The 72,089-nt window shown below is 35.7% G+C and overlaps 1 protein-coding gene and 1 pseudogene across 2 annotated transcripts; one reads left to right on the forward strand and one right to left on the reverse strand.

Moving 5' to 3' along the window:
• Window positions 1–20,090: 20,090 nt before the first annotated feature.
• On the reverse strand, window positions 20,091–49,192 carry LOC131145223 (floral homeotic protein AGAMOUS-like). Of its 2 annotated transcripts, XM_058094367.1 has the most exons (10): window positions 48,711–49,161; window positions 48,215–48,450; window positions 43,706–43,787; window positions 36,590–36,651; window positions 36,413–36,512; window positions 36,235–36,276; window positions 22,429–22,482; window positions 21,097–21,138; window positions 20,816–20,988; window positions 20,091–20,381 (listed from the first exon to the last, which is right to left on the reverse strand). In XM_058094367.1, the coding sequence occupies exons 2-9, from the start codon at window positions 48,394–48,396 to the stop codon at window positions 20,839–20,841; spliced, it is 714 nt and encodes a 237-aa protein (XP_057950350.1). In that variant the 5' UTR covers window positions 48,397–48,450; window positions 48,711–49,161; the 3' UTR covers window positions 20,091–20,381; window positions 20,816–20,838. The 2 variants fall into 2 exon arrangements, with proteins under 2 accessions (XP_057950350.1, XP_057950351.1); XM_058094368.1 differs by lacking the exon at window positions 22,429–22,482 and having other exon boundaries at window positions 48,711–49,192.
• Window positions 32,802–35,105, forward strand: LOC131145222 (ruBisCO large subunit-binding protein subunit beta, chloroplastic-like; annotated as a pseudogene).
• Window positions 49,193–72,089: the final 22,897 nt, after the last annotated feature.

Below are 72,089 nucleotides of genomic sequence, written 5' to 3' on the forward strand. Positions count from 1 at the left end.
TCTTGTAAGCAGCGGATTAGAAGGAGTTGTACCTCTTTTAAGCAGCAGATGTAAGGGAAGTTCTGTCCCAATTTAAGGAGAAGGGATTATAGTGGAATCCTTGAGTGGGTTGCTTAAGGCGAGGACATAGGTCAGGTTGGCTGAGCCTTGTAAAATTGCGTTTTCCTTCTCTCTTCCCTTGTCTTTTTACTTTCCACATCGCATTTCAATATCTAGCTTGCATATGTATGTTGAATAACTCCACACACACTTAATTGGGTAAAAAGAATTCATTGATAAAATAAATTTAAATCAACCTCAATCTCCTGCAATTAGTTTGTTAAACTTAGAAATTGAGATTAAGTGGTAATTAATCTGAAAGAATTTAAAAATACCTAATTCACACCCCCCCTTTGGGATTACACCTAAATCAACATTAATCCTTAACAATGGAGGGTTATTTATAGATGATTAATTAAGTTTATTTCATGTTCCCCAAGTATCTTGGAGTGTTTCCCAAGTTTATAGAAAGTTTGGAGGACAAGAAATATAAGTTTGAATTTAAAAACTTTAAAAAAATATGTCCGTTAACAGTGTTCAGACGACTGAACTATTGGGTTCCGTCTTTTGAAGTTGCTTAAAAGATTAAAAAATTCATTCTAGAAATAGGGTCAGAAGACTGAAGTGGAGATCAACTTTCTAAAGTGTTGGGTTCTGACATCTGAACTTGAAGTTCAGTCTGCTGAGAGTACACTGCCTCCTTAAGAAAAACAAAAACCTAACGACCCCCTTCAAAATTTTGGTCATAACATTTTCTATACTACTTCAAATTAGTTAATCTTGATTTCAAAAGAAAGGTAAGATAAAATACTATAACTTTCATATTGAACACTTTTTAAAAAAAATGAGTTTTTAACAGAGAAAAATGCTCATCAATGTAGATGTTGAAAAAATAACAACATTTGGAAAATCCTATTTTTGGTACTTTTCATTCCAAAAATAATTTTAACTTTTTGAAATAAGTTTTGACCTTATAAAAAATTTTCCAAGTATTTTAAAAGGTATCTAACTTCAAGAAATTAACCTAAGAGTTTCTTGCATTCATATTGAAATTGTTTGAAGTACTTACATAAAAACTTCTTAGGACTTGACATTTTAAGCACTTAAGTCTTCATGCTTATCTTTCTTTGGCTCCATCTTGTCTTCAAGCATCAATATACTTTAAGATTTTAGCAAGTTCTCTTTAATATTCATGCTCTCATGATCTTCAAGTTTTATTAGATCATCTTTGAATCCATGCCTTAATTTCTTTAAACTTCATTTGATCATCTTTCTAAGCTTTCAATGATCCTTGTGAGCACTTGACCTTGTTTTCATATGCTTGATCCTTATGAGTCCTGAAATATCACCACTTAACCAAATATATTAAGTTTCTATTATTTGTTAGCATCAAAATAAGATTTTAAGCCTTATAAAGCCAACAATCTCCCCCTCTTTTATGATGACAAGTAAGGAGCAAAAATTTGAGTAAGCCTTAAAAAGGCTCCCCCTTTCAATAAGAATCATCTTAACAATTTTTGCAATCTCAAGGTCATTTTCAAGAATATTTTCACGTATCATGCTCATATATCAAAATCACATTATTCAATATTAATATCAATTAATATCAAGTACTTATCCTCCTTTTGATATATATATATCATGATCATAAATTTTTAATATCATGCTCAATTTTTTCCGCCCAAAACTTCTCCCCCTTTTGACATCAATCAAAAAAAGAGTAAGACTTTAAGTACTAAGGCTATGAGCAACCATAAAAAGTATAGTACTTTAAACTTCATACATAATAATTCATGATACCAATTATTTATTCCATGATTCCAATTTAATAATTAGGGAAGAAAGATAATACAAGCAATAAGTCATAATACTCCCCCTAAATTTAATATATTCAGATTTGATACCAATTATGCTTTTAAAACCCCAAAAAATATTTTTATAAAAGAGCCAAGAAAGAGAGCAAAGCAGTTTTTCAAAATATAAAGAAAAAAAAAATTAGGAAATAGGAACTTCAGAAGATCGAAGTCAACGGTCAGTCGCCTGAAGTTTGCCATTTTAGAAGACCGAAGTTAACCTCAGTCGTCTGAAGAATTTCTTCAGAAGATCAAAGATTAAGTTTAGTCGCCTGAAAAATTTATGGTGAAACACTGAACCTGGTAGAAACACCTTAGAAGATTGAACTCAGACTTCAGTCGTCTGAACCCGACACTTCAGTCATCTGCACCCCAAACTTCAGTCGTTTAACCCTGTGTCCAGGTTAATTTTTTGAAACTCTAAGGAACTTTAGTCATCTGGACCTTTAACCTCAGTCATCTGAACTTTTGGGAAAACTTAAAAATCTAACTTTTAATAAGAGAACTCGCGAGATATTTTTTGATCCAACGGTTGAGATCTATTTTAAGGCAAGATACTTATATGTTGAACATCTAAACCCTAGTACGTAAGCTAAGATCAACAATGAGAGAAAAGAACATCTTTTTGAAACAGAATTGAGAAACTTGAGCATATAACTATACAATTGCCTACACTCCAGCTCATACTCATCAAGCTTGGGTAAATCAACTCATAAAAACAAAGGGATTTTATATACATATCTTGATTTCTTTCTGATATTGAGGTTTGGTAAATCACACTACTTGTTAAGAGTTATTCATATAGAGTTTCTTCATCTAAACTAATTTTCTGATTAATATTTAGTTTTCTAAGAGTTAGTCATTGCAAAATCTACTTTTGAATATTTGTTAAGAGGTTGATCTTGAGTGTGCATATATTAAATCATTTTGAAAAGATTACCACTTGAGAAAAGTTTTTATTATTAATTAGATATTTTTTATTTAAGTGAGTTTTCATTCAAAGACTTGATACTATATTCCAAAATCCACTTGATTGAAAAGTCTAAAGGTTATCAATATACACTTGAGAGAAATATTGTTGTGACAATGTGAGTTTCAAATCTTTGCAATCTTCAAAGATTTTTATGTATTCAAAAGTTTAACCTAAGTTCTCCAAAGCATTGTATTATATAAATATCTTTAGGAGATTTGATTAAAGGAAAGATTAGTGAATCATACCCTTGCATATAACGATTATATCGTTATATAGATTCTGAACTTCAAGTTTCATCATATGATTTCGTATTAGGAATTTCAATTGTACTCACTAGTTTTGTTAGAAGCAACTTTGAGTGTTTTACAGATTTGATTGTAATCACGGCTCGGGTTGTGAATTAGGTTTGAGAAGAGAGTTGTATCTCTTGTAAGCAGTGGATTAGGAGGAAGTTGTACCTCATGTAAGTAACAGATGTAAGAGAAACTCCGTCCCAATTTAAGAAGCAGAGATTATAGTGGAAACCTTGAGTGGGTTTCTCAAGGCAAGAACGTAGGTCGTGTTGGCTGAATCTCGTAAAATCGTGTTTGCCTTCTCTCTTCCCTTATCTTTTTATTTTTTGCATCGCATTTCAATATCTAGCTTGCATGTATATGTTGCATAACTCCACACACACTTAAGTGGGTAAAGAGGATTCATTGATTAAATAAATCTAAATCAGCCTCAAACTCTTGCATCTAATTTGTTAAACATAGAAATATGGACTAAGTGGTAAATAAGTTTCAAAGAATTTTAAAATACCTAATCACCCCCATCTTGGGATTACACCTAAATCAACATTTGGTATCAGAGCGGGTTTACATTAACTTAATAGTTCTTTTGTAAAAAAGATCACATGTCACACATCGGTGTAACTCCATTTGGTGTGGGACAAATCTCTACAAGACCTCCTATGTTTTATGGTGAAAATTTCACCGAGTGGAAAATAAGAATGACTATTTTTATCAAATCAATGGATTGGAGGACCTAGAGAGTAATTGCTCAAGGAAACTTAGTTCCTATGAAAATTATTGATAATGTTGAAATCCCTAGATCAAAATATGAGCTGAATGAGAATGACACGAAATTAATGCAAATAAATTTTGGTGCTATGAACATACTATTGCTTGGTTTACATACTAATGCTTTTCATGAAATCAAGTCATGTCAAAGTGCTAAGGAGATATGGGAAGAACTCGATAGGAGATTTGGGGAGAAAAAGGAAAGAAGTCCACTACTTGGAAAGATTCATGCTCAAATGATCATGTAGTGGAAAATTGTAGCCTAGTTGCATTAGTTGACGAAGAAGTACACTCTACACATTCTACTTCTCATTCAACTTCCCAACATGATTCATGCAATGATTGTGACACATCTTGTGATAATTGTGGTAGTGAATATTATGATGAATTTGATAATGATAACGTGGCATCTTATGAAGAATTACAAAAGGAATTTGTTAAGGCTTATAAAATGTTAACAAAGTTGACCAAAAAGTAAATAACGTTGTAAAGTGAAAATAAAGACTTAGCAAAACAACTAGAACAGTTTTGAGAGTCTCATAGTTCTTAGGAAAAAGAAAAGACTAAAAAGAAATTAGAAATTAAGAGATTAGTAATCAAGAATGAGGCATCACTGAAAGATTTAAAATCAAAAATTAGTGTTGAAAAAGAAAAGGATGTGAAAATCATGAAAATAGAAAAGAAGATTGATATGATCACAAAGGAGCTGAAAGAGTTAAGATCCAAGATTTCGAGTGATAATGTAAAAGATCTTAAAATTTCTGAGCTTGAATGTAAAGCAAACAAAATGACTGACGAATTTGTAAAATTACAATCTGTTTGCAAAGGCTTAAAGAATTGAAAAACTCAAGACCTATAAAGAAAGATAGAGAATCTAGCTAAGATCGTCCACACATTTACTGATGGAAAAGAAAATTTTGACAAGCTCTTAGGCTCTCAAAAGATGACCTTAGACAAAGAAGGTATAGGTTACAATGGAATTGAAAATAGGAGAAGAAAGAATCTATACATGGGGTATTTTGTTAAAGCGTCAAAATTCTATGCTAGTACCTCCTACGGTCCGTATGCTTACACCACTTGCGTATTATGTAAAAATAAAGGACACTTTAAATTTGATTGTCTATTTAAAAGGAAAGGTGTGAAGCTTAAACAGGTTTGGCGTGTCAAAGAAAAATGAATACCAAACAAACCCCAAAAACTCCTCTTTAGGCTTTAGGATTGAGAATTTAGTGATGTCAGCCACATAAACAAAAGGGGGTTGTGATGACTAATAGGCTTGGGATTAGTATATGCTTAAAATGTAAAATCTTAGTATGTGTATGTACTACACTATTATTGTATTGAGAATCCTACAAGAAAGTTAAATTAATATGATTCCTTTATATCGTAATGAATGGGTAAAATGTTAAAATATTGAGTAGCATGCAAATCTTGATGTATTCAAAGTGAAGGTTGAGAGATTAAATGTTAAATATCAGGAACCTAATATCCTTGTAGTGAGTAATATAAATCATAACAATGAAAAATAAATCCACTTCCAAATGAATTAAAGCATTTCTATTTAACGAATAATTTTTATTGCTTAACTCATGCTTAAATATTAAAATCCTAAGTTAAGCAAATCATGTCCATTGCCAAAGACTGAGCCTTTAGGAATAATTCATGTATTAAATGTCATCTAATCCTAAACTCATTTTTGGGGCCTAAATGGTTATATCAGTCATCATTCTAGCCAAAAGCACTAATAATCATAAATTCCATATATATCAAGTGCTTATTAAAAGACATCCTGTTATAATCAAATCAGGGGCATTCTCTAAGGGAATCAAATTGTTTACCAAGACATTTTTAATAAATATTCCCTTCGTGCTTAAAATGTAAAAATCCTTAATTTTGATCTGTGATTAAGCAATATCCTCCACAATAAATCTTTAGCATACCATGATCATATCTGGTAAAGATTCATCTATTATAGGCTTGTACCCTTGCTTAAAATTGAAGAGATACTTATAAGGTACCGATCAATAATTGGATAATCAGAAATACCTAAAGAGCAGTATTCAAAAATTAATATTCTCTCGAATTGCCCTTGGCCTATTTAGTTAGATATATTCACTTCCACGAAATATTTTGAATATTGTCCACACATAATGAATATTCTTTTGAACTTAATAATAATTAACTTGTTAAGAGTATTTGCAAATTCTCACTTGACAAGCTTTCAAACTTCAAGACAAATCTATTAAAAGATTTTGAATATGTAAAATGGCTAAGTTATATGCGATAAGTTTCAATCTATATGATAATGCAAATGACTAGGAAACCTATGTGTTGAGATTCATAAGAAAAGAAGCAATATAGGCTTGTGACCATGAAGTAAAATTGTTTGTGATTTTTGATAGCTTTACCGTGATCCCAAAAGGGGGGGGGGTGAATTGGTACTTTTAAAGTTTAAGCCCTAGGTCAATCTCCTAACAATAATATTTTTCACAACCCTATGGTCAGTCTAGTGCAAGTAATGTAAATCAATTGTAATATGTACTAGTAATTAAATAAAGCGAACTAATCAACAACACAAGTAGGAGAAAACAATAAAGTAAGAGTGACATGCAGAAATGTTATCGATGTTTGGCCAATTGCCTACGTCCCCGCCTTGGCTAACAAGCACAAAGATTATCACTATAATTGCTTACTTAAGCGGGTGAAGCGGCACCTATAACAAACTAGGTCAATTAGCACAGGACTGACCTTAACCTTTACAAACAATCCTTACTGAGCTGGATTACCGCCCTTTCAGGCCACGCCTGGAAATACAACAGTATTATCTCAAACAGATTGTACAGAAATGTTCCTTTCACATAAAATAGAAATGTACCCAAATACGCATATTCACATGCACATCAATAACATGGATATAGTGTAAGCTTAGTGATACAAGTTTTGTGTAATCAATACTCAACACAGTATAATCAGTATGACGCTCACGAGTATTCAACATAAGCAATATCTTGGAATCTAAACAAAGTACTTCAATAGCAAATCTATATTCCAAGTATACAAATCAGATAATCAAACTAGCTTAAGAAAGTTTTCTTCAATGTAATATGCACAATGCCAGTTTGAAAATGTTTGCTCGTTTAAAAAAAATCTTTGCACACCAAAAACAAAGTTATTGGACACTTGCAACAAGATGCAAATATCCTACGCTTCCTTAGTTTAATCCCACACAAGATTTATAATAGACAAATCCGTGGGATAAACCTAAGCTAAGCTCCCAAAGAAATTATCTCAAGCACACAAATAGGTGGAAGTATTTAGCACAATATAGCAATCGCACCTACACAAAAATAACTCACAATCTCATATTTTATCAAAGAGGATGAAAGTTTGAAAGTATTTGACTAAAGCATGAATTTTCAAGAGAGAGGATTTTTTGGCAAATCACTTTGCTAATCTTACCCTAATCTTGCAAATGAACTCATATTTATAACCAGGGGTAAAAATATAATCGTTTCAGATATGATAGGAATAATTTAAAAAGCCCCAAATGATTAAAATGCATTTAGCCCGAGTTAACCCTGATTTACCACGGTTAAAATAATTTTAACTGGCTGAGGTTCGGGTGGCTAAACCTAGGTTCATTCGCCCCACCATACACAGACTGAAAAGGTCTTTAAGTAGGAATGGTCACCCGTGTAGAGCTTCGGCAGCCCGAATCAAAGTCAGTAGCCTTTGTTCGTGACTTCGGGTGCCTGGTCTAATATTCGGTGGCCCGAACTCATGTGTTCGGTCCCCCAGGGTTCGTTTTGAACTAATATGATCGGTCGCCCGAGTTGGTGAACCATCCCTTTCGAGGTGTTTGGGTGCCCGTGGGCAATACGCACAAAGAGATTCGGCTGCCTGAGAGTTTTGGATATGATAGGAATAATTTAAAAAGTCTCAAATGATTGAAATGCGTTTAGCCAGAGTTAACCTTGATTTACCGCAACTAAAATAATTTTAACCGGTTGAGGTTTGAGTGGCTGAACCTAGGTTCGGTAGCCTGACCAGACACAGACTAAAAAGGTCTTTAAGTAGGTTTGGTCGCCCGAGTAGAGCTTTGGCAGCCCGAATCACAGTTAGTAGCCTTTGTTTGTGACTTCGAGTGCCCAGTCCAATATTCGATGGCCCGAACTCATGTGTTCGGTCGCCCGGGGTTCTTTTTGAACTAAGATGATCGGTCACCCGAGTTGGTGAACTGTCAATTTCAAGGTGTTTGGGCTCCCGTGGAAAGTACGCACAAAGAGGTTCGGCCGCCCGAGAGCCCAAGTCAACTATTGCCTTGTAAACAGTTCGGGTGACCGGGGAGTTTTGAACTCGAGGGTTCAGTTACTTGAGCTCTCTCAAGTTGTTAGGAAATGTTCAATTTAAGCACAATTTCAACACACCTATATATTATATACTATGTGTGTGAGTGTCGGGACCTAGAGTCTTACTATGGCCTTATTGAGCTTACCGTATATCCAATATGCATGATGTGCAGGTAAGGTACATAAAGACCACATCCTAAGTTGCTATTACAAACCCATATTACAAATTTTGAATTTACCATTACAAAAATGAAAGGTCTTCAAGGACTTCTAGTTGCTTCAAGTGTCCTTCCTTGGGATGTTCATTTAAACCTGCACAAACACTTGAGAGTTATCAAATAACTAAGTTTTTGTCATTATCAAAATCGGGTGCGACCTTTAAGGTCAACATTCTCTCCCTTTTTGATGACGACAAATACACAATGCAAAAAACGGGTTTAGCCTTAAGAGGCTCCCCCCTAACAATGTGCATCATGTATTTAACTCAATTTTTGCCCCATTTCTCCCATTTTTGGCAACAGAAAAAAGGGTTAGAAGAGATAAGAATGCTATGTAATGGGTAAGTAGAATATTTATACATTAAAAGTTTTGGAAAGATTTAGAAAAATTTCAGCAGAGTGTCGTTTGAAAAAAGGACTTTCAAAAACAGATCTTGTATAAATAGTGCCCTATTTGAGTTTATAAATTCCTAACAATTTATCCACAACTACTCAAATAGTTCCAGTATGATCAAGCAGTAAAATATAAAGCTCAATACTATCATGCAATAAAATATAAAGTCCACTGGCATTATGTAATAGCAATAAGAATTATGCACACAAGTCCAATAATCACTAAGTCTTAGGCACATCAACAATAACAGTAGTTGCTAAGACTTGTAAATTTTATTAGAGAGCTCCCCCTAAATTTATACAGACTATGATATGTCTAAGAAGCCTCTCTATTGTGCATTAGACCTAACTCACATCTCATTTGTATAAGCCTATCTTCGAGAAGTGGTTTAGTGAATATATCTATACCCACCGTTCCTTATTGCATACAAACTCAAAAGCCACATCTCCTTTTTGCACATGATCACAAAGAAAGTGATGTATAATCTCAATGTGTTTAGTTCGTGAATGTGAGATAGGATTTTTAGAGATGTTGATTGCACTAGTATTATCACATTTAATCGGTATTTTTTCATAGTGCAATCCAAAATCCATAAGTTGTTGTTTCATATAAAGAGTTTGAGCACAACAATTTCCGTCCGCAATATATTTAGCTGCTCATACTTTTTCTATTAATCTTACTACCGACAAAGTTAGCATCAGTATCACTAACAATCTCAAATGTAGTATGCTCAGGGTACCACAAGCCTAACTCTATAGTCCTAATTAGGTACCTAAGGATTCGTTTAACAGTTTTTAGATAAGATTCCTTAGGAGCAGCCTGAAACCTAGCACATATACACACACTAAACATAATGTCAGACCTACTAGTAATGGAAGCATGGACCTATTATAAAACTTATCTAGAAAGAAGTTAGTCAAAGGTTTACCAAATACAAAATTTATGAAAGATAAAATTTGTGATGTTTGTCAACTTGGAAAGTAAATTAAAACAAATTGAAAAAAAAAAAAAAAAAAACATATCTCTACTAGTAGACCCTTAGAACTTATTCATTTAGAGTTGTTTGGTCCTACTATAACTCAAAGCATAGGAGGTAAGTAATATGCCTTTATTATAGTTGATGAGTACTCTAGGTTTACATGAGTATTGTTTTTAGCCTCCAAGGATGAAACTTGTAACATGTTAATAAATATATGTAAGAAACATCAAAATGAAAAATGATATAATGTTTCAAATATAAGGAGTGATCAAGGAAAAGAATTCAACAAAGAAGTTGACAATTTTTGCAATGAATATGGAATTAGTCATAAATTTATAGCACTTAGAACTCCACAAGAAAATGGAGTTGTTGAAAGAAAGAATAGAACTCTTCAAGAAATGGCAACAACAGTGTTAAATGAACATAATCTACTCAAATACTTTTGGGCTAAAGCGGTAAACACCGCATGCTATGTGATAAATAGAGTTTCAATAAGATCAAGTTTGAATAAAACTCCCTATGAACTTTAAAAAGATAGAGGTCTAACATTTCTTATTTTCATGCTTTTGGATGCAAATGTGTTGTATTCAAGGATAAAGATGATTTAGGTAAATTTGATGCAAAAGTTGATGAAAGTATATTCTTAGGGTGTTCATTAAAAAGCAAAGCTTTTAGAATATACAATAAAAGAACTCTTACAATCTTGGAATCAATTCATGTAACATTTGATGAAGAAAATACATTCAATAAATGAATAAAAGGTGAAGGAGTTCAAACTACTCAAAAACCAGAAGACTTGGACAAAGTAGAAGTAAAAGAAGAAGAAAATGAAGTAAAATCAAATAATGATGCTATTGAAAACACTGAATTACCCAAAGAATGGAAATATGTAAGAAATCATCTGAAAGATCAAATAATAGGAGAACCATCATGAGGTATAACTACAAGATCTTCTTTGAAAAATATATGTAATCATTATGCTTTCTTATCTCAAGATGAACCAAAGAATGTAGAAGAAGCTCTAAGTTATGACTCATGGATAATTGTCATGCAAGAAGAATTAAATCAATTTGCAAGAAGCAAAGTATGGAAATTAGTTCTCAAATCGAAGAACCATTCAATCATTGGAACTAAGTCGGTATTTAGAAATAAAAATGACGAAAATGGAATTGTATTAAGAAATAAAGTTAGACTTGTAGTTCAAGGATACACAAAGAAGAAAGAATAGATTATGATGAAACATTTGTTCCCGTAGCTAGAATGGAAGCAGTTAGACTGCTTTTAGCTTAAGCATCTCATAAGGAATTCAAATTGTATCAAATAGATGTAAAAAGTACCTTTTTAAATGGTTTTATAAATGAAGAGGTATATATAGCACAACCACTAGGATTTAAGGAGATTCAAAAACATGATTATATGTACAAGTTAACTTAGGCGTAATATGATTTGAAACAAGCCCCTAGGGCTTGGTCTGAAAGACTTAGTAGATTCTTACTAGAAAAGGGGTTTTCTAGATGAAAGGTTGATAGAACCTTATTTATTAAGATTAAGAAAGATGATCTGCTCATAATCCAAATTTATGTAGATGATATCATATTTGGTGCAAATAATGATGATCTATGTAAGAAATTTGCTAAATGTATACAAGAGGAATTTGAAATGAGCATGATGGGAGAATTGAACTACTTCCTAGGATTACAAATCAAACAAGCAAAGAATGGAACTTTTCTAAGTCAATCCAAATATAGAAAAGATATGCTTAAGAAATTCGATATGGAAAGTAGTAAGCCCATAGGTACTCCCACAAGTACTTCCATAAGCCTTGATAAATATGAAAAATGGAAACCGATAGATATGAAATATTATAAAGGTATGATAGGAAGTTTGCTATGCCTAACAGCTATAGGCCGAATGTAATGTTTATTGTACGCATGTGTGCGCGATTTCAATTAGCACCTAAAGAATCACATCAAGTGGCCTCTAAAAGAATACTAAGGTACTTGATAGGTACAATCAATTTAGGACTTTGGTATCCTAAGGACACCGGATTTGAAATGATTAGTTATTCGAATGCCGATTATGCAGGGTGTAAGATTGATATAAAGGTACAAGTGAGACTTGTCATTTTCTAAGACGATCCCTAGCATCTTGGTTTTCTAAGAAACAAAACTCTGTACCCTTATCAACACCTGAGGCTGAGTATGTAGAAACTGGGAGTTGTTGTGTACAAACCTTGTACATGAAAAAACAATTAGAGGACTATAATCTAGAATATTCCACCATAACAATTGAGTGTGATAACATAAGTGCAATAAACATCTCTAAAAATCGAATATCACACTCAAGAACTAAACACATCGACATAAGATACCACTTTCTAAGAGATCACATTCAAAAAGAAGATATCCTACTTGAATTTATAAATAAAAATGACTAATGGGTGGATATCTTCACAAAACCTCTACCCGAAGAAAGATTTATATCAATTAGAAGAGAACTTGGGTTGTTACATAGTAGGGAAGTGATTTAGGAAGGTTTCATGTTAAGTATAAAGAGAAATTTAAAAAATTAAGGACTTCAGGCGACTGAGCTTGGAAGTTCAGGCGCCTACACAGTGTATTTTTTAGGCTCAAATGCCTGAGCCATCAGACCTTAGGCGACTAAGGTGCTATTGCCTGCTGAAATTCATTTCAGTAAATATTCAGGCAACTAAGCTAAATCTTTAGGCACCTAAATTCATGGGTACTGTATATTTTTAAGCGTGAAAACCCTAACTCTTCATACTTTAGGCTACTGAACTCTGCTCCATTACTCACCCGAATCTCCAACCCTTGATCTCCCTTGATTCTTCACTCAAAATCCCTCTAGTCAAAGCCCCAAAATCCTTTTCCTACTTATTTTCCCATGGATTCTAGGGTTTCTCTTGGCTAATTTCTTCCATCCTCCAAAAATTTAAGATGCCTTGCACCAAGACTACAACAAATCGAGGATCTTCGTCCAGAAGGGATGATAACAACATCAAAGAATGGCTTGTCGCCCCTTAATCAAAGCTTTGATATCATTCTCATCTCCATTCTACGGACCCAATTTATGGTAAAGTCATTGACACCACTTTCTTCGATTCAAAATTTCTAGAAGTCCTACCTATGTTTAGTAATATCAGTTGGAAAATTTTCGTAGTTTATCAATCCAAAGGATTGTATCACAACCTGGTCAAAATTTTTTATGCAAACATAATCCATGGCGAAAATGTTCTAACCATTGAGGTTAGAGGGAAGAAGATTGTTTTGACTCCACAATTCTAGGCTCCCATTTTGCATATCACCTGGGGTGAATTTGGATGTCCAGCCTTTGCTCAAACTTGGATTCTATAGTAAGGCTTCACACTCGAAGAATTTTTCCCACTAATTATGGTAGAAGAAGTTGTTTATTTTGGCCATCCACCTATGTATAAATAGTTGAATCTTCAGGCTCAAATACATCACGAAAACATCACCAACAACATCCTACCAAAGGCTAGGTCATATGATGTCAATTTCTTTGTGTTATAGTGTTTACTAAAGGGGAAGAAACTTGGTCTCTCTAGCCTAATTTTGAAATGGATGTGGGCCAAATTGGAAGCTACTCATGTAACTCTTCCGTATGGTGGTCTAATGAACCTCATCTATGCTCAACTTAATGTTACCACACCTATTTAATTGCTCATAAAACGTATAAGATATAATATTTTCACTTCCACAACCCTCAAGAAAATGGGCTATGAAAAGCATGATTAGGGTTGGTTTTTGAAAGGGGGACGACCTCAAAGGCCAGCAGCTGTACCTCCTCCTCCAACACAGGACCAAGGATCTCCAGCTGACACTCCCTCCTAGTTTATCCCCTTCCATCATGAATTATATACTTTCAGAAGAGATATGCGATCAGGACTTCAATCCTATTAGGAGAATGTATCTTCACTTCACACTACTTGTTCGTTACTTGATCAGAGCCTAACTCGTATTGACTAGTATAGGGCTAGCTCATCTCATGGTATTGATCCTATGGATACTAGTTCTATCCCTCGAAGTGATGCTTCATCTGAAGAAGAATTTGAGGAAGAATGTGAGGAAGGTGATAAAGAGGAAGCTGAAGATGATGATGATGATGCTGATGATAACTAATTTATTTGTCACTTTGTGTTGTATTGAAAACTCTCTATGTATTGGCTTTGTCTTATGTTGCTTTGTTTGTTTCTATTTTTAGTTTGGCTTATAACTCCATTACTTGTGACTTTGTGTAATATGACTATGCTCTGTATGTGCTAAAACACTTTGTGTCTATGCTCCTCATTTCTTTTTGACAGATGTCAACGGGGGAGAGATATTGAGAAAACATAAGAAGAGAGTATCTTAGAAAGCAACCATGAAAAATTAGAACATAGAAAATATGTAAAACATATAAATCTTGGCATATAGCATGGGGAAGTAAAAGCAAAAATGAACATGAGAACATAAGAAGAATAAGACTATAAGCATATATGTTGACATGAGCTATAATGCGATATACTTGATTGTGACTTATTTTTTGAACTTACTCATATTTGAAATCATCATTTTTCATATTTAAAATGCATGCTTATTGTAAAGGGGAGACTTATCATGGTTCTCTCATATTTCCTCCTTACTTGTCATCATCAAAAAGGGGGAGATTGTTGGCCCAACATGAATTTTGAATCTCGTTTTGATGATAACAAATAAAGGTTGATTTAACATGCTGTGTTTAAGTGATGATATTTCACGAAAACTTGAATGACAAAGTTCAAAAGATTAAAAGAAATGCAAGTTCATGATCACAAGTATCATAAAGCTATGCTCCATCAACAATGTGATCAAAGAAAGCTCAATTGGACCGAAATGTTCAAAGCATATGGAAGTCTAAAGATGACTCAAGCTCAAGTCTAAGAGGATTCAAAGTAAAGACTTATATGAAGACTTCAAGCTTAGAATGTTTAAAGTCTTTAGGAAAAATTATGTAAGTACTTCATACTAAATATCATTTTGAAACGATTTGAAGTTCATTAGGGGTTGTCATGGACTTAGAGACCTTATTTTAAAACCCCAAAAAAAGTTCTTTTAAAGTAACAAAGTAAGTTGACTAAGTTTTTTCTAAAACTAAATTAAAAAACAGGTTTTATAATTATTTGGACGATTGAAGATTAAACCTCAAGCGCCTGAAGATTTTCCTGAAGAAATTCTAAAAAAGCACTATAGGCCCAAACTACTGACCTTGGTAACCTCACGTGCCTGAGGTCTTATTCAAAGAAAGACTTTTATGAAGACTTCATGATTAGAATGTTTAAAGTCTTTAGGAAAAATTATGTAAGTACTTCATACGAAATATCATTTTGCAATGATTTGAAGCTCATTAGGGGTTGTCGTACACTTAGAGACATTATTTTAAAATCCTAAAAAATGTTCTTTTGAAGTAACAAAATAAGATGACTAAGTATTTTTAAAACTAAGATAAAAAAATAGGTTTTATAATTGTTCGACCGATTGAAGATTAAACCTCAGGCGCCTGAAGATTTTCCTCAAGAAATTCTAAAGAGGTAGTGTAGGCCCAGGCACCTGACCCTGGTAACCTCAAGCGCCTCACCTTGTTTTAAAGCAGAAAATTCATAGTTTTAAGTGACCTTAGGAGACTGACCCCGATACCTCAATCAAGCGCCTGAACACTGTTAACGACTATATTTTTACAAATTTTAAAAATTCAAATTTATGTTTCTTGTACCCCAAATATCGTATAAACTTAGAAAACACTCCAAGTAACTTGGGTAACATGAATTAATCCTTTTTGAGCATATAAATACATGGTTTCTTGAATCAAATCAGTACCAAGCATTAAAAATCAGCTCTCAAGCCAAAATTGCTCTTGCTCACTCAAAGTTTTCTTTCTTGCATCTTCATACTGAGATTTGCTGAGATAATCTGAGTTGCTGATCAATCTTCTCTAAGCTCTAATATCTGATTTACTGATTCCCATCAAGAGAAGAATTCCGATGAATTAATTGTTGAGCTTCAATTTAATTTCTTTTGATATTTGTTTTGAAGTATATCAGTGCTTTCAATTGTACTAAACAACTCTATATGAGAGCATCTATTGTACAAAATAAATTGTTTCTTGTTTCCTTGTTTCTTTGACTATTCAGGTCATTGGATCGTTGTAACCGAGCGTGGGGTATCGCTTGGAGAGAGGACTCCACACCCAAAATAGGGATTGTAAACGGGTTGTTCCGCCCGCTAAGGAACAGTTTAGTGGAATCCTTAGGTTGTCTTGCCTAAGGCGAGGATGTAGGCTATGGATAAGCCGAACCTCGTAAAAAATCTTAGTCTCACTATTAACCTTTACTTTTTAAATTTTCAGCATTTATAAATTGTGTTTCTAAGTGTAGGTAGCTGAAATTGAGATTAAGAAGACCTTTTAATTTAAGAAAGTACGTTGATTAATCATTTGCAAAAATCTTGATTAAAAGAAGCGCACAAATATTCATTCATACAGGGCTATAAACTAAGATTTTGCAAACGTTGAAATAAGGAAGTGCTACAGCTTTTAAAATTGATTAAGTATTGTATGATAGATTGGTTGAGGTATTTGGTTTGTGATTGATATTGTGTTTGGGTTGTGGTTGATTTAAAATCAAAACATTCTTGTGTGTTTGCTAAGTATACAAAAGATTGTGAATTTGTAAAAAGCCTTAAAATATATAAACCCAATTCACCCCCCTTTTGGGACTATACCTTAACTTTCAACGCTTAAACACCTTGGCGTATTATGTTGAATGGCGAGCGGAAACATTCGATTCTTTGCCATTTGTACTTGAGTAATGAGCTTACCTCAAGCTTCTGTTATCACCATTTGCTTACCTCTAAAGCTAATTTGATAGCCTTTATCCATAAGTTGTCTGAGACTCATGATGTTAGTCTTCATGTTTGGCACATAGTAAATGTTAGAAATAAAAGCATGGTCTCCATCCTTCCTCCTGATTAGGACATTTCCTCTTCCTCAACCTGGGACTTTGGAGAGATCACCAAAGGATATCTCTCCCTGAACCTTCTCATCAAGTTCACTAAACATGTTCTTTTTCCTAGTCATGCAATTGCTGGCTCTAGAGTCAAGGTACCAAACACTTTGGTCCTGGTGGGTTGAATTGTGTGCAATTAGCATCAACGATTCTCCTTCTGCTTTCTCCTTTTCTGCAAAGTTAGCATTTTCATTTACTTTGTGATTTTGGGGATTACCTCTGCACTTATTGCCGTAGTGTCCGTACTTGTAGCAGTTGTAACACTAAACATTTCTTTTGTTTACGTTCGGGCGGTTATTGTATCCCCCTCTTCTTCCTTGTCCTCTATCTCGTGGGACATAGTTATGATGATTGGGTCCTCCTCTAGTGGGACCATTTCCACCTTAGCCACCTTCTCTGGATTCAAAATTTCCATAATTTCTTCCATGAGATCCTCAGTCTCATATTCTTCCTCACTATGACGTCCCCCCATTGTTGTGTTTATTTGTAGTGAGGGACAACTTCGTTTGGAGGGTTTGCTCCAGTGCTTTATCATCACTCCTTATGTTAAGTTTTTGCTCATGGACTTGAAGTGAGCCCACAAGTTTCTCTATGGACATGATTTCCAAATCTTTTGTTTCTTCCATGGTCACAGCTATATAATCATATTTTGGATCCAAAGATAGCAAAATTTTCTCACAAATTCTCTCATCGTTCAAAGCCTCTCCATTTATTCTCAACTGATTTGAAACTACCATAACTCCTGTATAGTATTCAGCAATAGATTTAGTAGATTTAATTCTTAAAGATTCGAAATCACCTTGCAATGTTTGAAGGCGAGTCTTCTTCACTTTGTCAGTACCTTTGTGTGTTCGATGGAGGGTCCCAAACTTTTTTGTATGTCGTGGTGGAGGCGATGATTTTGAACGTGGCCTCATCAAGGCCTTGGTAGATTATTGACTTTGTCTTGCAATCCTTCTTTCGACTCGCAAAATCATTCTTTGAGCATCAAACATAGATGTTTCGGCTTCTTTTGATGGGGCTTCTTTGTACCCATCTTCCATGATGTCTATGACATCCTGAGCACCTAATAGGGCTCTCATTTAAATAGACCAATTGTCATAGTTCTCCCATGTCAGCTTTGGAATGACCGCTTGTGTAGCACCATTCGCCATTGGATTTAATATCTATAAAATTTGAATGTTGGAGATAGATTTTGACAAATCTTATGCCACCAGTGTGTTGAGAAGGTCGAAAAATCTTAGGAACTGGTTTTGGGTTGCAAAGAACCGGTCAAAATAGTATTGAACAGGCTAAAAAAAATTCTCGACCGGTTTGATTGGGCCGATTTAATTTAATATTGGAGATTAATGGCGTCAGTTATTACTGTTATGCCACGTGGCAGATTCTAGGCGTGCCATGTGTTGGCAAATGGATGCGGGTCCTTCAACTGAGTTGGGTTGTGTTGGCGAGTGACACATTTGGGTTGCTGGTTACAGGGCCGAGTTGCAGATTGGGTTTCTAGGTCGGATCACGTCAGTCAGGCGAAGATGACGTGTACTAGCGTGTGTCGAGCGTGAGGTCCTTGGTCAGCTCTTTCACCGGCACGTGAGGCACTTGTGGATGACGTTGTTTCATCTGTTAATGCATGCATGTGAGCACGTGTAAAGACACTCAGACTCCGTTTAAGACACATTTTTCACCGCTAGACATTTCTCAACGTGAAATTCACAATGGTATGCTCAAAAATTAATTTTGAATAACTTGAAATCTGGGAGAGAATTTGAATTTCTCTCTGTTCGCCTTTGTTTGGTGAATTTCAGCGAACTTGGTCACTCTGATACCACTGATGGGTGGAGAGGACTCACTCAATCACTGGTTGTGATTGAACTCGGTGAAGAATTGCACAATTTACACTCAATTGATTTGAATCTGATAATACAAAGAACTTTCAATAATGAAAAATTATAGACAACTCAAAATAAAAATTTTCTCACTGGTTATTCACCCTCTCTACACCACATATACATTACACACACAAACACACATCTATTTGTTCGCAATTGCTAGAACAGTAGGTGGGAATTAACTTCAAAGGAGGTGGGCTGGTTGGTAGAGTAGGTTGTCTGTAGTTTAATAGTTTCAACATAAATGGTTGGGTTGGTGGAGCTACCACCGTCAAGTTTTGCTGCCACCATCCACCCTCAAGTTTAATCTTCAACAACAACTCTATACCCCTCTTTTGTACAGACCGTCTACACTAGGGAAAGATATAATTTTCTTGCTTATAATTTTTTCAGCAAGGTTTAAAAGGCTTGAGAAGGGCTTAGATTAGATAATTAATGTCAAATAATCATTTTGATATAAAACCTAAATATCATGCTTAGTACATAGGAAAGAAATATAATTGGAAAAAATAAAATCAAATTGGATAGGATGAAATTGAATTGATCATATTTTTTCTTCCATCATTCCCTTCCTACCCTATTATGTCCAGCAAACCAAATATCACATAGCTTATATTGTTTAAAAAACCTTTGTAACAACTAGAACAAAACTATAACAAGGAGTGAATTCCATAGACAGAGAATTTCTAATCTTTGATTGCAATAGAATTAATAGGAGTTTTTGGGTCAAATAGTTAACATTAATTAGGTAAAAAAAAAAAACCTTCTTTAACTATTTTTTTAGAGATAATAAAGAAAATTTACTAAAAAGAAAAAAAAAATAATCAAATGAACTAAGCTAGGAGCTAGACTAACAAGAGCAGAACTAGATCAAAGCTTATTGTAGGACCGAGAGAGTCCTTATGGGCGAACTTAATATACATGGGTGAACATTAACTTAATCCAAAAACATTAGCCTTGGGCTCAACCATATATAAGCACCCATCGTCAACTCATTTTATGAAATGTGGCACAAATCGACATGTATAACTATTAATAAATTCCATAAATTAACTATGTGGGTTGACAGGTTTGTCTCTCAGGTCTCAACCTTGAGAACGTGCTGGTCTGAGAACAGCGGGGATTAGCACCTAACCATTACACGTTCTTTTAAACCCTACATTCCATTGGATGATTTTGATTCAAGGACATGAAACAAACTAATAATGCATAAAATCTACATGCAAGCTCATACAACAAGGAGAATAAGGTAGAAGAAATAACACAGACCACAAGATATAAATGTAGTATGCATCTGGTGGATATAGCATATTTATGAAGCATCCCGTGAAAGGATAATTCTCTGACAGCATAAGAGTAGTCTTAACTCCTACTACATATATAGCCACTACTAGTGAAAGAGAATCGAACCGAGGCTATTCACTTGAGCAATATTGTTGATAACTGCTTCTTAGAATGTCAAGATACACTAAAAGTTTCATATGGATATGGTAAAATACTAGAATCACAGAGCCCCTTCCCCAATAGAAAAATAAAAATAGGAGTTACTGGTCCATTCGAGCAAATTACCTGCCCAGACGTCAAAACAAATATATATTAGACAGTCATTTTTCAAATGTAACCATTCAGTCATAGTACTCAAATTAAGCCACATGGTCCAATGTTCAATTATATTGACTGGAGTAGTACTACAACCACAACAAGAAGTACTATAAAATGTGAATTGCTTCATCAAATTTTATACTTTTCCCCTGTTATTGATATAGAACTATGTTACAAAGATGACATGCCGCAGTGTCCTCCACCATATCACTCTTTAACTAACACTATAACATGAGAAAAATCCCATTCTATTTGAGGGTGTAATTTGGGGTCGCAGGATAGGAAATTAGTATCATGTTTTAATGGATTTGACTTATTATGGAGGAACGGTGTCAACAACTTGACATTCTAATACTAATTGATGTTGTATGTAAACAAAATGGGAGAAAGGAGAATCTTACACTAATTGAAGGGTCATTTGGTCCTAGCGAGGATACTGACTATGAGTAGTGGGCTGCAGTGCATTTACTTGGAAGTAGTTTCGCGAGTCAAATGGTTGAGATGGCAGGAGCTCAAAATTAGGCCCTCCAGGCATTAAGCTTATTTGTTGTTGGCTCCTCTCTGTCTCAGCAATCTATGTACACCATTTACAGACTCCCATACAGTTACAATACAATAGGAACAACAGAGAGAGAGAGAGAGAGAGAGAGAGAGAGAGAGAGAGAGAGAGAGAGAGAGAGACCTTTGCTCGCAGATATTGGTTATTATTGCCCAGATCGATTTCCTGTAATGAATGTATTTTTTGCCATTAAAACACACGACAACATCAGCGAGTTACTAGAAATATTTGAACTAAAATTCAAACACACACAGAACTTCCTTATAGCTTCCACATTAGAAAGGACTGCCGGGGATTATAAGTGTTAATGCACAAAGCACAAAGCACAACAAGAAGCAACTTCCATTGTACAAAGAACATGTAGAAGCAGGTACACATTCGTTCCTCCTTTTGAATTCATACACTTGTATGCTTAATAAATATTAAGTTTTAGCTTGCAAAAACAATCTGTGAACTTCTGTTTTCTCTTGCTGTCTTCTGTTTTGTTTCTTTCTCTTCAGTACGCCTCATAAACTAGAACAATAATTTTTCTCACCTTTTAAAAAGGGTTTAAAAAAAAACACAAAAAACAAAAACAAAAGAAGCCTGTTTGCACAAGGAAACCATGCTGCAGGAAAAAAAAAAAAAAAAAAAGTTTTGTATCAACAAATAGACTGATTGGATAGACGATTTATAGGTTGTGCTTGTGTTAGTGGATTCACGGAACTGGACTCCTACTTTCAATTGTAGCGTAAAAAAATAGTGGAATTATCGATCATCATTATGAAGACTTGATGATGCGCTATACTCTATGATATATCAAAGAACCAATTCACCTAAAAGTTTAACCTTACTAGGTCCACTTCTAAAAATTTTAATATATGCCTAGCACATCCCCATACTTGATAAGCAATTAAAATTAAAGATTCGATAAAAAAAAAATCCACCATGCCTTGTTATGTATAATTATATTTATTTACAAGAATAGGACATTAAGATTCAAATTCTACATTTAAAAGAATCAATTCATCTTAATATTTAAACGTGTTGGATTTGGCCCTTTGAATAGTTTTATACTTCTTTAACAGTGCTAATCCTAATGATTCATTGCTTGGGTTGAGATTTTTTTTTTTTTTTTGTCCCTTTCATATTCTAGCTGCCTATGTTGGCGACAGGGACCAGCCGCATTACAGTCAGCAAAGGCATAAGCTAAAATTTTGAAAAATAAAAGAAAAGAGAATAATGAAATGGAATGAATTTATATGATTTGGCACTGAGCCTACATCAATCTTTGAAAATCTAGGTAGGGTAAATTCTCTAATAAGTTGAAGAGAAATTAGATGAGAACATAACACTTCCCTATCCAAGAATTGTAAAAAGAACTAAAAATCCCACCCGGCCTTTCTAAATTGAGAAGGAAAAGAGAAAGAATGCATGTGAAACCCTTGCAAGACTGACATTTTGACTTGAACTTACATTGTACACTTGTACCTTGGGAATGGCCATGAGATACCTCTTCCTTTTACTGACCTAACATGCATAATGGCCAAGGAGTTGTACATTATAATCCACATAGCTTTTACATAGCCAAGAGAATGTCTTTTGAAATACACAAGGGTAACCATGTATGTCTTGGGGAGAAGCCAGCAGTTTATGTAAACTTGGAAGTTTAAAGTCAAGCTTAGTCTTCGAAAAAGAAAATGAGGAGCTCGCACACATAAACCAAGTCTGAAAATGTAGCAAAGATGTGACCTTCAAAATATACCAATAACCATCTGTGCAAAAATCGTTAAAACTCACATAATACATAAGATGCTCCATGCAATTTAAATATGACCTTCTACATTCTCATGTTTTTTCCTTTTCTTTTTCTTTTTTTTTCCTCTAATTACAACTAGTTTGAGACAAGTCCAACAAATCTCTATCTCATGCCCACACGGTGCCACCATCTACCAATCTTGCAATCTCCACCTTGATTCTACCTTACCATACCACAAAGTTTTACCTTGGCTCGAAACATAGAGAAGATTTAAGTGACCAACCTTCTATTTTGGAAATATCATATCTCATTTCTTCAAGCAAATATTTGATATGCTTATTAGCCTCCATCACCATTCATTTCTCTTTTTGGAAAGTGTTGTTTATCCTATGCACTTTAACCACACAAAATTTTTACCATCTATGGTGTTGGTTACGTTGTACAAGTTTCAAACTCAAGAGTGCTACATCATGATAAGTGTATCCTTACCAAACCTTGATTTGTGCACGTGTGGAGGAGGAGATGATGGGAGTGCATGAGAACCTGGTGGGGGCAAGGTGGTCCAGGGGGGAACATGGAGGTAGTATCTGAAGTTTTAGAATTAGAGTGTGTTCAACTCCCAAAGTTAGATTAGACAACTTAGCCTATTTATACATCAGACCATGATACTGATAGACCTATACAATCATTGAGTAAGAAAAAAAATTATGATTCTGATTCAAATTTACAAGTTTCTGTGGCATCATTGAAGGACTAGCGAGGACAAGGTGTGTGTCATTCTCAACGGGTTCTTACTCGCCCCTAAAAATTTAATCCATGATTGATACAATGTTATGGAATGTAAGAGGTTTGGGAAGATCGAGGAGGAGGTTGAAAGATTTAGTTAGACGTCACCAAGTTGGTATTGTAGCTATTGTTGAGTCGTTCTTGGAGGATACCTGGATGTCCCAGCTGGCTAACCAGATACTGCTTCTTAACTGCTATAGTAATGGCGATGTGAGAGGTAAGTTGTGGGTATTTTGGAGAGAAGACTTAAATTTTGAGATGGTTTGTATGAATAATCGAATAATTACTGGCTGGTTATTTTAGGTAACAAGAAATTTTTTATTTCTTTCATTTATGCAAAGTGTACTTAGAATGAACACAGGGAGTTATGGCAAGCTTTAGAGGATTCACAACTTGACGATCACGCTTGGATTGTGGTGGGTGATTTTAACATGATTAGAGAGGATGGGGAGAGGATTAGAGGTAATGCACGACCAATTGGAGCCATGGATGAGTTCAATTCTTGTTCCAATAACTGGGGACTCATGGAAATGTCTTTTAGTGGGAGGAGGTTCTCATGGTGTAATGGTTAAAAAGGTCACTCTCGTAGTTGGGCAAGGCTTAATAGAGCGGTTATGAATATGATTTTCTCTAACACCTTCCCTAATGCTCATTTGGAGTATCTAACGAGGAAGTCATCAGATCGTAGTCGTATGGTTATCCATTTTGACAAATTGGAGATGAGGTATGGCTCATCACCTTTTCATTTTCAAAATATGTGGTGTTCACATGATTCTTTTATTGACTATGTGACGAAGGCGTGGGTTGAGCTGGTTTATGCCCACGGTATTTTGAAGCTTGTAGCCAAATTGTAAAAAAAACAAAATTGCTCTTAGAGCATGGAATATGCTGGTTTTTGGGCGTGTAGATTAGAATATTAAGGACCTCAAGGAACATTTGGAGGTCTTAGAAAGTCAAATGCTATGTGATTCTGACTTGAGCATTGAAATGGAATATCTTCTCACCAAGTTAGAACTGGAAATATGGGAACAAAGGGAGGAGATAAGATTGGCTTAAAGAAGGGGACCAAAATTCAAATTTTTTTTCATGCGGTGGTAAAGCAAAGAAGTTAGAATTCTATAATTTCTAACATGAATCTTGCGAATGGGAGTGTGTTAAACTCACCAGAGAGCATTCATCTAGCGGCAACTTCTTACTCTCAGGATTTTTTAACAAAAACAAGAACTTATGAAGTGGTTGACTTATCAATCATGCTAGAGAAGGTTATTACTGAAGAGGAAAATGAGCTTCTTTGTCAAGATCCGTCAATGGAAGAGGTAAAAGCTGCACTTTTTTCCATTCCTAAAATTAGTAGCCAACGTTTTGATGCTTTCAGCTCAATCGGCTTTTTATATTTCATGTTGGGATGTGGTTAAATAAGACGTATTAGAGGCTGCCAAGGATTTCTTTAATGGCACTAATCTACCAAGGTTTATTTCTCTTCTTATATAGTGCTTATTCCGAAGGTGCAGGATCCAAAAAGTTTTGATAAGTTCTGCCCCATTAGTCTTTGTTCTGTTGCTTACAAGATTTTTTCTAAGATTATTGTATAACACATGGTTGGTTTACTTACCCGAATAATGTCGCCAGCGCAAGGGGTGTTCATGCTAGGCCAAAGTATATTTGAAAATATTACTCATGCTCAAGAGATGGTGTACTCCTTGAACAAAAAAAATATAGGTGGTAATATTATGGTCAAAATTAATATGGAAAAGGCTGATGATCGGGTCCACTAGGATTTTTTGCTTCGGGTGTTAGAGGTTTTGGTTTCTTTTCAAATTTTTGTAAGTTGGTGGGTAAATGTGTTGGAGCTCCTTAGTTTTCCATTATGATGAATGGCTCTTGCAAAGGATTCTTCAAACCTACCTGAGGCTTAAGGCAGGGAGACCCATTATCGCCCTATCTTTTTATTGTTATGGAGGAGGTTTTATCTCGATTACTACAGAAAACTTCGAGGAGGGGGGTATTGGCTGTTTTTCTCACCCTTTTGGGTATCCTTTGATTTCATATTTACTCTATGCAGATGACATTTTGATTTTTCTTAATGGGGAGAAACAATCCATGCGGCGTCTTATTAAAGTTTTGGGTATCTATGAGCAGTGGTCTGGCCAAATGACTAGCAAAGAAAAAATGGCTATCTTCTTTTCAAAGAAAATTCCAATGTGGCAGAGGCGGAGCCTAATAAGATTAATGAAATTTGTCGAGGGTGTTTTCCCGGTTACTTACTTAGGTTTCCCACTTGTTTCTGGGCACTTTACGATTAGATCCTTGGACCCATTGGTTCAAAAAATAAAAAGTAAGGTGGCGGGGTGGAAGCTAAAGCTGCTCTCGCAAGGCGGTCATCTATATCTTTTAAAGCATGTTCTCACTTGTATGGCAACTCATTTGTTGGCGGTATTAGACATTCTGAATGCAGTCCACAAGAAAATGAATTCTATCCTCTCAACTTTCTTTTGGGGTGAGATAAATAGATAGCTGAAAATGAAATGGTGTTCATGGTCTAATCTGTGCAAGCCCGCTAGTGAGGGTGGATTAGGTATTCGTGATTTTGGTGAAGTTCAAAAATCTCTACATATGAAATTTGCATGGAGGCTCATGACTTTAGACAATCTTTGGACAAAATTCTTCCATGCTAAATATGTGAAACAAGGACATATCTCCATGGTTGTTTCTAAAGACTCAAGTTCTTGATTTTGGAAATTAGTCATTCGGATCTTACCTCAAGTGATGGAGAACGTGCAGCTGAAGGTAAAGTATGGCAGGATTCATTTTGATTTGATAATTGGTTGGCTAGTGGCTTGCTTTGTTTGCAATTTATCAATATTCAAAACCCTCTGCTTAATATTAAAGATGTGACGGTAGATGGTTCCTGGGATAGGCAGCACTTAGTGGAGTTGATTGGTAATGACAAAACTGAACAAGTCATACAGAATATTGCTTGTGGGAGACCAAGTGAGGATATTCTAATTTGGAAACTCAATGATAAAAGAAACTTCACGTCGTTAAGTGCATGGGATTTAATTAGAGTCAAAGGGCTACATATAAGGGATATAGATTAGTTGTGGTACAATCTCTTGCCAAAGAAAATCAGGATATGTGCTTGGAAAGCTCATTTTGACAGCTTGTCGTTAGATGAGAAAGTTCAATCCTTGGGAATCGCTCTTGCTTCTGGGTGTAACTATTGCGAGTTGGGGCAAACGAAAGCCTTGAATCATGTGCTTTGCTTGAGCGAGATTGCTGTGAAGGTTTGGGAATTTGCCGCTATAACCTTGGGGCTCCTTGTACAAATGCAGTTTCTTAGATTTGTTGTGTTCAACACCGGTTTATGTATGCTAAGAAATCGACTCAAAGGGGTGTAATCATTGTTATCTTTCGAAGTTTAATAACTTGAAGACTTTGAGTGCGTCGATGTAGAGTCAGAATGGAAGGTGCTAAGGAATCGGCTGAAGAAGTTTGGTTGGCAATCAAGGTTTGGATTAGGAGACTTTTGGAGAATATGAGATCAAGCGGATCCCTTTCCACTTAGGATAGCAAAGTTCTAAGTGCTCTTGAGATTCCAATTATCACTCCAAAGGCACGAACTCCTTGTGCTTGTAGGTGGGGGAACCCTCAAGTTGGGTTTGTAAAGTTGAACGTAACAGGTAGTTGCCATGGAAACCCAGGGACATGTGGAGAGGGTGGTGTGAATCGTGATTGTAGCGGGGCTTTCCTGGGTGCTTATTCTTCAATCTTTGGCTATGCCACTAATAATAAAGACTAACTTAGGGCCCTAACGGAGGGAGTGCGGATGTGCAATGAAATGGGTTATATGAATATGGAGATTGAATGTGATTTTAATGTAGTGGTCGATTGGGTTTGTTCTTAAAGATGCATGGTATGGTATTTTTGAGATGTTTGGGAAGAGCTTCTTGAGGTTCTTTCCGTGATTAATTTCACCATTGCTCACCCATTCAAAGAAGGAAATAAAGTTGTGGACTTCTTGGCTCATCAAGGAGAGGAAGGCACCGCTATGAGATACCTGGAGTTTACTTCTTTACCTCATCTAGTTAGAGGCATGATATGCCTTGACAAAATTGGTTTTCTTAATTTAAGAGTCTAATGTGTCGTTTTGTCTTCCTTTCATTTGGTTACATTTTGTTTTTATCTGTTTGTAACTTGTTTTGCTAGAAACACGATATTCCTCCACCATAAGAGAAAGGCTTTCTAATAAATAAAGAAAGTGCCACCCTCTTTTATTGAAAAAAAAGTGTACCCTCTAATGTTTTGATGCTTTCATTTTGCCAACTTATAACCTCTTAAATCTAATTTTAAAAGAAAAATTATTTTTTCTTTCAAGTCTGTAATATACATAACATTTTAAAAGGTTTACAAAGCACCATCATATACATTTTGATATAGATACTACAATTCTTGCCACTTTAAAATTGAGTTATTCTCTACTATCCCAAAATTATCCTCATGCTTATCATCAAATTCTAACCATGATTTATGTTAGCATATATGACAAGTGCACTACTATCATAAATAATTGAATCTTTATGGAAATTGTAGAGTTCATGATCACTAGCAAAGACACAAAGGTTTTTTTTTTTTTGTACTTCACTTGCTTCAACTCTATGTATTTTTTATTTTATTTTATTTTTTTGAGAAGGTAAACACTGAAATATATTCAAAAACTAAAAAATACAAACTCAAGCCAGAGGCTTCAACTCTATGTAATTGTCCTCATTCTTTCCACGTCACCATTCCTTCTTCACATGCCTTTCATACTTTCAACAAACAAGTATAGTGTCTTGACTTTTAATGGCTTCTTGATGTTGTCATGCATACACTTAATAGTCCTCTAATAGTAAGGACTTCATTTCTACCAAACTCAACACTTTTTGTAGGTGCAATCCTCTAAGGCTTACTGGCAATTACATCATCCTACTTAGCTTTTTCTTTTTTTTTTTGGAATAATTCAAGTTCATGATTTGACTATTGTAACTATTTGACAGTGTATATACCAAATTAATCATTTTGTCTTCATTTTTTAATCTCATGCCAATGATCTTTAATTAGTTGACTTAGGATGTCACTAAAGGCATTCAAATAATCAAAGACCTTGGTGAACAATTTTATCTTACAGGAATATAAATTCTTCTTCTAGGAAAACCATTTCAAACAAGACTTGGATTGACATAATCTTTTCGACATTTCCTAAAAATTAGTGGTATCTTCACTTCTTCTAACATTGAACATGATATTGTCTGATAAATACAAGTAGGATGTAGAAATACCTTTGACCTTCCAATCATCATTAGACAATATTTCTAGCCTTTTCTTTTTACCAATTAGAGCATTGTGCTTCCAAGTTTTACCAAGAGATTAAGAGCAATTAGCCTCCACAGTTTTGTTCTTTTTTCATCAAATTTCTCCACTTCAAGTCGACTACCTCTAACACTTTTATCTTTTTTAGTGAAAGGGAAGGCAAAGAACTTTATTAGATGAAAGAATGTATGAACTGGTAATATACAAGGGCTATGAAGCACAAAAAACTGATAGAATGAGCAGAAATAATGAGAAATCTAGCATAGTTGTAGAAAAAAAAAATCAACCACTAGCATACTCTAGGAGAAGACATATTGTAGTGAGGAGAAAGAAATTGTATGTGTTATCTTGGTTTTATTGTTAAAGACTCCAATTGTGTTATCGCTAGATTTCTAGGTTGATGACAATTTGGATGGAGAATTTAAATGATAATAAATACCGTGAAATAAAACAACTCTTTCTTTTAGGAGCCATTTGTAAATATTTATAATAACTATCATAGAATTAAACTTTTTAGTCATAATGAATCTTTAGGTTCTGGAAAAGGTAACTGAAGGTTAGAAATGAGGGTTTCAAAAAGTTAGCTTGGTTTTATTCTTGTGAAATCAACTACAAGAACTTAATATTTATTAATAATATCAAGGAAAAAGTTAAGAAAAGAAAAGGGGCTTTGTACACAGTTTTTATTGACTTAAAGAAAACTACAATAAGGTAGCTAGGTATGTTATATGGTGGATTTTTTTTTTAGAAAGATACAATAGGATACCTGTGTTGAGAGTCTAGGGAATATCCAATCACAATATGTACAAATCGAGGGCATACTTTTTTTCTTTTATCTTTTTGCATTAGTGAGGGTTGAACTTATTATGAATATCCAAAAATGAGGTTATTTATAATTTGTTATTTGTAGAAAATATTGTCTCATTTTATGAAGCAAGATATAGAGTAGAATTTAAGTTAGGGTCGACATGTGGAAAGAAACTTCAAAATATATATGTTTTATCACAAGTCTGATTATCCAAAGCAAGGTATACACAAACCAAGAAGAAATAAATTTTGAGATCTCAAAATATTTTCATGACCTCCTTCAAAAGCCCTGTGGATGGAGGCCTAGATTAAAGGGGGATGGGATTGTTTCTTTACTAAGCCGACAAAAGGAAGATCCCAAAAGTCCCTTCTCATAATGCACGATAAGGAAAGCCATCTCATCATTGACTGGGGATAAATCACCTGACCCAAACAGGTTCACCGTCTCCTTTATTCATAAATGTTTATGATTCTTAAAAGATGACTTCATGGTGGCTTTTAAGGAATTTCACACTGAAGAAAGATTTGGAAAAAGTAGAAACGCCACCTTCATTGTCACTATCCAAAAGAAGGGTAGTTCCGAAAACATCAAAGATCTCAGATCAATAAGCCTCACTGGTATTTTTTGACAAAATCCTTACAAAAGTTCTTTCCAGCAAACTTAAAGAGGTTTTACCATCACTCATCTCCAAGAAGACAATGGCCTTTGTTTCAGAAAGAAATATTCTCAAAACAGCTTTGATTGTAAATGAGGAAATAGACTTCCTGTGAAAAAACAAGACCAAAAGTTGTATGAAAGCTTGATCTTGAAAAAGTCATTGATCACGTCAATTGGAAATGCCTTATTAACATTCTTAGAATCATGGGATTTGGAGAAAAATAGATCTAGATTAAGTGGTGCATCCCATTGATTTCTTTCTTGGTGTTGGTTAATGGAAAGGCAACCTGTTTCTTTAAGAGCTCAAGGGGCTTGAGAGAAGGAGACCTACTGTCTCATTTTCTCTTTGTTATTGCAATGGAAACTCTTTCTCAGATAAAAAGTAGAGGTTTGGCTATCGGTATCTTCAAGGGAGTCAATCTTCACAATCCATCTCATTCTACCACATTATATCATTTTCTTTTTGCATATGATACTCTAGTCCTCTATAGAAATTCCTCCTCAGAAGTCAAAAATTTATGGGCTATCATTCTCTATTCCAAGGCAGTAGTGGGCCTAAAAGTTAATCTATACAAGAATTACATCTTCCTAATTGGAGGAGTTGAAGGAGCAAAGTGAAAAGCAAGAATTCTCAAGTGCAAACTAGATTTCTTCCCCACATCTCTCCATCTTGGAGCCAAATCAACCTTGACACACATTTGGGACCCAGTGGTAGAAAAGATGGAGAGCAAGCTGGCCTTTTGGAAATCAAAGTTCATTTCTTTGGCAGGAAAGACTGACCTTTTAAAACTTTGTGCTTTCTAATCAATCCATTTACTATATGTCTATATTTTCCATTCCAAAAAATGTGATTCAAGCTATAAAAAGAATTCAAAGGAACTTCTTATGGAGGGGAACAGAGGAGAGCTTAAAATATCCCCTCGCCAAATGGAGCTCGATTACTCAAAAAAAAAAAAAAAAAAACAGCAAAGTGATCTTGGAATCAAACAATTAAAAATCATGAACAATGCTCTTGTGGGGAAATGGATATAGAGGTATAGCAGGGGACGATGAAGCTCTCTAGAAAGTGGTGATCAATATTAAGCAGAGGTACGACATTGCATATTGGTACCCAAAGTCTAATGGCAAAAGCACAAGTTGGGGTCTTTGTAAAAATTTCAATAAACTGCAACCTATCAATAGGGAACACATGAAGATCAATGTCAGAGACGGGAGTAAAACAAAATTTTTTTTGGATAAATGGGCCAAAAAAGAAGTTCTTTAGGAACTCTTTTTGAGCCTTTTCCAAGTGGCTAGTCAAAAGGATGCTAAGGTGGTTGATTTATCGAGATTCCCTAACAACAGGCCTTTTTGGGAATTAACATTCGACAGACACACCAGGGGTAAGGAGATCAATAAAGTCATGGAGTTGCTTAAATTTATTTACAATGCAAACATAAATAGGGGGAGAAAATATTCGAGTTCCTAAACCCTCACTGCATAACCCTCACTGCATCTCAAGCCTTCATGGTATTCAACCTTTACAATCAACTTGCAACAATCTTAGAATCCCATACAAACAGCTTTCACCCCTTCAAAGGTAAGCATCTTCTACTAGCTTGCAACTAACAATAAAATTCTAACAATTGACAATCTAGAAAAAAGAGGTTGGAGGATGGCCTCAATCTGTATCTTACGTAAGAAGGAAAGTGCAGGACTCGATCGACCACATTTTCATACAATATTGTCCCTTTAGCAAGTAAAATTGGGCTATTGTGTGTCAGAAAATTAGTAGCCACATGGTCATGTTGAACACCCTAAAATCAATGTTTTTAGTATGGAATTTTTCGAAGCTCAAAGGGTTTTCTAAAAGGTTGAAAGCAACTATTCCGGCAATCATCTATTGGGAATATATGGAAGGAATGGAATGAAAAGATTTTCAAGGAAAACTACTCCACAACCACGAAAGTGCACAATAAATGTCTATCAAATTTATATCTTTGGACTACGTCCAATTCCCTTTTGTCCCATCTTGATTGGGAAGAATTTTCCTGTACTTGTTATGATTTAGGAGAGTGATTTTACCCACCTCTCCCCTCTATTTTCTTCTCTGTCATTTAGAAGGATCTGAGCTTCTTGCCTGTAGTTCCTTTAAAAAATTTATCCGTTAAAAAAATTCAAATTTTCACTAGACAGTTAACCACCTGAAGAGGTTGGTCAACTGCCTGATGGGGCAAGTCGATCAGGTAACTATCAAATGCCCAAAAGTGGCATATTGACATTTTTTTTTTTGCTGTCTATTTCTTTTATTTTTCACCTAACTTTTCATATATTTAGATTGGACTTTTCATTTTATTGGATAAAAAGTAACTATCGATCGATATAAATTTAATTAAGCACATTTTCTTCATAGGTTTAGTGTTAAAAATACAATTATTCTTCAAACATTTGTGACACACATGTCAAAGGTAAAATGACTCTCTTGCCGACTACTCTTCTTCATCGGTTTAGATGGTGTATGCTTTTAAAGCCATGTCTTCAGTTGGATCCTTGGCTGCCCCGTGGTCATGTTGCGGATAAGAAACTCACAACTTCTTCGAACAAGTTGTCATCTTTTGCTTCCATTTCTTCAAGCTCGTTTGGTAGGAAAAGTAACGTGATTCTAAGGAGAACGTGTACTCCCAAGATTAGTGCTATGGCAAAGGATTTGCATTTCAACAAGGATGGAACTGCTATTAAGAAGCTGCAAAGTGGTATGAACAAGCTTGCAGATCTAGTAGGAGTCACTCCTGGTCCAAAAGGTCGTAATGTCATTATAGAGACCAAGTATGGTTCGCCCAAAATTGTAAATGATGGCGTGACAGTGGCCAAAGAGGTTTAATAGGAGGACCCAGTTGAGAACATAGGTGCAAAGTTAGTGAGGCAAGCAGCTGCCAAGACAAATGACTTGGCTGGGGATGGGACAACAACATCTGATGTGCTTGCCCAAGGTCTTATGGCGGAAGGTGTGAAGGTGGTAGCAGCTGGTGCAAACCCTGTTCACAACAACATCTAATGTGCTTGCCCAAGGTCTTATTGCGGAAGGTGTGAAGGTGGTAGCAGCTGGTGCAAACCCTGTTCTAATCACTCTGAGGCATTGAGAAAACTGCAAAAGCTATAGTGTCTGAGCTTGAATTTATGTCAAAGGAGGTTGAAGACAGTGAACTAGCAGATGGTGCAGCAGTTAGCGCAGGAGTAAGCCTTTCAATCCAAGCCTTCTCTCCATGGACTAAACCTTACGATAGAAATCTCTCATTAAAGAAAAGTCGGATCATCATTGAGATTGAATACAACTAGGCTCCACAAAAGCCCAACACAGTGAACTAGCAGATGTTGCAGCAGTTAGCGCAGGGAACCATGAAATAGGAAATATGATAGCTGAAGCCATGAGCAATGTGGGCCGGAAGGGTGTGGTGGTGCTTGAAGAGGGAAAAAGTGCAGAGAACAGCCTCTACGTTGTTGAGGGGATGCAATTTGATCGTGGTTATATCTCGTTTTACTTCGTCACTGATAGTAAGAAGACGGTAGTTGAATACAAGAACTGCAAGTTGCTTCTTGTTGACAAGAAAATAACGAATGCAAGTGATCTTATTAACGTTCTGGAAGATGCTATTAGAGGTGGGTACCCAATTTTGATCATAGCAGAAGACATGGAACAGGAGGCTCTAGCTACTCTAGTGGTTAACAAGCTTGGAGGGGCACTGAAAATCGCTGCACTTAAAGCTCCTGGTTTTGGAGAGCACAAGAGCCTATACCTTGATGATATTGCCATTTTGACTGGAGGAACTGTGATCCGAGATGAAGTGGGGCTTACCTTAGACAAAGCAGAAAAGGAAGTCCTCGGTCATGCTGCCAAGGTAGTGCTTACCAAGGATGCTACAACAATTGTTGGGGATGGAAGCACTCAGGAAGCAGTAAAAAAACAAGTTGCGCAAATTATAAACCTTATTTAGGTTGCAGAACAAGACTATGAGAAGGAAAAATTGAATGAAAGAATTGCAAAATTATCAGGCGGTGTTGCTGTGATTCAGGTTGGAGCACAAACTGAGACTGAACTGAAAGAAAAGAAACTGAGGGTTGAAGATGCGTTAAATGCGACAAAGGCTGCTGTCGAGGAGGTATTGTAGTTGGGGGTGGATGTACCCTACTGAGACTTGCTTCCAAAGTGGATGCCATCAAGGGCAACCTTGATAATGGTGAGGAGAAGGTTGGAGCAGATATTGTCAAGAGAGCTTTGAGTTATCCTCTGAAGTTAATTGCCAAGAATGCTGGTGTTAATGGAAGTGCTGTCAGTGAGAAGGTGCTTTCAAATGACAATCCAAAATATGGATACAATGCGGCAACTGGAAATTATGAAGATCTAATGCCTGCTGGCATTATTGATCCAACAAAGGTGGTGAGATGTTGCCTGGAGCATGCCGCATCAGTAGCTAAAACTTTCATGAGGTCAGATTGTGTGGTGGTTGAGATTAAAGAACCCGAGCCTGTGGCTGCTGGAAACCCAATGGACAGTTCGGGATACGGCTATTGAAGAAGTGGGTTGAGCAAAGATCTAGAGAGCAAAAAATGAGCATGGTTGGAGCCTTGGTTGATCATGCGCTGGTAATGGGGCTTGATTTTTGTATACTTCGTCGTTGAAACGTCTTAGAAATTGAAATCTCAGCAAGGAATAGGGTGCTGGGATACGGCATCTATTGCAAGAATGTAGAATTGCAGATATCTTAAGAATTTTTTGAGTGTAGAATAAAATGCAACCTGCCCATGAAAAAAAAAAAATTTTAAATGTCAAAAGATATAATGATCATTTTTTTAAATACCTATGATTTAATATTGAACAAAATATTGACAGAAATTTTGTGTATATTCCAGAGAATCTTATAACCCAAACCAAATAGAAATATTTCATAAGACAAACATCCTATTATGAAAAATGAGATTTTCGACAATGTCATACTATGAGAATATTTTTTATGCCACAAACCAAATGAACCCTAAGAAATAAAACTTCAAGCTCATTTTTGTTTTGCATAAATTGTTGTCTTTCTCCTCAACTATTTTTTTTTTTTTTTCTTTTTCTTTGGATTTTTCGTTTGAGACTGACCCTAAGGCATAGTCCACCATGGCTGGTAAAAAAAAATCCTGATTGTGATATAAGCAGTTGCTGATTGAAGTGAAGAATAAAAAGTTCCTGTCAAATATTTTTATTAATTTTGTTTGATTTTTGTTTGCCTCTTCCCCTCTAAAACAACATTTTTCAAATTATGGGAAATGGGAATGCAGCAGTCGGCCTTCTCTTATCTCTTGGAGTTTGTAAAAAGGAAGAGACCGAAGGGTCTTTGTCAATGAATGTTTTGCTGCTGATAGAATTCCTCACTGGTTGCTGAGGTCGATACTTCTGCTTCCGGAAGAAGGCTCCAACCACTCCAGTGACCATTTTTCTTTTTAATGCTCTTTTGCATTGGGACTAGGCCATTTGGTTTGTTGTTCGTCTTCTTTTGTTTATGGTTCTCTCTCTCATTCGCACACACCTAGTACATTACTTTTATTTAGACCAAAATTCTTACTTCCAAAATAACATGCATGCAATTTAAATATTGGGAAATTTCACATTAAATTGTTCGGAGCAATTTGCTAAACATATTCTTGGCATATATATTTGTAGGAGGAACCAACATTGTGGCTGGTTTTCAACGACACTATAATATGCTGTTCTATTTGTCCAAGTGAGACCTAATTCTCCATTTGAAATAATTAACTAATGAATCAACTAGGATTCAGAGTTGTATGTATTCTGACTAGCTGTTGAATATGCCAAGACGATATTCAAGCGTATATGCTCAAAGAAAAAAGGGGAAAACATGTGAGGGAAATCATGAATAGAAACTGTTAGAATAGGACTAGTTACCCTTTTCTGCATATACTCAATTTCAGCAAACAGCAGCTCATTCTGTTAAGAGTTCAGCAAAAATGACCCAAGAAAAAAGTGAAATGTGAGGAATTTCAGTCTAAGAAGAGACATGATGATAGTTCCCAGCAAGGATAAAATAAATATGTCTTGATTTATATTACTCTGTGAATAATACCTTTTTGGATCGGATTCTACTAATGCCTTTCTCTAGTTTCAGCTCCAGGCTTTTCAGCTCCTTGACATTCAGAGCGCCCAGGGACTCACCCATCATATGCCTGTAATTACTTTTGTTAAAAATAGAAATTGAACAACTTTCGTACGTTGAGACTGACAATTTAGGATATGCTATTACCTGTTTGAATTCTGCAAATTCAAAATTTTTTGGCGCAGTAAGGAAGCTTCTTGCTGGTAGAACTGAGATCAATATGCAGAGAGCATCAGTCTTGCACAATATAATCAACATATAAGACAACAATCTATGGTACTTATCATTAGGGGTTCCTAACTAGTTTTATCAATAAACTTTGATTGACTTGCTGTGCACTTGCCTCCATTCGCTATTATATGCTGTGACACATTTTCATCATGTTATAGATCATGCTCATGCATACAACATATTGCACTTGAGATGGTTCCAATTACAATCACTGGTAATTTTGAAATCCACGGAGTTAAGACCCTCATTGGAACTTAGAACACATTGCATAAATGTGATGAGAGCTGTGGGGGCAATCCGGGTACTTCAGGAGGTAGATGAATTATTCGGGATTGCCATCGCATGGCGAAAGCGGCTTTTTCAAGTTATTTTGGTAATGGTATGAACAATAGTGGAGAATTAAAAGCAATTCTTGAAGGAATCCGCTTATACAAACGACTTCATTACTATAATGTGATTATTGAATGTGGCTAGCGAATTGTTGTTGATTGGCTTCGGAAATGTAGTTGTACCTTGTGATATCTTTAAGATTTTTGGGAGGACCACGTAGCGGAATTGGAATGAGTGATTTTCATCGTGATCCGTCAATATAGGGAAGGCAATAGTGCGACTGATTTTCTGGCTAGAGAAGGAGAATTGGGAAATAATGTCATCTACGAAAAGCAACATTTTTTACCACATTCTCTGAAAGGTATCATTCGGATGGATAGGTTGGGTCTAATTTCCTTTCTTTATTAGTTCAACCTCTTGATTTTTGTTTAGTGGGTTAGGTTTGTTTAAAGTGTTTTTGCTTTTATCTAGGATTGTTTAGGGTTTACTAAAAACACGGTATTCCTCCGCCATAACTGAGGGGTTTCCTAATAAAGAAAGGAGGTGTCACCCTCTTTTACTAAAAGAAAATAAAAATTTAAAAATGAAAAAATTGGAAGTTAGCGAAAGTGATTGGGAAAATAAAACATATAGCGAATAAAGCACATGATTAAATTTAACTTTTCTTAATTTTTAATCATATTGGAAATAATTATTTTTAATAATATTTAACATAAATAGAAAATACAATGGAAAACAAAAATCCTTATTCCAAACAAAGTCAATGTTTTCATCAAATCCAAATCCAAATCCAAGCTCGATTTTGTTTCCAAATACAGCAATAGTCTATTTAAGAATATCTATGCTAAATAAAGTAGCTACTGATAATTAACTATTTGTAAACAATTATGACATTTATACAAATAATTGATACTAGTTAAGGATTTCTATCCAAGATTAGTTATGTCCCCTACACTAAAATCATTTGCAATCCTTCTTTCATATCTCCACACCTTGCTCCCTAACATAGGAATAATAAATAAATAAATAATGCAACCTAGTGCACAAAGCTCCTGCGTATGCGTGGTCCAGGGAAGGGGCGGACAACAATGGATCTATAGTACACAACCTTACTTTGAATTTTTGCAAGAGCCTGTTTCCAGGCCTCGAACCCATGACCTCCAAATCACATGGCGACAACCTTACCATTGCACTCAAACATAATGAATACATGCATATTTCTTTGGACGCATGCATCTTATTCACTGTAGTGTTCACATCATCTCAATATGCAATCTTTTTTGTTGACCACTTGGTTCCCTCAGTCTACTCCAACTCCTCTGCTTCTCTTAGGTACAATTGCCTCCATTTGTTAAAGAGGATTATTCTCAGGTTCTCAACTGGGATAAGAAAGCCAACCAAAATCTGTCCAACCACTTTGGCTCTCTATCCCTACAAGCATCATTTGGGAACTGTGCATAGAAAGCAATGGTAGTATGGAGTTATGGTTCCGCCTTGTGGGCCCTCCATACATGAAGCCTCCCTTTCTACTTAAACCTCAATACCCACAACCCCAATAGTATGGTACGATTGTTTTGAACTAGGAAGTAGTGTCCTTGTGTTGTTACATATAAGGGAATTTAGGGATTTTTATGTTGGGCCTATATGTACATTATGCCTATGGCCTAAGGTTGAAACCTTAAAACAACTTTCATTGACAAGATAGTGGTAATTGCATAGAGGCTCCATGGATGTGGGTGCACTGCAAAACCATGTAAATCATCAGGTTCTTATTTTGTTTGTCTCTCTTTCAATTTGCTCTATGTATATGCACCACACAATTTTTTTTCCCCAAACAAGTAGAGCTTTCAACAATCCCCAAGTTGTTGCCTCTCAACCCCTTCAATGTTGGTGTGAGCTGTAAGAAAATGATTTAAGAAAGATAGCTAGAGATGTAAATGCCCACTACTACTATGATATTTGTATTACCAAAATAGGATTAGAAATTCTCTATTAGAATGTATATTTTTCAATGTAAAAAAAATGAAATAGAAAATGAATCTATGCATATTTAACATGGTATTTGAGCCATGTTTGTAGGACCTCTGCTCCAATTATCCAGTGAATCTGTTAACCACTAGCTCTGCTATCAATGCACCAATGGAGGAACCACTAGACGACAGCAAAGAAACTACCACCCTCGTCCAGAAGACGACAATGCCAACCCTGCTACTAACAACGACAGACACCCTGTGTAGGATTATTTTTTCTTCCCTAAAGCCCTAATATTCTTCCAATGCCACATCCCTGACTCCCCCGCCTCCAGCTTCAGAACCTCTCGACAAACAACACGGAGTCATCTCTCCTCGCTGGCACTGAGATTGCCATAGCAGACAACCAGGTTGTTGCCATCATTGTCGCCCGCCATTGCTGTCGCGACCATGCCTCGTCATCGATCTCTCTAAAAGCACTCTTGCCCCTTCGATGTAACAACGATCTCGACATCGTCGCTGCTATTCGCCAACATTTTTTGCGATCACATTTGATCTGCTCCATCTTCACCCTGTACTTCTCTTTCACAAACTGAGAAGTAGCTTTTGTTCAACTTTTGAAGTCAATCCATAATTTGGGTGTGTACTTTGTTCTCATAAATTTGAGCAGCGTAGTTGCGAGGAATACCTTTGGGAGGTCTTTTTTTTGTGACGCTTGAAATTACTCAGTTGTGTTGTATTGTGATGCCGTGAAAATTTGGGATGTTAAATTCATAGAGAGGGGATTGTGAAAAGCATTGCTTTACAGTAGTGTTGTCACTATTACACGCTTCTTGTTTTTTGTGTTCACGTTGGTTTTTTATTTGGGAAAAGTTTCTTAACAAATGCATACTCTTCCTCCATGGCCGATAAAGATTTCCATACTGACGAATCTACATCTTCTTCCACCCTTGCCGAGTCTTTCAAAAATGCGGAATCCGTCCCAGATATAAGTAAATTTGGTTCTACTTTAGTTATCTTGTCGTATGATGTTGATCATGGTTCTTGGCTACTTGACTCTGGAGCCAAAGATCGTATGACTTTTTGCATTTACCGATCTTACTATGACATCTTCACCGTGACGCACTAGTGTTGCAAATGCTAATGGAGGTGTCTCTCCGATAAGAGGGGCCGGATCTATGTCTCTATCTCCTTCCCTCCAATTATCGAATACATAACTTGTACCATTGTTTTCATATAAATTACTGTCTGTTAGTCAAATTACTGTAAAATTAAATTGTGTTGTCCTATTTTATCCTACATTTTGTACCAAATTGTTTCCTTTCTTTTCTTTTCCATTCTCCTTTCTAATTTCTATTTTCTTTTTTTTTTTCTTCTTAGTTTGGGTTCCTACACAAACACATTTAATTAAGTGTTTATAGGATACATCTTTCCCAGTCCAGATCCTTTCAAGAATGTCACCTCCTAAAGGAACTAAAGGAGAAAGGTTGATGAGATTAACTGTTGTCATTAACGCCTCGCCTCATAAGGATTTTGGTAGCCTTGAATGAGATAGCATGTAGGTAATCTTGATGCAAATGGTTCTATTCATTCTTTCTGCCATGCCATTATGTTGAGGAGTTTTGGGTACTGACTTCTCAAGCCTGATACCTTGGACTCTGCAATGCACTTCAAATGGCCCAATGCATTCATCACTGTTGTCTAAATGAACATATTTGAGCTTACTTCCAATTTGTCTTTCAACATTGACCTAAAACTTCTTAAACATATCTAACACCTGGTCTTTACTCTTCAAAAGATAAGCCCACACTTTTCTAGAGTGATCATCAATGAACGTAACAAAATTCAAAGATTCACCAATACTTTTATCATTCATAAAACACACATCAGTATGAACCAGATCTAGAATATGCTTTCTCCTAAATGGGGGGTTCTTTCAAAATGCAACACTATGTTGTTTACCAGCTAAATAATGAGTACAATTCTTTAAAGAATTGCCTAAGAAATTTGGGAGGAGCTTTTTCCTTGCAAGAATCTGGAGTCCTTTCTTGCTCGAGGGGCCAAGTCTGTTGGGCCATAACTCAGTGGTGACTTCATATTCTGTAGCATTCACATCTCCTGCAAAGAGTTGCTTGGTATGAGTGTGGTATAAGCTAGCATCCTTCTTTCCTTTGGCCACCACCAAATTCCCTTTCTTGAGCTTCCATACTTTCCTTTGGCCAAAGCTTTCATAACCCATGTCATCAACCTGACCTGTGGAGATCAAGTTAAGGAAAATGCCTGGTACATCCTGAACATCCTTCAGTAGTAGCTTGCAACCAACATTTGTTTATATCAACACATTCCTTTACCAACAATTTTGCATTTGACTTCATTTCCCATCTTAACAAAGCCATAATCACCACATTTGTAAGATGAGAAGAAGTCTCTTTGTGCTGCTACATGGAATGATGCTGCAAAGTCAATCGTCCATGTTGTGTCTTGGCAAGTGAGGTTAACACGTCATTCCTCACACACCATGCAAGTTTCACCTTCCTCAGAAGTCATAGCTGCACTACTTTTGTCCTCCTCTTTCTTGTCTTCACTGGTTTGTTTTACCTTCCATTTCCAACAATCCTTCTTTATATGTCAAGACTTATTACAATAATAACCTTTGGACTTGTTTCTGGGCCTACCTGTGCTCTTCTTATCTCCTTGGGAAAATCTACGTCTGCCCCTCTCAATAACCATCGCTTGTCCTTAAGAGTGAGTGGGCAAACCTTGCTGAGCTCTTCTCCTGCCTTCTCTTGTGATGCTATCTTTCACCATACTCATGGTTACCTTTCTGTTTGGTGCCGAATTACTCAAAGCTACCACCAGTGTCTCCCAACTATATGGTAATGAACTTAGGAAAATCGATGCTTGAATTTCATCTGCAATAGTTAGTTCTATGCTTGCCAGATTATCAAGAATTTCATTAAATTTATCTAAATGATCTAAAACATTTTGTCCATCATATAATTTAAAATTCACAAGCCTCCTTATAATGAAGGCTTTGTTTTGGGCATTCTTTTGCTCGTACACCTCTCCAAGATGTTGCCAAAGTTTGTTGGCATCCGTTTCTTTGCCTGTATCACGAATTACCCTCGTCTCAACTCACTATCTCATAATACTGATAGCTTTTATGTTGAACTTCTTCCAATTAGACTCAGTTTTTCCACTTGGCATGATCCCTTTGCATTCAATGGCATCGAACAGAGCTCTACAGTACAACAAATCTTCCATCATTGTTTTCAACATGGAATAATTTGTCTCTGTATGTCTGATGATGAAACTGCTCCCAAGACTTGTATTTTCCTCCATTTATATGCTTTGATATTGTATGTAGACAACTGGAGTGAACAATATTGCTATAGCATAATCTCAAAGGTTAAAAACAAATCCAACCATAAAGGCGGTATCAATACACATCAATAAAACCTATCATTAAGGCGGTATTGATACACAAATATAAAACCTGCCATCAAGACAGTATTAATATAAACAAAAAATAAAACCTGCCAATAAGGCGGTAAACCAGTAGATTTGATACCTATTGTTGGGATATGAATCCCACCCAACATCAAATACCACACACACAAATAACACTTAATATTTACATGGTTCGGCCAATTTTGCCTACGTTCACAAGAGAGGAGTAACTTCTATATATATGGGTATACAGTGAAGGAGGAGGAGGATTACAATACACTCAACTCACTCATATTAATACACACTCACAGTGTACTAATAATTATATTTTCACTCACTCTCTATCTGTGTACACAAATGAGGAGAAGCACTCCTTTTATAGGAGGAGATCATCGTAGCCTGATTCCCTCCAAAAATCAATTTTCCTTCTTTGTCAAAAGGTGGGTGGTGTTGCTACACCAAACAACAGCCACTTTTGACAAAACAAATTGCAGCCATTTTCCATGTGAAGCCGCCGAATTGCAGCAATAATATTCTTGCCTTCTAGATGCTCCAACATATATATATATATATATATATATATATATATATATATATATATATATATGGAGGAAAGGTCAAATTTATAAATGGAAAGAGAAAAACATGCAAATTGCAACGAACAAGAAGAGGCAGTAGGGAATTATCCTGGTATAATGGGTAAGTGAGCTACAAGTTCTGGAATTTTTCGGCTCCTTGCTAAACACACACTGCTCCAAGCATGAAGGTTAACAATCACCTTTGTCAAGATATGGGGTGCTGTAGAATATTTGTTTTGAAAGGCCTTACAATTTCATTCTTTCCAAATTCCCATGTTATCACCAAATGACATGTATATTTCAAATTTCTCTTGACGAGTTTCAGCTTAATGGGTGAAATTCCAGGACATAATCTGGTCTTTGAAGCACCCTACAAAATGAATACTATTTCTAAAAAAGACCAGGTCTTTGAATCAAACTTCTAAATTGGCCATTATTGACTATTAAAATCATTTCCACTAACAAGTTCAACCAACTTCAGCGATGATGTGATATTTGGAAGAATAAATTAAACTATCATTTCAATGGTTGAAACTTCAAAGAAAGGCATTAAGCTGAAGCAAGATACCTTAACTATAGCCAGAAAGATGGATATGACAATTTATAGAAGTTGTTCTTACCTGAATATAAACTCACCAGTTAAGACTTACTATGAAGGACTTATTTCTATCATTCCAAGCAACAATTTATAATTAAACATTTACCTGTGCATTAGCCTCGGAAACAGACCCACTATTAGTGGAATCTGAGCAAGCCTTCTTGTACCTGTCGATTGTTGCCTTGACACTGCAACCACATTATTAGTTAAGTGATCAATACTACGAAAGTATCATTTCCAATGCAACTGGTGCACATCCACACATACATGTGTATACACTATAATGTTTATTGGATAAAGGAAAAAGGTAAAATTCAAGTGTTTAAGAAGAAAACAAAGCTGATAGTGGATTAAAAGAAGTATGTAGGCAATGGATTGCATGGTGCAAAAGTCTTTCAATATATATCTATTTTATAGTGAACTTTTTGAGCTGCCACAAGCCTCTTTTTCTTTTCCCTAGTGATAAAGGGCAATGAAATTATTAAAAGGGAGAAAACACCATAGCACAAGAAACAACAAATGTAGAGAAAAGCAGGGAAAATAAATAAATAAATTTATAAATCATATATGGCACTACTTTGTTAAATATTTTTTTATTCATGATACTATTTTCTTTGATTGATGACCAAAGAGACGACATTAGTGGCAAAAGCAAAGACCTTTCATAAGTTGGGCAATCACTTGGACAGGTTTTTGTATTTTAAATTTGTGAAAGCATCAATATAATTGTCTCAATTATATTTATAATGAATGATAGATTTTGCATGCTTCCCTTGTCACTAACAAGCGCATTAATTCTATTGAACGGAGTAAAGAATACTTTTCCCTCTACAAGCTGGATCTAGAGAAATATTTCTATCACGTCAGAAGGCTTTGGATCTAAATGGTGAAAATGGATACACTACTGTATTTCCTTAGCTTCATTCTTAGCTATTATGGTCAATGGGGAGACAGAAGGCTTCTTTCGGATTTCATGGTGTCTGCAACAGGAGATCTTTTATCTCGCTTCCTCGTCACAGTTGTAATCGAGATTCTCAGTATAATGATAGACAGGAAGTACATGATAATTTTATTTCTTGCCTTACTTTTCAAAATGACATTCACTCTATTTGTGTCCTTGATCTTTTCTTTGCAGATGATGTGATTATTTCCTATAAAAATCATGCGCATGATCTTAGAATGTTAAGGGACATCCTATTCTGCTTTGAGGCAGCCTTGGGCCTAAGAATTAAGATACACAAGGACTATATTTATCCACAAACTGAACAATTACTGTGTTATTTAAACTGCAAGGTCAATAAACTGCCCATGCAATATCTTGACTTGCCACTAAGAGCTCACTAAAATGTTAAAAAGTAATTTATAATTTTATAAATATAAATTAAAAAAAAAAAAAGGTAACTTTAGAATTTTGTGGAAGGTGCAGTGTGTGGAGGTGTGTAGAAAATTACAATGTCTAGTATAGTATAGTATAGAAGTATGTTGATGCCTTAAAGAGATATATAAGGCATGCATCCATCATGCATGACAACAGACAACTGCATTTAATGCAAGGCAGCAATAGCCATGGATTTAGGTTTAAAGGAAACTCTTCCACTAATTTCTTTGTTGCTGTAAGAGCCATGGATTAAGCCCCAAATTTGGATCTCAACTTCCTTCTCTTTTTCTTAGTCTACCGTAGCTTGTATATATGCTTTGTACACCTTTTAGTGTGTCCTAATAAAGTCTCCTCATTATCCTGCAAATATTTTTGGAACAAGTAAACTTTAAAAATCATTAGTCAACACCTTGTTTAAGAAGAAGTATTCAATAGAATATGAAAGAAAACAAATTTTCTTTAATTTAAGCAAGTGTAAAATATGAATGATACTGCTACTATAATTATTAATATTGTCATCATATTATAGTTTGTTATGGTGCATATTTGTCAACAATTAATAAAACCAAACTATTATGAAATTCCACAAGAATAAACTCTGCTTTTGTTCATAAATTATCTAGACCAAGTTATATTGATTTTCTTCACAATATATTCACTTTTGATATCTTGCCTCTCCAATTTACTAGCTAGAGTAGTCTTGAAGAAGAGATCATATTTTATATCTGCACACACGTACAAATGCTTTGGGAAAGTGAGAGTGTGAAGAGAAGGGATGAATATTGTGATGCAAATGAAGTGAGAGTACGCCCATCTATAAGAAATTATTTGAGTATGTGTCAAAATGCAACTATGAGAATAAGAAAAATTAATTTTAAATATTATTTTTTTCATTTTTAATTACAATTATATTTCAAAAAAATTTATTGAGATAGTATTTGTAATCTTCATATCCTTTCCAAAACAAATAGTCAATAATTTTGGTCCCTAAAGATTTTTTTTTTTTTTTTTTTCACTTTTCTAACATCTCTTGAATTAAAAAGAAATCTTAGCCTTCAAAAAATAATATTTTTATTTTAAAAATTATCATTTTTACTCAGTTACCAGATTTAACTTTTCCTATCTGTAGTTGACAAAATAACAATAGATAATTATGGTTTAAGCTCTTTAATATTCATTAAGAAGAAGTTAACTTTGGAATATAGAGATATATATATTTAAGATTATTATTTTATTGATTTAGTACATGACGACTCCGGGACTCGGAAAGTCTCATGTTTCTGAGTGTGCTGATACCTTAATTTCGTCGAGCTGGTGATTGGCTGACTCAGCCACGCTGGCAGGGTAGCCCTTTCATGATTGGCTGGGCGATTTCAACGGCTGGATGTCTGCCAAGTGTCATGTACCCTATTGCACGATGAACAATCCCCTCAGCTCCACAGTATTAACCTCCTCGAGAAACCCCAAACCCAACTCGCAGAATTTTTTATTCATTTCTGGAGATTTGAAGTTAAGCTTTTATAATAAATAACGTAAAGTCTTTTCTGTCTGCAATAACTTCTGAGTACAGCAGACCAGAGCCGTCCGTTCAGCCCTCAGCAGCCATTGCTGTCCACTGCCCATGCATGAAGCAAGCCAAATGCACAGAGCTCCCCCATTGGCTCCCAGTTTGCCGTACGTTCAGCCCTCCCTCTCTCTCTCTCTCCCCCCCTCTCTCTCTCTCTCTGTTGATCTCTCTCTTGCATAAATATATCTATGCAAGATCTCGAACAAATGAAACTTTCACTCAATAACCTCTACAATGAGGTGATGGTTTAAGAGGACATGATGAGCCAAAAGACCCTTTTCTTTTCGTTTGCTGTTCTGTGGCTTTCTTTGCTGTTTTAGCTTCATCAGGGGCAGAGCGCTTGCAAAAGGTTGAAGCCAGAGAGACAATATATGTGAGTGAGCGCAGAAGAAATCCCCTAGATGGGCATTTTCACCATTGGAGATAAAATTAGGGTTCGGACGGATGAAATAAAGAGAACCCAGTATAGGAATCATGACACAAAACTCTTTTGTCAGAAGTCAAGAACTGAAATATCGCGTGTGACGTGACCAAAGATTCCGTGAACTAAGACAAACAACAATGCCAATCTTCATGTATACTGCTTTAATTTTTTTTTTTTACCAAACTGAACCAGAAGACCCACATGGCCTAATTGGATGGGCAAAAATCTAAACCCTTTTCAGCCCTAAGTGCGTTTTGATTGGCCGAAGAAGGACCCTTTACTTGTTTAAGAGTCCCATGTTTCGGTCTTGAAAAATACATCAAAAACCTTATGTAGTTGCTAATAAAACACTAATTTGGGCATGTTTGACTGGGGAGCTCTTCACGTGATGCCTCTGCTTTGTGAAAAAAACCCTTTAGCAGCTCAGCAAAAATCCCATGAAATCTACAGTGGGTTGTGGAAAGCCCTAATTTGGGTGCAGCTGCTTCTAACCCAATCTGGGATTGAAACCCTAGAATGCTTTTTGAAAGGGTTCATTAAAATCTAGTCTCCCTTTTTTCTTTTTTTGCTTAATTGTCCTTTCTTGATGTGTGGTGTTCAACTGACGTGATATTAAGGAAGTGTCAAGAGGTTGAGGAAATGGGCTAATGGGAGCGTGACAGCATTGGTCTAGGCCTTTCTTAGCCTTGTAGGTGATATGTAGAGAGAGAGAGAGAGAGAGAGAGAGAGAGAGAGAGGAAACAGCAAAGTTAACGACAATGGAGGAGTTTGGAGGCTGATCTCACAGACCTGCATACCTTCCCAAACCTTTACTTGCTGCTGCTAAAACCATAACTCTTCTATTTTCTATCTATATACAAGTAGATCTGTGAATTTAAACAACTGAGAAGTATAAAAGGGATCATGAAAAGAAAAACCACCCGTAAAACTCGTGGAGGGAAAAAAACAGTTAGAGAAAAACCCAATCGATACTGCACCCACCACTTAACATGGCTTCCTCTTGTGCTTAGATCCCCCCCCAAAGATCCATTGCAGCTAACCAAATCCTAATACCCAGATTCTATCAAGCTACAACCTCTACCTTTTGTTTCTCTATAATTTAAAATTCCTGGCCCTTACCTTTCCAGAAGAAGTACTGGACCCTTCATTCGAAAAAAAATGAGTTGGAGAAGAGGAAAGTAAGAACGTGAAGAGCCAGAAGCTTTACAGCCTCATCAGGAGATTGATTAAGCTGAAGAAAGCATACCTGTTGTTGGCATATTCATAAAGGCGGCCACGGCTTGAGAAGACGATAAGGCCTACCTCTGCATCACACAGAACAGATAATTCATAAGCTTTTTTGAGCAACCCATTGCGCCGTTTGCAAAAGGTGACCTGACGGTTTGTCGTGTTTTCGATCCTTTTGATCTCGATCTTTCCTCTCCCCATTTTTCTCTGGGGAGAGACATCCCTCGATTGACTTTGGAACGCCGTGGTTGTGAGCTGAATCGACAGAGAAGCAAGAGCAGAAAAAAAAAAAAAAACCATAATTAGAATTTTTAATTTCTCCTCTTCCATTCATTCTAAAGTTCCAGAAATTGTAAAAAAAAAAAAAAGAAAAAAAAAATTTCCCTTTTTGCTTGTATGTTCATGACTGTCAAACAGAACATTAAATCTGACTCAGAGTTTGAAGTGATTATAGAAAATTAAATTGATGGAAGCAAAATGATTTAAGACCATGTTTCAATTTTATGCTGACAAACCTGGTGAGGAATCCGGGAAGATGATTATAAAGGTGAGAGAAAAAGAGAAAGGATTTCTGGCTTTGGTTTCTCTCTACAAATTTGCGCAGGAGAGATGCAGAAAATGGAGTAGTTCCAGGAGGTACGTATTTATAAAGCAAAGATCAAACGCTAACAGCTCCTCTCTCTCTCTCTCCGTCTCTCTGGGCAGCAGTATATTTGTATTATACCACCTCTCACCTCTGGTTGTAGGTGGTTTAATTGCATTGAAGAAGAAGCAAGAGAAAAGGCTAAAGTGGGGAATCACTCAACAGATAGAGACTCCATAACCGCTAGTTTCTTCTTTCATGAGAGAGAGAGAGAGAGAGAGAGAGAGAGGAGAGAGAGACAGAGAGACAGAGAAGGGGAGTGAGAGAGGAAGAAAGGGGCTTCTGAAAGCGATTATTAATGGGTTGAATGAGACGTTGGGCATAAATGTTTCTCAAGTATAAATGAAAATATATATTTCTTTCCAATCAACTTGTAAATGTAAATATATACATACAAAAACAGGAGAAAGATCAAAATGTGGGGATCTTCACTATTTCTTTTCTTTTTTCCTTTTTAATAAATTCATTCTCGTGTTAGCTGTTAAAATTTTAACCTCATTGTAACTTGAAAATTGAAGTTGTTCATGGAAGAATGTTAAATCCTGCACATCTCTAACTACTCTCTCCATTTTTCCTCTTTCCCATACATTAATCCTGTAAATTAGAAAATTGTTTGTATGAGTGAGGTTCTGGAAAAGTGAAGTAGACTGCCATGTTATCATCAAGTGCTCCATTCCCTTGCCCTTTAACTGATTTATAGTAACTAGAGAAGTGCTTGTCATTCTAAACCACCATTGCATTTCCCTGTTTCTATGTTAGGGCAATTGGTGGAATGGTGGAATCCTCCATTCGTAGGTGACAGCTTCATTTTCCCTTTATTAACAAATGCTTAATTCTAGAATTGTTAGTTTAGAGTTGTTAGTTCAGTTGTTAGTTTAGTTGTTAGTTCATTACATGTACTAGTATAAATACTGTCACTTGTACAACTTTTCATTATTCCAGAATATACATTTTATTTATTTATCATGGTATCAGAGCATTCCATCTCTCTCTCTCTACTTGCGAATGGCGATTGACAAACAGTTCGTCGTCGCTAGGAACGAAAGCCACAAGACTTGCGTTGTCTTTGGCGGCCGAGGCTTCGTCGAAAGATCGCTTGTTCTCCGGCTCCTTAAACTTAACATCTGGATCGTACGAATCGCTGATTCCGCTCTGTCTCTCGAGCATGATCCGTCCGAGTGCACTACTCCCCATTGTTTTCCGATCGTTCTTTGTAGATCTACTTTTCGTTTCTTCTTCTTATGCCTTTTCGCCTCTGAATCTTGCTGGATCTCTGAGTATTTTTCGTTTTCATAGTCTTCTTTGAACGTGTACTTGTTAGACCTTAATCTTTTGCAGATGAGTTTCTGCAATCCCTCGCATTCGCCATGTCCGCGACTCCAGATTCTGTCGATGTCGTCGCCACCGGCATTGACGACTTCAAGTTCAGCTTCCAAAGTTCTGAGATGTACAAGAGCTCACTCACCGGTACCGTCGATCCGCCATACAACCACTATGTTTTTCTTTGCTTCAAGAGCCCCGATTTTTTGCCTTCTCACGTCAATGACTCTAACTCCGATCTACTTCCCAAGCTTTTCTCCTTGGCTGTCAAGTCTCGCAAGACCCGCATCAGTGTCAAGATCCTATCGCGGCCTTGACTCCCAATCCTCAACTCTCCAGGTCTTCCGACGACCTCGTGCTTTCCGGCTACTTCTCCAGCTCCGGTGTCCTTATTCTTATTCCGGCTACATGAGGATTTACCTATGTGTGCTCCAAGTGTTCGAAAGAATGACACAAAGGAGCTGGCGATTCACATTGCTACGACTTACAAAACCAGATTTGATCAAACTATAGCAAATATGTTGGAATGGTTTGCTGATGTTCATTTGGAGATGTTCATTTCGCTGATTTTGATAGGGATGATGATGTTTGTGTGTTTGTTCACATTGTCTTGAGTTTGTCGGAATTTCAGTGTTTTTGGTTTCTCTTTTTCTTTGATCAAATTTCCTTATTTCCGATTGCTTGTTATGTTACTTCAGTTTTCATTTATGTCTGGTTCTGGTGTTTGCTTATTGTTTAGCTCACTGTTGAGGTGGTTTGCATTTTGGCGCCCGTGTTATAATGCGGTTGCATTATCGAAGTTCGATACCACTGTTTTCTTTGATTTTTTTAGTTGCAAAGATTGTCGGTCTGGAGCCTCGCACTTCAGAGTGACTTTGCAACTTTCTACTCTCATCTCTGGCTTGATCTGTTAGTCACTATCGTTGTCTCCATCTCGTCTCCAGCTCACTCATATTTGGTCTGATCTGTTGGTTAGCCATTCCCTCGCTCCAGCTATACCGTGTCTCATCACTCCTCCGCGGAGACAGTTGATCTCTTCATCATGAAGCAATTTTAGATCTTGCCTCCAAGTGTTCAATAAATTTTAGTTGATGCAGATTTCTGGATATGCTTTTTCTTCTTCTTCTTCAAAAATTTCTTTCTAATAGATGGCGCTGTCTTTGATCAACGCCGAGTATTTTCTCTTGAGCATCAAGTTCTAGTGGTTCTTGTTTTGCGTTATCAGTTCATTGAGTTCGATTGAATTGTCTTCTACAGGAGCTGGAGTTTCTTGATTTTTTCTTGAAATAAATTTTCCTTCTTTTTTGTTTCGCTGCTGCCTTCGGCTTGGCCATATTTGTGGTTTTCACTTCGTAGCAATTTTCTTCTTCATCGGCATATCATCATCCGACATTGTTGTCTTCCTCGCCTAGTCTGTGCATCGGCATCTCCTCCTTCGGATCATCTCCTTCTGTGCTTCATATCAATGGAGTCTTTTTCATCATCTTTTACCGCAAGATGGAGATGTTAAATCTTTATTCACCATCTCAATCTTGAGGGGGCGTATTAACATATGTTGTATTCTTGAATTGTTAGTTTAGAATTGTTAGTTTAGTTGTTAATTCGATTGTTAATTCAATTGTTAGTTTAGTTGTTAATTCATTACATGTACTAGTATAAACACTATCACTTGTACAACTTTTCATTATTCCGGATTATACATTTTTTTTATTTAACACTTTTTTTCCTTCTTCACCTTTTTTTAAGGTGGGGGAGAGCAACTTGTGAAGGAAGAGAGAAGTGCATATCGGATGCAACTCTTGCATTGGTATTTTGAAAATCACTCCTTTACTGGCTCACATTAATTTCATCTAGTAAATATATATACACACACATACAAACACATGTCTATCCAAAAATTATATGCACGCGAAAGTGCACACCGGCGTGCATATATTGTCTTCTTGATTTGAAAAAAAAAATACCTTTTTCTTCAATCTAATTCAGGCAAGCGATGAGATCAATCCCGACCTCAATTAGGACTTCTTCGTCGAAGCGAGTTCATCACCCATACCAGTAGTTGTCAAGAAGGACAAGTCACTGTTCAATGCCCACTTTAGCATTACATATTGAACACTATTTCCCTTAATTGTACAAATGGCTCATTCTCTGATCCATACTAGGCACTTGTTCATGGTTTACTTCTTTGATGAATATTCAAAGAAAGATTCATGGATGATGGATGGATGGATGGATGGATGGATGAAGATGCACCGCCTTTCCAACCTAAAAGCTGCATAACTACCATGACACCCATGATTTATTATTCACAACCACATGCCAAACTTCTCACATCCCCAATTTAGTTCTAGTACTTCTCTTTCTGATTAAAAAACAAATACATGTTTTAATCAGTTCCATCTATTGGCAGCTAGCTTCAAGCTAGAAGAAGCTTGTAAAGTATATGCCATGCATTTTTTGAAAAGAATTGAAGAATATGTCAATATTTATGGGGATAGAAGGGGATGAAATATTGAAGGGATCGATCAAAATTTTGTAGAGTATTAAAGTTACCAGTATATAGAGGATCAGTGCAGTTTTTTATTCTTCTATATTGTACTTTAGTATTTTTATTTTTTTTTAGGGGGGTTGGTGGGGCAGGGTTGGTAAGCGGCTCTGCTAAACAAATTTAACCTAACAGTAAGTGATTAATTAAATTCCGTTTCCTTTCAAAGAAAAAAACCTGTGCTCATTCAATTTCATTCCCTTTCAAAAGAGGAAAAAACACTCTTCTGCTATTCTTGAGGATCAAGATTCATAGTTTCAGACAATATGCATATGACTCTTATTTAAATCTCTTCCACTGATTAGCCATTCAATCTTTACATACATTCCTATGTCAGCTGCCTACAAAAAATCATCAACACAACTTTTCCGTGGTGTAAAATTTATTTATGCAGTACTTACCTCTCGTGTGTATATATATATATTATGTGTGTATGTTTGTATGTATATGGTTGGATGTATATATACAGTAGTTTGTGATACCATTTGACCAATCTTCTCTAAAATTTTTATCTCATTGACCTTCATATTTAGTTCCACGGATATAATTTTCATATTTTCTTTCTTCGTTTGTATTTATAAGCAAAAACTTTCTCAAGACCTTTGGTGGACCTTCCACTCATAGACTCAGGTTTAAGTAAGTTTACTTCAAAAATGGAAAGGCTATGGGATTACTCATGTTCTGAGATGTAGACTCTTTATGTTGACAACAAGAAAATCTTCACCATATCTTTCACAAGGACCACATTGAGGGCAACTGGTACCATGCCCATAGGCTGTGTTGTATCGTAATTTTGCCTTGCTTTCCTTTGTGTATGTATATAGACATATATTCTTGCATCCACTATGTCCAAAACTAAATTTAAATAGCTAGCCTTTTTTCGTCACATGTATTGAACTTGAATGATTGCCAGTGATGAGTTAGGATCTAAAGAGTTGAAAACACAAGTTATTTTGAGTTTCATTTTTTCTGAAAAATTGAAAAGCATTTGAGCTCAATGATTTTATATATGTCAATATATGAAATGTATATTATCATACAAGTTAATTGCAGTGAAAGTAGAATTAAATTAACTAGAAATGTTAGCTTATAATTTAAATTAAAAATACTTAACATGCAATTTTAAAAAAAAAAAAAAAAAATAGGATAAACTTGTAAGAAAAATAGTACAAATTTGCCCCCAAGGGTTGGTTCAATGGACATAGGTGGGATGCAAGGCTTCCAAGTAGTCAAGAGGTCTTGGGTTCAATTCTACGGAAAGGAAATATCAGGACCGAGTTGTTAAGTGGATCACATCCTCCTAGTGCCTCTTGAGAGGATTTGAATGGTTTGTCCATATTAGAGTTACAAATTATTAAGAAAAAAAGAAAAAGAAAAAAGAGTAACAAAATATACTCTTAAATTATCATAATTAGAACTTCTAACCTCATGAAGACTTTCAAACATTATTTTAATTTCACCAATGCCGTCAATATCAATTGCATTTGCATGTGTGTATTTCTATGTCTCATTTTTCTTTTTAAATGGTAAGAAAATTTTCATTAAAAATTGAGTAACCAAGTTAAACAAACAAGGTGCTAGACTTTAAAAGAGAAAAAAATAAACACAAGAAGAATAAGAAACAAGCTAGGTGCTACAGTAACCAAAGCAAGCGTAATTACATAGTCATTAAAAAATTTAGTGACGAAGCTATTACTGATGGAATTAAAATTGTCACTAATAACGAGCAAGAAGTGACGAAAATAAAATTTGTCACTAATAGTCAACGTATTAGTGTTGTTTTGAAAAAACGTCACTAATAATGCATTTATTGTAACGAAATGAAATCGTCCCTAATACTTTCGTCGTTAAAAGTAGATTTCCCGCTCAAACTATTGTAGGAAAATATTAGCAATGCTTTTTTCGGTATTAGTGACAGTTTTTGAAACCATCACTAAAACCATTACCTAGATAACAACATTGCCCTTCTTTTCTTTGTGCAGATTTCCCTTTCCCCAAATCCCTTTTCCAGCCTCTCGCCCGATTTCCCTCCGCCTAGTTCACATAATTGTGAGCTTTTTGAGCCTAATCCTATTTTAATAAAGACAAACACAAAGCATCTCATTTGTACTTTAAGTATGTTCACAGGATTGATCTTGCACTACAAAAAATAAGGTTATTAGTGAAGGATCAAAACCGTCACTAATAATTATAAAATCGTCACTAATAGTATTAGTAATGAATTTATAAGTATTAGTTATGATTTTTAATTAGTTGTTATATCTGTCGTTACTACTAATTATTAGTGATGAATTTTGAAATCGTCACTAATAATATAGTATTAGTGACGAATTATAACCGTCACTAAAACCCCAATACCATCACTATTAATTATATATTGGTTCGGCACAAATTCGTCACTAATAGTAGGGTATTAGTGGCGAATTTCAAAACCATCACTAATAATCTAGTATTAGTGAAGGATCATAATTCGTCACTAATAGTGTAATATTAGTGACGATTTCAAATTCGTCACTAATAGTTAGGCTTTAGTGAAGGATTAAAACCATCAGTAATACTTATTTGTCTTTAGTGAGGGATCATAATTCGTTACTAATAGTATAGTATTAGTGACGACTTTGATCCATCACTAATATCTATAAAAACCATCACTAATAATTTAAAATTAATATTTTTCTAAATCATTAATTCATGTGAAAATCTATAATTACATTTTCGCATACATAACATTAAACCATAATTATTAAGAAGATTTATAAATTATTAAAAAATCTAATTCAAATTCAAATATAATTACAAATACAGTATACAAATTCTGAATGTTTTATACATGAATCTCATATGTTCAGATAACAAAAAAAAATACAAAAAAAAAAAAAAAATCAAAAGTTGTATCGTTCTGTAGTGCATGACATCGTGTTGATGGTGTGACAGTCGCAAGCCCTACAAATTAAGAATTATCAAAAAAATTAGTATACAACTTTTTGACCATATACGTACTATAAGTATCAATGATTTAATAGAAAAATAATCGGACACTCCGACAAAGTTAAAAAAAAATGATACTATATTAAATAGCAAAATTTTATCAGTTTTGAGAAATTTTGGCAGCATTTCCCCTGTAAATAGGACATTTTCCATAATGATATGTTCAAAACCCAGGTTTTTACACTAAACAGTTCACAATATTCCAACCAGTAATTAATGAATTTTATGAGTGCCCAAGATCTTCATATAATCAGCATTAAATAATGTAATGTGTTTATGCATCCGACAAACAATCTATGTCAGACTATAGTTTTATAAATAAAAAAAATGTGACGTTGATAATGGTTTACATGGCTTCTTTAGGATTCAAAAACAACTATAATAATCAAATAATGTAAATGAGTCCATTATTGATAGAATTTTCACTTAGCATATGTAAAAGTAAATTTAAAGATGAAGTTTAAAATTTATTTGAACTTCACTCATCCTTTCAAAAAAGTTTTAACATTCAGCACACTATAATCATTCTCACAAATATGGTATATGGCTTTGAAACATTATGATTTATTTAAATTTATCCAATGAGTAATGCCTGCATCTTATAAGCAGTACAAAAAAAAAATACATACATACATACATATATAAATACATATATACATACACACAGACATACATACATACATACATACATGCATACATACATACATACATACATTAATGCATGCATGCATGCATACATACATACATACATACATACATATGCATGCTTTTGATCTTTGTTTCCCTAATTGGGTGTTAAGTTGGGAGTTTAATGTTGTTAGATTTTTAGTTAAAGAGTTGGGAGGCTCCTGTATTACTTGTAGACTATAGTGTTTGGAAGATTTATTTTGGAGGAGGTTAAGAAAGTGTTGAAATTTAACAAATTTTTGGCAGCATAGTGTCTGTAAATAGAAAATTTCCAAACCTGCAAGTCACAAAAGTTTTTCCTAGGTTTAGCTAAGCCAACAGCGGTAGTACACAACCTAGGGTCTGCCTACGCATATATGAAATTGCAGAAAAGGTAATTCAAGTCCTAACAGCACAAGCAATACAGTCCTAGTATCTCCCACAATTCAAAATTCAGCATATGAATAGAATTAAACAAGCAACAAAACTACTAGCATGCAGTTCAAACAAAGTTTTATATACCTTCTAATGAAAGGAGCCACCTACATCATCTGGTCGAGATTAGCGCATCATTTGTTCGAACTGTGCTTAATTTCCTGTTCAGAATTTCTACGAGCGTGGCTTCAATGTTGGACACCTTGTTTTTCAAACTCTTGTTCTCCACTGTGACGTTAGACACCATGTCTTTCAATTGCTGGTTGTCCATTTCCATCGTATGCATCCGCTGAACCATCTCCTCCATCTAAGACTCAACGTCACCATATTTGATTAGATCTCTTACAAGACCATGAATATCAAATCAAGCTGAGAAGTTCACAACACCCCAACATTACATCTTTACTCGTTCCACTAGTTTCAAAAACAAAGCACAAAGAATTTTGTGGCATCAGTTGAACTAAGATCCTAACATCACAATGTACAAGAAGAAGCACCTTATTGTTGTGAGGAGGAGCCACCGCCTGTAAATAAGACATTTTCCCATAAAACATGTACTTGAAACCTGGTTGTTTTCAGCAAATAAATCATTTCAATCATGCAAGAACCTAAATCCACTACCAGCATGCAATTCAAAATATACTGCATTAGCCATGTAATTGGCATTCAATACAAGCATGTATTCCAGCCTGAGAATTCTACAATTCATGTAACATAATACCATCGTCTCTTATATTGCAGAAAACATAATAATAAAACTTACAATTCCTTTCATTTCTCCACATTTGATTAAATATCTCACAAGAACACGAATATCACATCAAGCTAAGAATCTCACAACACCTCAACGTTCAATCTTTACTAGTTCCATTAGTTCCTAAAACAAAGCCAAAGCATTTCATCATATCAGTTGAACTCAAATCCTAACATCGCAATGCATAAGAAGAAGCACCTAATTGTTGTGAGGAGGAGCCACCGTCTTCAAATTGGACATTTTCCCATAAAATAAGTACTTGAAACCTAGTTGTTTTTAGAAAATAAATCATTTCAATCATGCAACAACCTAAATCCACTGTCAGCATGTAATTCCCAATATAATGCATCAGCTATATTGTTGGCATTCAATACAAGCATGTATTCCAGCCTGCGAATTCTACAATTCATATAACATAATACCATCATCTCTTATATTGCTAGAAACATAATAATAAAACTTACAATTCCTTTCATTTCTCCACATTTGATTAGATCTCTCACAAAACCACGAATATCACATCAAGTTGAGAAGTTCACAACACCTTAACGTTCAATCTTTATTGGCTCCACTAGTTTCTAAAACAAAGCACAAAGCATTTTGTCAAATCAGTTGAACTCAAATATTAACATCACAATATACAAGAAGACACACCTTATTGTTGCAAGGAGGAGCCACCGTCTATAAATTGGAAATTTTCCCATAAAACATGTACCTGAAACCTGGTTCTTTTCAGTAAATAAATCATTTCAATGGGTAGCGTAACAGAACATGCCAAGGGCAACTGCACATCCTCAAGAGTCACCCTTTGTGTTCTCGTCTCATCCAAAATCCGTTCATGTTCACTTAGGGCCGCTCGACCCCTGGAAGAAGACTCTCCCCTTGGTGGGTCCTAGACCCTCTACCGCTTGGCAGCACATCGTGGCGAGCGGTTGTGCATTAAGGCAGCCTGAGGCTTCGTTCTCGGAGGCATTGGTCAGGAAAGATGAAACCCTAAGATTTATGTTGAAAACAATTTTTTCTTAAGAGGGGCATACTTAACAATAACATTATGAGAAAATATTCACCCCTACTTATGAAAAAAGTTCAACATAAATTTAATTTCAAAACTCATTTATTAAATAAGTAAAGTATGTTAAAATTCGAATTTATTTGGACCGACTTGATTGTAATCTTACCTAACAATAACATTACGAGAAAATATTCAATTAATAGATAGACGTATATAACTCACCCCTTTCATACCATTGGAGACATGTGTGGATGTGGTCAAGTGATCAACTGTGGCCAGCTCAAATACAGGCATGCTATTTGTGGTTCTAGGAACATTACTCATCTCATTTGGTGCTTATACAGTTATATACTTCAACATCCATTATCTCATATTTTGGAAAAGCTTTTAACAAAATTTCAGCAGCATGCCAACTGTAAAGTGAACATTTCCAAAAAAAAATTTACCTGAAAAAGAGTTTATATATAAGAGCATGCGAGAACCTAGATTCACTACCAGCATGCAAAACACAAATCTACATCAGCCATGCAGAAGGCATATTCACAACCAGTATGGCAACTCAATTCAGTATTTCACAAGAGATAATAAGAGCAGAAAGTCTTAACACAACACTTATATGGTAAATAATACACTAATTAGAAAGGAATATACATTCAAATAGTGAAATAAACTCAAATTACAAACAATCAAATATATCAAGCTAACAATATTCACATTTTTCTTGAAATACGACAAAAAGTATATGTAAAAACAAAAAATTCTGAAGATATAAGGAAGAAGCAAACAGTTTAGAATATACTATTTTAAGGCATACTTAATGGGCATATGGAGTTATTAAGTATGATAAATTGCGTGATCAGAACCTAAATATATACAAGTTTGCAAGTATATGATGACTATTGGATTTGGATACATCCAACTAAAATTTTTGTTTATAACTAGTTTATTCTTACCCAACACACACACACACACACACACACACACACACACATGATGACTATTGGATTTGGATACATCCAACTAAAATTTCTGTTTATAACCAGTTTATTCTTACACACACACACACACACAAGTATATGATGACTATTAGATTTGAATACATCCAACCAAAATTTCTATTTATAACCAATTTATTCTTATCCAACCAAAATTTCTATTTATAACCAATTTATTCTTAACCAAAATAGAGAAAATCATAATAACCCCTTAATAGAAAATCATGTTCATTTTCATATGTTATGCTTTGATTGTGCTACAGTTTTAATAGCAATAATTGTAGGCAAAATCATCGACTAAAAGAAAAGCATATATGAAGAGAAAAAAAGATTGTACGAACTTGTACCAACAAAATTAAGGGGAAAAAAAATCCTTGCTCCTCTAGAAGGGCTCTGCTCTTGTTGGCATCACCACAAAAAATGCAATTCATATTGTGTAAATCCCTCCATTTAGTAATCTAGAGATTCAATGCAAATCTAGGGATATGATTTTTAACCAAACAATTTTGTGCCATCATACAGTAGGAGCCTTCTCTCTAATAACCTCCCATGCTGCAAATAAAGGAATTTGCTTGAATTTTTTATGAGAAAAAGTGTTAAAATCTGCTTGTGCCATAATTGGATGAAAAGAGATAGATTCTATGATTTCCTTTACAACCTAAGTAGTTCTCGTATACCAGCACCAAGCATTATTTTTTATTTTTTCAGATACAGTAGCATTATAAGAGAGAAAAAATTCTTTTTAAATGGATAGTCCATATTTCAGGAAGAGGGAACCATATGGATGCCAATTATCAAATAACGGTGAGGTGTTTCTACCATCTCCAACATTGTAGCTAAATAAATAAGCCACTTTATATCTAACTTTAAGAACTGTACGCCAAACTAGAGTACCAGAAGGAGGTGGTCTTAGAGCCCAAATACTTCTCTTCTTTAGTTTATAAGGAATTGACCAAGTATCTGAAGGAAATGGTAGCAGTACCAATAAGCCATAAAAGCCTTTTTATGGGAAAAGCATCCTTGCTTAGCTCATTTAATCTTATGAGACCAAGGCCTCCATCTACAATAGGTTTACATACTTTATTCCAACTTATTTTGCTAGAGGAGCAAGAGAAATCCTTCCCTTTTCAAAGAAAGGCCTTAAATCTTTTCTCCAAACATTTCAAAACCAAATTTGGAAGAAAAATACATGAACCCCAATACTGGTGGATACTCGCCTAAACTGACTTGATTAGCTAAATTATGCTAGCATATGAAAGGACTTTTTTATCCCAGTTACTAATATTCCCAGTGATTTTTTCAACTAATACTCAGCAATCTTCTCTACTGATTTCTTTTGTCGCTAGAGGAAGTCCCAGATATATATCTGGTAAGGCTCCCATAGTTATATTCAAGTTCTTATGGGTATTCTGAAGAGTTACCTCATCAATTCCAGAGTCAAACATCATAGATTTAGAAGCAACAAATTGTAAACCCATGAAACATTTCCAAAAAATAAACCAACCAGAGGAATAAATTTTTTTTTTTTTAGGGAAAAAAAAACTCTTGAATCAACACAAACACATAATAAACATCAAGAACTAAAAAGAAAACACTCAAACAATTTCTTCAAATCCTAGTTCAAAGATACCTTGAAAGCTTCCAGCGTTTGATCTTCATGGCAAAGGCAATGGGGATGGATTAGGAGTGTCAGTGACGGCGAGGAAGAGAGATGGAGAGACTAAGAGAGCGAGACTAGAGAGATTAAGAGATGGAGAGACTGAAAGAGAGAGACCAGAGAGATTGAGAGTGGAGAGATTGAGAGATGGGGGGAAATGAGGAGGATTGGAGGGATAGGAGTAAAATTGAGGGAACCCGCATGCGTTTTTCAATGTGAGACTATTTGTGACGCATTTTTAAAATCGTCACAAATAGTGTTTAATAATTTTTTTTTTTTCCATTTTCTAAAACAAAATAAGTATTAGTGACGATTCCTAAATGTGTCACTAATAAGGGGTTAATAGTGACGAATCTTTAAATTTGTCACTAATATTGTGAAATAAATTTTTTTATTTTTTCAAATAAAAGAAGTATTAGTGGCGGTTCCCAAATTCGTCACTAATAAGGGGCTAATAGTGACAAATTTGAAATTCGTTACTAATATTCTGAAATAAATTTTTTTTTTATTTTTTTTTTTAAATAAAGGAAGTATTAGTGACGGTTCCAAAATCCATCACTAATAAGAGGTTAATAGTGACGAATCTTCAAATTCATCACTAATATTGTAAAATAAATTATTTTCATTTTTTTCAAATAAAAGAAGTATTAGTGACGGTACCCAAATCCGTCACTAATAAGGGGCTAATAGTGACGAATCTTCAAATTCGTCACTAATACTGTGAAATAATTTTTTTTTAAATTAAAGAAGTATTAGTGATGGTTCCCAAATCCATCACTAATAAGGGTTGAATAGTGACAAACTTCAAATTCGTCAGTAATATTGTGAAATAATTTTTTTTTTCATTTTTTTTAAAATAAAAGAAGCGTAGAGACCCAAAGAATTGTGGTAATTAAATAATAAAAGGAGAGAAAAAGGAATTTTCTAAGGGAATTTCAGCAAGGTCTCGTCGACAAGTGAAGAAGTGCTCATCGATGAGCAAGATTATTGGGCTTGTCGACGAGGACATGCATCTCGTCGACGAGAAGTTACCGAGAGGACTATTTTAGACTTTGAAACTCATCAACAAGGGGAAGGTGTTCATCGACGAGCTCCCTTCCATGACTCGTCGACAAGGAAATGTGACTCGTCGACAAGGCCACGTGGACAAGCTTTCTATATAAGCTCAGGAACTAATTTTTTTGCAGAGAAATTTTACAAGAACCCTCTCTCTCTCTCTCTCTCTCTCTCTCTCTCTCTCCTAAGATGCCCTGTTATTCTCTCTTCAAATTTGGCCCCATTCCTTGCCAGTTTAATGATCGGAAGCCGCCACGTCACTCCTGGGAAGATTCTTTACAATTCTGTTGGAGTGATTTGTTAGTTAGGCTAACTTGGGCATCATCCCAAAATTTGGGTAAGTTGATTATTTTAATATTTATTAAGGTATTTGGTATTTCTGGGTTGAGGAAGGTATTAGATGAGTTTATACTGAAGTTTTGCTATGAGAAATACAATTTCAGAGTGTTGAGTTGGGGAACACGCAGATGTAATTTTGGAATAATTTGTGGGATTTTCCATAACTCAGGTTAGGGGATAAAGTGAGTTAGTATTTCCATGAAATTATTTATTAATATTTAACTTTTATTTTCAAGGAAATTATGTATGTTATAGAACTAAGTTTGGAAATACTGTTGTTAATAGGAAAATGATTTTAATATAGTTCAGCAAGGAATAAGATTCTATGCAGATTTTACGAATGAACAATATTTATTTTTTTTGGCATGAGTATGAAATTTTTTGATTTTACATAATATCATAATAATAATATTATGTTTCAGAATTAGCATGTTACTATTATTTTTAGGAAGGTATTAAAAACAGTATGGGAATTATGTTTAAAATATGGTATTGAAACAGTATAGATATTTCAAACTATGTATGTTAAAATATATGTCGGCGTAAAGGCCGTGATTTTACATGATATGACATGCCCGTGTAAGGGCCATGATTTTCATATGATATGCTATGCCGGCGTAAGGGCTGTGGATTTCATGTTTTACTATGCCGGCATAAGGGCCGTGATTTATAAGATACAAATTGTCGGCGTAAGGGTCATTGTTAATATTTTATGATATGCAAAAAATTCATGAAAATATTATCTTGACTGATATTATTATGAAATAGTTATGTATTGTTATTTGAGATTTATTATATGTTATTAGAACCCAGATGACGTGGTTTAGGCTTTCACGAAGCACGGTACTGTAGCTATATGATCATGATCATATATATATTAGTGCTAGCACTTGTCGTAAGGGGCAGTAGGAGATTGGCAGTCAATGTGGTTCAATGGTAGTGAAGGCATCCCTCTAGCATTCGAACCAAAAGGGGCAAACCCATCGTACTTATAGACTTTTGTTGATCCAGCGTGGTCGGCCAGCCATTGCTAGGTCCTGCTTTCAGGCCACACAACCTAGTCATGTGGGGGCAAGACATGACACCAACCAGCTATCAATCTAGGGTGTTATTTCATGTACAATTATATATAATGATTTCATGTATAGAAACTCAGTACGTTATTTCATGTTATGATAAATTATGTTTAATCCAAATATGATATAGATAGTTTTTCCAAATACAATTTATGTAATGTTTTATGTATAACACAAAAATACTTATATTGCCACACACTGATATTAGTTTATTTCCCTTAATAAGAGGTGTCTCACCCTAACTATATACACATTTCAGGAGCCCTAGATAGAAGAGCTAATAGAGCTCCACCGCGTTAGAGGTTGACTATTCTACCCTCCTAGAAGGGTAAGTCGTTATGTTAGGGTCTGATGGATTTTTGGGCTATGACCCTAGGGCATTTTCTGGTCTTTTGGGATGTGTATATGTATATAACAATTTTAGTAAAACTCTTATTGTGTTGATTGGATGATTTGATATGTATATGATTTTAAGTTTTTCGCTGCTTAGGTATTAGAGTTGTGTTTCAAGTATATTCCTGGTACCCATGGGTCCAAGTTGATTATGCTTTATCAAGATTATTATATTAAATGTTATTATGAAAAAAAAAATGGTAAAATAGGCAGGTCATTACAATTTGGTATCAGAACCTAGGTTATTAAGTTTTGTACACTCTAGAGTGCAGCGGAAACAATATCAGAGTTTTAGGAAAGGATTTAAGGTTTTATTCTAAAGTCTAGAGGCAGGACTTCCGTGGTCCTTTCTATGTTTTTCTTGGAGTAATGATTTTAGGAAATTCATAGTAAACTATTGTCAGGTTTTGTTTTTAAAGTGTAGGACTCTATCTTAAAATAAGATAAGGATGTTAAGATAGGTGGAAGATATGAGATTTTAGTTAGATGCATAAATTATAGGAATAGGGTCCCTGAGCTATGTTAATTGTTATTTCACGATGGACCCCTAGAGGAGGTAGTGCCCATGCCAGTGGTAGTGAGGGTGTAGGGCCCTCAAGTGTATGAGGGAGTGATTCTGATGTAGTATTACGCAGTGTGGCCTAGTAAGTTATGGCTGAGATCACTAGAAGCTCCAGAGAGCAAGGAGGCCCGTCTGCAGGCCGTGGGTGATAGAGAAATTTACCAATATGAATCCTAAGGCATTTTCAAGAGGAGTTGATCCTATAGCCGCCAAGAATTGGATGCAAGAGATCTAGAAAGTTTTGGCAGTTTTGTAGTGTATGGATGAGCAAAGGGTCCTCTCACCACCTATAAACTGATAGAGGAGGCAGAGAGGTGGTGGACTGCTATGAAATTTCTAAATTAGTAAAGGACGATGCCGATAGTTATGACATTGTACTGATTTAAAGAATTATTCTTTGATAGATATTTCCCGACCACTGTCATGGAAGTTAAAGTGGAAGAGTTCCTAAATTTCAAGCAGGGACAGCAGTTTGTCCAGCTTTATGCGGCAAGGTTTATAGAGCTATCTCACTTCGCCCTATATATTGTTCCTAATGAAGTAAAGAAGGCGAGACAGTTTGAAAGAGGATTAAGGTGAGGAATATACAAGCAGGAGGTAGTGCTGAAGATACAAGATTCTGCTGAGTTGGTTGATGAAGCAGCGTTGGCTGAGGCTAGTGAGCGCATAGATGTAAAGGAGTAGGGACAGAAGAAGAGATCTATGCTGCCTTCTGGTTTTTAGCAGGGATCATGGTAGGGTCAATGGAGGAGAGGAAACTATGGTAGAGGACAGAGGCAGGAGATTGGAGGTCATGAGTTTCAGGCGGTGCAGAATTTTCCTGTCTGTCAGACTTGTGGGAAGAGACACTTGGGAGAGTGTCAAGTGGGTAGAGCTATCTACTATTGCTACGGTAGGCAGGGACATCTGGTGCGAGATTGACCTACACCACCTGGTATGCTTCTGCTCCCAAACCGTTCCAGGGAGGCTATCAAGCGCTCCATGGAGGCCAATAGAGGAAGGTAGCTCCAGCGAGGATCTATGCTTTGATACCTGAAGATTCTGAGACAGCCAGCGATGTGGTGACTAGTATAATTAACATGCTTTCATTTAAATTTATTGTATTTTTTTATTCAAGAGCCACACACTCTTTCGTGTCTATGGGGTGCATTAGATTATATGGGGCAGAAACACGGTTGTTAGACACCGAACTGTTAGTAACTACACCGACAGGGTCAGTAGTGAGGTGTAGTAGAGTGCTCCGAGGCTGTCCAGTTGATATTCAGAGGAAAGTCTTGCCAATTGACTTGGTAGTATTGGACATGCATGAGTTCAATGTAATTTTTGGTATGGACTGGTTGGCAACTAATTATGTCAGTATAGTCTGTCGTTTGAAATAAGTAATATTCAGACCTCCGGGAAGACTAGAATTCAGGTTCATAGTGTCACATGTGCAATCCCCGCCTCAGTTAGTATCAGCCATACAGGCGAGGAGATTACTCCGAGATGGCTGTCAGGGGCTTATGGCCTTTGTTAAGGGTGTATCAGAAAATTAATTAAAGCTAGGCAATACACTAGTGGTTAAGGAATTTCCAAATGTTTTTTTCAAAAGATCTCCATGGGTTACCTCCCGACCGTGAGGTAGATTTTGCTATTGATCTACTTCCTGAGATGGCACTAATCTCTAAAGCACCTTACTGAATGGCTCTAGCGGAATTGGGAGAATTAAATAATTAGCTATAGAATTTATTGAATAAAGGGTTTATCAAACCTAGCGTTTCTCCTTGGGGAGCACCAGTGTTATTCATAAAGAAGAAAGACGGGTCTATAAGGATATGTATTGATTATAGGGAGATAAACAAGATAACCATTAAGAACAAGTATCCTCTACCCCGCATAGATGATTTATTTGACCAGTTTCAAGGTACACGGGTTTATTCCAAGATTGACCTCAGATTAGGCTACCATTAGATGAAAGTAAAAGCAAAAAATGTCTCGAAGACACCTTTTAGGACCAGGTACAAGCATTATGAATTTTTAGTTATGCCATTTGGTCTGACGAATGCTCCTACTATATTCATAAATTTGATGAATAAAGTCTTTCACCAGTATTTAGACCAGTTCATTGCAATTTTCATCAATGATATACGAGTATACTCAAGGAGTTTTGTGGAGCATGAGACGCATTTACGGCTGGTACTTTAGATGCTCAAGGAAAAGAAGTTGTATGCTAAGTTTAGTAAATATGAATTTTAGCTAGAGGCAGTGTCGTTTTTTGGGCAAGTTATTTCGGGGGATGGTATCTCAGTGGATCCCAATAAGATTGAAGCAGTGTTGAATTGGGTCAGGCCGAAGAACGTTCAGGAAATTATGAGTTTCTTATGACTGGCGGGTTATTACTGTCGATTTTTAGAGGGGTGTTCAGCATTGTCAGGACCTCTCATGCGTCTGACCAAGAAGAATGTTAGGTTTGAATGGGATAAGGATTACGAGCAGAGTTTCCAGGAATTGAAATAGAGGCTTGTTACTACACTGGCGTTGATCATCCCATTAAAGGGTGATGGTTGTGTAATTTATAGTGACGTAACTTTGAAAGGGCACGACTGTGTATTGATACAGCATGGTAGGGTCATAACTTATGTCTCCTGACAGTTAAAAGAGTATGAAAAGAACTATCCTACCCACGATCTTGAATTGGCTGCAGTGGTACACCCATTAAAGATTTGGAGGCATTACTTGTTCGGTGAGAGATGCGAGATATTCTCCGATCATAAAATTTTGAAGTAATTTTTCACTTAAATGGAGCTAAACATGAGACATAAGAGGTGTTTGGGACTTATTAAAGACTATGACTACACTATTAGTTACCACCCAGGGAAAGCGAACGTGGTAGCTAATGCTCTGAGCAGGAAATCAGTAGGACCAGCCCTGGCAGCTATGGAGGTTCAGCATCTGATTCAGATGGATTGGAGAGACTCGGTGTAGAGTTGGTAGAAAGTGATCCTCAAGAATTTATTGCCAATCTGGTAGTGTAGCCTGCTCTACAGGAAAGAATTAAGACAGCTCAGAGAGATGACGCAGAATTAGCAGAGCTCATAGCTAATGTGCGGGATGGACAAGAAGAGGAATTTAATATTTATGATGATAGGGCCTTGAGGTTCCATTCCAAGTTGTGCGTGCCTGAAAAAGCTGATATCAGAAGGATGATTTTAGAGGAGGCTCATAGGTCCTTGTACACGGTTCATTCAAGTAGTACTAAAATGTATAGGAATCTGCGAGAGTCTTACTGGTGGAGCGGCGTGAAGAGGAAAATTGCTGAGTTTGTACAGCTGTGTCTGATGCGCCAGTAGGTAAAGGCTGAGCACCAGAGGCCGACGGGTCAGTTATAGCTGCTTTACATCCCAAAATGGAAGTGGGATCATATATCTATGGACTTTATAACGAGTTTACCATCAACACCACATGGTTAGAATGCTATTTGGGTGGTCATTGGTAGATTAATGAAGACCACTCACTTCAGTCCTATTAAAGTCAACTACTCCATGGACAGACTGGAGGAATTATATATTCAGGAGATAGTACGATCACATGGTGCGCCAGTGTCTATAGTATAAGACCGAGACCCACGTTTCACATCATAGTTTTGGAAGAGCTTTTAGGAGGCTCTAGGGTCATAGTTATCTTTCAGCACGACATTTCATCCTCAGATGGAGGCCCATACTAAAAGGGTGATTCAAATATTAGAAGATATGTTGCAGGCGTACGTGTTAGATTTTGGGGATAGTTGGACTCCGCCGCTGGTAAAGTTTGAATACAATAATCACTCTCAAGCTAGCATCGACATGGCACCTTATGAGGCATTGTACGGTAGGATATGTCGTTCTCCATTATACTGGGATGATATAGGTGAAAGGCAAGTTGTGGGGCCAAAGCTGGTGCAACAGGCATATGATAAAGTTCAGCTTATCAGAGATAGGATCAGTGCAGCTCAGAGCTGGCAGAAGAGTTACGCTGATACTCATCGCAAGGAACTGGAATTTGATATAAGAGATCACGTATTTTAGAGGATAGCACCATTAAAGGGAATTGTGAGATTTGGGAGGAAGGGTAAGTTGAGCTCTAGGTTCATTAGCCCTTTTGAGATACATGAAAGAGTGGGGTCAGTAGCTTATCGGCTAACTTTACCACCAGCTTTATTTAGAATTCACAATGTATTCCATGTTTCCATGTTGAGGAAAAACATCCCAAACCCCTCCCATGTAATCAGTTATGCCAAGTTAGAACTTAGTGACACTTTGGCTTATGAAGAAACTCCAGTGCAGATTCTGGGCACGAAAGTACAGGAATTGCGCAATAAGAAGATTCTTTTAGTAAAAGTCCTATGGAGAAATCATGCGATAGAGGAAGCCTTATGGGAGCTCGAGGAGCAAATACAACAGAATACCCGTACTTATTCAGTGGAGATCAGCACTAGGTATATGGGTAAAGTAAATGTAGTATGATTTAATTTTATGAAAAGCAAGATGAGTCATGTATGAGTAGTATCATAGGTTATAGAATAGGTAGTATTTTGGTTTTAAGATAATTTTAGTTTGTGTATTGTAATCTCCTACGACCCTGAATGTAACCACGGTATTCCTCCGCCACAAGTAAGGGTAAGTAATAAAATAAGTAGTTCATTTTCTTTTAAAGGATGGTGTCAATAAAGATAGTAAATTTCGAGGATAAAACTTTTATAAGGAGTGGAGAATATAGAGACTCAAAGAATTATGGTAATTAAATAATAAAAGAAGGAGAGAAAAAAGAATTTTCTTAAGGAATTTTAGCAGGATCTCGTCGACAAGTGAAGAAGTGTTCGTCGAGGAGCAGATTCTTGGGCTCGTTGATGGGGGCATGCATCTCGTCGATGAGAAGTTACTGAGAGAACTATTTTAGACCCTAAAACTCGTTGACGAGGGGAAAGTTTTTTGTCAATGAGCTCCCTTCATTGACTCATCGACGCGGAAATGTGACTCGTCAATGATACCACGTGGACAAGCTTTCTATATAAACTCAAGAACTCATTTTTCTGCAAAGAAATTTTACAGGAACCCTCTCTCTCTCTCTCTCTCTCTCTCTCTCTCTCTCTCTCTCCCTCTCCCTCTTCTATGACCCCCTGTCCTTCTCTCTTCGATTCTGGCCCCATTCTTCACTGGTTCAATGATCGGAAGTCGCCACGTCACTTTTGGGAAAATTCTCTACAAATCTGCTGGAGTGATTTGTTGGTTAGGCTAACTTGGGCACCCACCCAAAATTTGGGTAAGTTGATTATTTTAATATTTATTAAGGTATTTGGTATTTCTGGGTTAAGGAAGGCATTCGATGAGTTTATACTAAAGTTTTGCTGGAGGAAATGCAATTCCAAGGTGTTGAGTTGGGGAAAACGCACGTGTAATTTTGGAGTAATTTGTGGGTTTTTCCATAAGTCAGGTAAGGGGATAAATTAAGTCAGTATTTCCATAAAATTATTTATTAATATTCAAATTTTATTTTCAAGAAAATTATGTATGTTATAGAACTAAGTTTGGAAATACTATTGTTAACAAGAAAATGATTTTAATACAGTTTAGTAAGGAATAAGATTCTGTGCAGATTTTATGAAATGAACAATATTTATTTTATGTGGCATGAGTATGAAATTCTATGATTTTATGTTATATCATAATATAATGTTTCAGAATTAGCATGTTAATACTGTTTTCAAGAAGATATTAAAAACGGTATGGGAACTATGTTTAAAATATGGTATTGAAACAATACATATATTTCGAACTATGTATGTTAAAATATATGTCGACATAAGTGTCGTGATTTTACATGATATGACATACCAGCGTAAGGGCTGTGATTTTCATATGATATGCTATGTCGGCATAAGGGCCGTGGATTTCATGTTTTACTATCCCAGCGTAAGGGTTATGATTTATAAGATACAAATTGTCTGCGTATGGGTCGTGGTTTATATGTTATGATATGCAAAAATTCATAAAAATATTATCTTGACTAATATTATTATGAAATAGCTATGTATCATTGTTTGAGATTTACTATATATTATCAGAATCTGAATGGCTTGGTTTAGGCTTTCACGAAGCACGGTACCATAGCTATATGAGCATGATCATGTATATAGTAGTGCTACCACTTATCATAAGGGGCCGTGGGAGATCGACAGTCGATGTCGTTTTATGGTAGTGCAAGCGTCCCTATGGCATCCGGACCAGAAGCTATATGATCATGATCATGTATATGGTAGTGCTACCACTTGTCGAAGGGGCAGTGGGAGATCGGCAGTCAATGTCGTTTTATGGTAGTGCAAGCATCCCTATGGCATCCGGACCAGGAGGAGCAAACCCATTGTACTTACAGACTTATGTTGATCTAGCGAGGTCGGCCGGCCATTACTAGGTCCCTCCTTTGGGCCGCACAACCTAGTTATATGGGGGTAAGACATGATATCAATTAGCTATCCATCTAGGGTGTTATTTCATGTACAATTATATATGATGATTTCATGTATAGAAACTCAGTATGTTATTCCATGTTATGATAAATTATGTTTTATCAAGATATGATATAGATAGTTTTGCCAAATAAGATTTATGTAATGTTTTATATATAACACAAAAATACTCATGTTGTCACACACTGATATTAGTTTATTTCCCTTATTGAGAGGTGTCTCACCCCTGCTATATAAACATTTCAGGAGCTCTAGATTGAAGAGCAGACAGAGCTCCGCAGTGTTAGAGGTTGACTATTCTACCCTGTCAGAAGCGTAAGTCGTTATGCTAGGGTCTGATGGATTTTTCGGTTGTGACCCTAGGGCATTTTCTGGTCTTCTGGGATGTGTGTATGCGTATAATAGTTTTAGTAAAACTCTAGTATTGTGTTGGTTGAATGATTTGATATGTATATGATTTTACGTTTTCCGCTACTTAGGTATCAGAGTTGTGTTTCAGGTATATCCTACCTATGGGTCGAGGTTGATTATGGTTTATCATGATTATTATATTAAATGTTATTATGAAAAAAGAAATTGTAAAATAGGCAAATCGTTACAAGAAGTATTAGTGACGGTTTCCAAATCCATCACTAATAAGGGGCTAATAGTGACGAATCTTCTAATTTATCAATAATATTGTGAAATAAATTTTTTTCATTTTTTTAAACTGAAAAAAGGCATTAGTGATGGTTCCCAAATCCATCACTAATAGAGGTCTAATAGTGACGAATCTTCAAATTCGTCACTAATATTGTGAAATATTTTTTTTTCATTTTTTTAAAATAAAATAAAGAATTAGTGACGGTTCCCAAATCTGTCACTAATAAGGGGCTAATAGTGATGAATCTTCAAATTCATAACTAATATTGTGAAATAACTTTTTTTTTTTTAAACAATATTAGTGACAGTTATTTAATCGTCACTTGTAAG

This window comes from Malania oleifera, chromosome 12, assembly GCF_029873635.1.
Source record: "Malania oleifera isolate guangnan ecotype guangnan chromosome 12, ASM2987363v1, whole genome shotgun sequence".
NCBI classification, from domain to species: domain Eukaryota; kingdom Viridiplantae; phylum Streptophyta; class Magnoliopsida; order Santalales; family Ximeniaceae; genus Malania; species Malania oleifera.

Bases quoted from the DNA above. Each gene is read 5' to 3' on its own strand.
- LOC131145223 (XM_058094367.1), bottom strand. From the start codon at position 48,396: ATGGGGAGAGGAAAGATCGAGATCAAAAGGATCGAAAACACGACAAAC. The intron at 43,788-48,214 runs GTATGCTTTCTT...ATGTGGTTGCAG, and splicing joins TATGAATATGCCAACAACAG to TGTCAAGGCAACAATCGACA. The intron at 36,513-36,589 runs GTAATAGCATAT...AAGTAATTACAG, and splicing joins AATTTGCAGAATTCAAACAG to GCATATGATGGGTGAGTCCC.